The 70983-nt window shown below is 38.0% G+C and overlaps 6 protein-coding genes and 1 long non-coding RNA gene across 8 annotated transcripts; 5 read left to right on the forward strand and 2 right to left on the reverse strand.

The window, feature by feature from the left end:
- Nucleotides 1-325: 325 nt before the first annotated feature.
- LOC130712434 (uncharacterized) lies at nt 326-1783 on the reverse strand. The gene is made up of 2 exons (XM_057562270.1): nt 1357-1783; nt 326-1137 (listed from the first exon to the last, which is right to left on the reverse strand). The coding sequence occupies exons 1-2, from the start codon at nt 1781-1783 to the stop codon at nt 326-328; spliced, it is 1239 nt and encodes a 412-aa protein (XP_057418253.1).
- A 14295-nt stretch (nt 1784-16078) lies between these two features.
- On the forward strand, nt 16079-18443 carry LOC130712811 (uncharacterized). Its single transcript, XM_057562624.1, has 2 exons — nt 16079-17392; nt 18196-18443. The coding sequence occupies exon 1, from the start codon at nt 16338-16340 to the stop codon at nt 17265-17267; it is 930 nt and encodes a 309-aa protein (XP_057418607.1). The 5' UTR covers nt 16079-16337; the 3' UTR covers nt 17268-17392; nt 18196-18443.
- Nucleotides 18444-22806: 4363 nt separating this feature from the next.
- LOC130713776 (uncharacterized) lies at nt 22807-23679 on the forward strand. Its single transcript, XR_009011020.1, has 3 exons — nt 22807-22977; nt 23072-23233; nt 23312-23679. It is a non-coding gene; the product is annotated as an uncharacterized LOC130713776 (long non-coding RNA).
- A 290-nt stretch (nt 23680-23969) lies between these two features.
- On the reverse strand, nt 23970-24512 carry LOC130712435 (uncharacterized protein At4g04775-like). The gene is made up of 2 exons (XM_057562271.1): nt 24345-24512; nt 23970-24263 (listed from the first exon to the last, which is right to left on the reverse strand). The coding sequence occupies exons 1-2, from the start codon at nt 24510-24512 to the stop codon at nt 23970-23972; spliced, it is 462 nt and encodes a 153-aa protein (XP_057418254.1).
- Nucleotides 24513-25251: 739 nt separating this feature from the next.
- Nucleotides 25252-27472, forward strand: LOC130715895 (uncharacterized). The gene is made up of 2 exons (XM_057566041.1): nt 25252-26371; nt 27206-27472. Exon 1 carries the CDS (start codon nt 25315-25317, stop codon nt 26353-26355), a length of 1041 nt encoding a protein of 346 aa, XP_057422024.1. The 5' UTR covers nt 25252-25314; the 3' UTR covers nt 26356-26371; nt 27206-27472.
- Nucleotides 27473-29222: 1750 nt separating this feature from the next.
- LOC130714562 (uncharacterized) lies at nt 29223-40501 on the forward strand. Of its 2 annotated transcripts, none has more exons than XM_057564470.1 (24): nt 29223-29416; nt 31302-31426; nt 31840-31924; nt 32078-32131; nt 32289-32380; nt 32471-32574; nt 32729-32795; nt 32883-33273; nt 33595-33927; nt 34035-34226; nt 34600-34695; nt 34789-34849; nt 34944-35071; nt 35244-35490; nt 35628-35770; nt 35860-35984; nt 36751-36874; nt 36951-37009; nt 37166-37262; nt 37561-37750; nt 38014-38115; nt 39164-39285; nt 40021-40080; nt 40174-40501. In XM_057564470.1, exons 1-24 carry the CDS (start codon nt 29375-29377, stop codon nt 40282-40284), a joined length of 3150 nt encoding a protein of 1049 aa, XP_057420453.1. In that variant the 5' UTR covers nt 29223-29374; the 3' UTR covers nt 40285-40501. The 2 variants fall into 2 exon arrangements, with proteins under 2 accessions (XP_057420453.1, XP_057420452.1); XM_057564469.1 differs by having other exon boundaries at nt 29224-29416; nt 32726-32795.
- A 1458-nt stretch (nt 40502-41959) lies between these two features.
- LOC130714703 (protein GET1-like) lies at nt 41960-49038 on the forward strand. Its single transcript, XM_057564630.1, has 8 exons — nt 41960-42112; nt 42567-42678; nt 43564-43640; nt 45327-45397; nt 46602-46660; nt 46746-46827; nt 47102-47151; nt 48701-49038. The coding sequence occupies exons 2-8, from the start codon at nt 42568-42570 to the stop codon at nt 48773-48775; spliced, it is 525 nt and encodes a 174-aa protein (XP_057420613.1). The 5' UTR covers nt 41960-42112; nt 42567; the 3' UTR covers nt 48776-49038.
- The last annotated feature ends 21945 nt before the right edge of the window (nt 49039-70983 follow it).

Consider the following 70983-nt stretch of genomic DNA (forward strand, 5'->3'; position numbering starts at 1 on the left):
ATTATTCATTTTCTTTGGTCGAAATGATATCATTTTCTAACGTGGTCGAGATACGTCCAGTACCATCATGCAATTTCAACATTTCGACATTGGCATTTGGATATTACCATGGCAATATGTTTCATCAACATATAATATCAATCCAAAGCCAGTATCAAATCTCAACCATGACCCCAATACTTAGCAACACAAACTTCGACCAATTCATTGTTTCTTACCAAGTTGGCATATCATTTTGTCACGAAGAACATTTCTCTTTTATTTTCGGCAACGTGTGCCGAATTTCGGCAATGTATGCCGAATTTCAAACAAAAATATTTATATTTCAGCCAACCCCTTTTGGGCTTGAGGTCCTTGGCAAATTCTGGCTCCTTTTCACCATAACCTTCTGATAGTCACTTGTAGTCTTCAATCCTTTATAGGATTTTGCTGGAAATTTTCCTTTGCTCTCACCTTCATAAGTATAGGGAGACTTTGGCTTAAATTCAGCCATATTCACCTCATTTTCATCACTACCACTATCCTCATCAGATTGATCAATTTCATCTTGATCAATTTCAGGACTTTGAGTGGCTCTTATGCATGAACTTTCTTCTCCTTGAAAAACTTCTTCAGGCTCGTATTTCTCAAGTCTTAGTTTCTCTACTCTTTTAACCTTATGAGCCAATTGAGTCATATCTATGAACTCATCATTAACCAAAATCTTTTTAATCGAATAGTCTAGGCCCCCAATAGCCATTTTTACTAATTCGAATTCAGGCACATGAGTAGAACATCTAGTTTCCATATGCCTAAATCGAATTAAGTAGTCATCAATTGGCTCATTTGGTTGCCTCTCAACATTAGCCAAGTCCATTAATGTCACTTTGGTTTCTCCTCTAAAGAATTGCTCATGAAAATCCATCTCCAATTCATTCCAATTATGGATTGAATTAGGAGGTAGAGTAGTAAACCAAGTGAAAGCATTTTTCGTCAAGAAACTTGGAAAATATTTCATTTTCAACAGTTCATTGTTAGCAAGATCACAAATTTCAAGTTGGTACCTTGCAATATGCTCAACAGTTGATTCACCTGTGTCTCCTGAAAATTTAGTAACTTTTGGAACCTTTCCTCCCCTTGGTAGTTCTGCTTGAAGAACTACTTCAGAAAACGGAGACGTGAAATTTGAACGATTGGCATATCCAACATTGAAACCATGATGATTTAGAACTTCTTCGACAGCATTGGCCACATTTTGTGGCCCCCCATAGTCATTTTAATTTCGATTAACTAAGACATTGTTGTCTAAATTCTGATCAAAATTCTGCGGCTGATTTTGGACTGAATTTTCTTGTCCATTTAGAACTTCATTTGTACCAAAATTATGATCTTGAGTCAAATTTTGAGGCTCATTTTGACTAAAATTCTGAACTTCACGTTGAGTAAAATTTAGAGGCACACTTTGACCGTAATCAGGAACTTGCTGGAACGTTTGGTTTAAAGGCGGTGCTCCAAGAACATCAGCAATTCGACACAATTGTCGAGTCAAGTGTTGAGTATTTTGAATGAGAGGATTAAACATAGTTGACATTTGTTGTGTCAACATGTTCACCATATTGTACCTACTTTCATCAGTTTGTTGCCTAATTGATTCTAAATCAATATCAGTGGTTGAATTTGAAGGAAATAAATTCAATGAACCACTTTGAATCAAAGGCATGGTCATTCTTAATGTGCTGAACTGAGTGTGTTCATGACCATTTGCTCTCTGCCCAGAATTTTTAAAGATGGCATTATTTGTCATTCTGCCATTAAACATTTCCTCAAAATTCTTTGCTTCTCAAATTGAAATCAAAAGGACCAAATTCAAAGGCTGAATACGATCACACGTATATAGCCTTTATCAAGTGGTGTGTATATCCAACTGGAAAGTAATATTGGGTAACGAACATATTCTAGTCACAGTCACTATGGTCTTGATATTTGAATCCACCTCCAATAGACTCAAGATCAAATTTAAATGACACTTTAAAACTTAGTTTTCACTAAAATGGTCCCACTGGGCGTGCCAATTTGTTTACACTGATTTTTGGTAAACAAACAGAATCCAAAAGAAATTTAAGGACCGGATTCGGAGTCCTTTCTGGGTTCTTTAGTGAAGACGTTTTAAATGTCAAGGTTGGGTTTTTGTGAAGAACGGTATGAACAAAAGGGAAAAAAGAGTAGAGGATCGAAAGGAAAAAGAGGAACAAAAAGTAAAAAGGAATCAAAATGGCAAAGGAAATGAAATTGCATTGAAAATTAAAGGTGAGAATCACAGCACACTCTTAGTCTCTTTGTAGCCATATGTCACATGAGACTTGGAGGCATCCATGGAGAGTTTTGAGTAGTTGTGTGACTCTGAATATTTTTACAATCAAATTTGCTACTTATAGAACTTGGAATGAAACTACTACTAGATCCTACGGTAGAGATTAAATCTTAGAAAATAACTCCCTACACTAGAGCCATACACTTGGCATAATTACAAATAAAATGACTTGCAGCACTTCCATTTTCCAAGCCACATTCATGTTGCATCTTCAGTAAGTAACTGCCACATTTTCCACTACTCCACTTCAATAGCCATTAGCCCACTAATAGACATGTGTTTATTTAAAATAAACTGCTTAAGCCCACTAGTAACCTTAACTTAGCCCGGCCACTACTAATTTCCACTAACTGCTTCTTCTAGTAAGTTCCACTTTGCTTCCAACACTTGCATTTCGTCTCTGTTGTCGAAATTGATATTCTTCTCTTATCACCTTGAGCCAATTTGTGTCGAAGCAAGCCACCTAGTTGTTAGTGGAATTCTCCTTTGAATGTAACTAGTCTTTAATGAACCAAGAAGCTGATTAAATTCACCATGCATGCTGCCACGTTGTTTTCCCTTTGAACTCCATTCATTAAGCACCTTGGCATTAACATGATGCCATGTTTTTCCACTTTAACAAATACTACCTGGTCGAAATACTAGTCTAGTATATGGCCATATAACTTCAACCATCATTTAGCAATTTAAATATGTGCCACATGATTCTCGACCCAATGCCAATATCATATTTCGACCACTTTGATATAATGAGTTTGTCAAATGAGTTTGGACCCGGTGACAATACCATTTTTCGACCAATATAGGAAAATAATAATAATTTGGTTGTAAAGGGTAAAAATTACACTAAAACATACCATGCATCCATGTACACCATATCTCAATGATTAATTTCTAAACCTGTAAATTTTGGTGTTAACAACCTTAACAGATTCAGTGCATTCTTTTTCAATTTTATTTTTGATTCATGTGCAGTACTATCAACCTTTTTTTGGTTTCATTTTCATTTCAAAACTTCTATGACACAGCTTTGTTGTTCTTTCAAAATTTCAAGGCTTTTATTCATGTTTAGCACCTCGCTTGGAACGGGTCAAAATGGATGGAATCAGTGGCGGAGCCAGGAATATTGTGGAGTCTGAGCAAGTCTAAGCCACACATTCAAATGGTAAACTAATAGATACAATATATAAATTTCCATCAACTCATCTAAAAAGACACTACAAGATATCCAAATTGGCATATAACGCATAAAACAACGAAAAAATCGAAATATTCAATTTGGCAGCTAGCCCAAATTGGCTTTAATTTCGAATAACAAGCATATGGTGGATGCAATGAATGAAGAAATTAAAGCTAGAGCAAAACTTGATAAAGATGCTACATTCATAGATAGCCTCTCAATTTTTTTTTTATACATCGGAAAGATAAATTACACCCGTCAGGAATCGATCCCTAGACCTCCTCCTACCCAACTCATATGTCCCCCTCGCTCCTACCACTTGAGCTATCCTACGGGGACTCTCAAATATTTTATTTAAACTTACTAATTCTTTTGCTTTACCACTTTTTATCTTTAGCTTCATAATTTACAACTAAAATTTCCGATGTATCTTTAAACTTAATCTCTAGTTGAAAACATCAAGTTACTTACTTACTAACATCAAATTACTTGTTTCCAACCACCATAATGAGCTAGAGAGAAGTTCACAAACCAAATTTATTCAGCACTCCACAAAAGTCACAAACTAAATTCATTCTAAAACAGGATATATTCTAAAAAGAGAGTGGGAAGGATGGAAACCACCCAAAACAGAATACAAAAGTCACAAACCCACCACGAGCAAAAATAAAGAAACAGGGCAGCAAGGAAAAAGAAGTGAGAAACTACAGCAACAGAGAAACAAAGAAATACACAACAAAACTAAACTTGCAACTGATTGTCTGCAGTTGTTCGAGAGGTGGAAGAAGCTTCCTGATGACAACTCGTATTTAGCTATGATTATTAGGGAGTGTTGTTTATTTTCATGTCATTTTGATTATGTAAGCCTTATTTTTGTTCGTAGAAGTGGCAACTCTGCCATTGATTTAATTGCTAGGATTGCTTCCACTTGCCCATAAGTAGTTTGGGTGGAAGAGGCTCTAACCAGACTCTAGCTTTACTTCAGGCTGATGTATTTGCTTCTATGTCCATTTCGATTTAATGCATTTGCAGCTTGATTACAAGAAAAAACATGTTCTAGAACATTCTTCAATTTTTTAGTTTTTAAAAGGATTGTTTAACTTTCTTAGATTACCCCTACTTAATTTCCTTTAGATTTATTTTTCCAAGTTAATATTTCAAAATTTCATTTCATGAGAGTAGTTTTTGGAAAAATTATTAAATGCTTTATTGATGTTTTTAAGTAATTTATACTTCATCCGTTTCTTATTAGAAGTCACACGTTCTGAAAAAATTGATTCTAAATATAAATCACCTTCTAATATTTATGAAACATTAAATAATATTTTCCAAATTTACCCTCATATTTAATATGAAAGAGATTGTGAAATTTTTAAAAATTGTGAATTTCAAGAGATAAACTGATGAGAAATTAAGCATATAATAATTAAAGTATAGAGAGAAATTTATTAAATTTGTAAATTTTAAATAAGGGTAACTTAGAAAAATTGACATACCTTTTTATAAATTTATTAATATTAATTTACTTTTAACTTCATTTCAAAAAAAAATTACTTTTAACTTATAGAAACATATGGAGTATTTAGGAAAAAAATTGCATGAGTAATTTAGAAATAGGAAAATATGGAGTATTAATTTCTTTCAAAATTCCTATTCACCAAATGCATTTTTATTTTTAGGCTTAATTATGTTTTGACACCTGAAACATAGCAAATGTGAGATTTGGTTTTTGAAAGAATATTTCTTAGTTTAAAATCTCAAAAATATACTTTAGTATGTGCTTCCGCCTTTATCGTTGAGTTTCGTTTATATGACTCGCAGAATAATGACTTAGGGCTCGTTTGGTACGTCGTATTAGGCATGATAGTATAAGCTTATACAATACATTATGGACTTATCCATTGTATAAGCTTATACATCAATCCCCTCTTATACATTAAAATGATTGATTATTTAATCCACCCTATAGATTATGGATAAGGTATGATAAGAGTATGATGTATAAACTACTTGAATATATTTAATCAACCGCCACCACAACCACCCTCCACTACCACCGCCGTGAGATGCAAGTAAATTACACAAGAAAGGGGGGGGGTTTGAATTGTGTACTTGAAAATTGCTTTTTAGCACTTTGGTTAGTGAAAAGAATATTAGTTCTTAAGAAAACGTTTAGTATGAATTTTCGTAAATCGTTCAGTGCGGCAGAAATATAAGCAAATAAGGCAGACGATCAGCACACAGAGATTTATACTGGTTCACCCTAAATGATTGGGCTACGTCCAGTACTTGGCCACCACCAAGATTTTCACTAGCAAGTATCAAGGACTTATCCAATACAAGTATTCTCAAGGACTTCTCCTACAAGTATTATCACGGGCTTCTCCAAGTATTCTACAGGACTCCTCCTACATGTATTGTTTAGGACTTCTCCCACAATCTTTACAAGATTAATTCACTCTATAGGGTTTCTCTTCGTTCAAGAGTAAATGTAGAGAATTTATAGCACTGGAACTCTAAGTATTTGGGTTCAAATTTGACTTTGCTTCACTTGAGAGTTCTAAGTCTAAGAGAGAAAGGAATAAAGAGATTTGACTCTTTTAAGGTACGAGGTTCTCTCTTTCACTTGCAGAAATAAAGGTTTAGGTTTGACACTTAAGAAGTTTCTGCTTGAGCTTTGAATGCTTTGAAGAAGATTGGAATGAATGCCTGAGTTCTTGTCTTTCAGAAATTAATTCTCTTAGTCTTCAATCTTCAAGAGTGCCTTATATACTCGCTTGCTAGTGTTGTAGCCGTTGTGAGGCATAATCCGACCGTTGCTCTAGTCGTTGTGTTATAAGATCCATCCGTTGATTCAAATGGATTCGGCTGGTAGCTTCATTAAATGCAAGCTCAGAGGCAAGTCTATCATTTAGCCGGAAAGGTGATGTTTGTCAGCTAGTAGGTGGTGATAGACTTGGGTTACTTTTCAGACATGAGATAATTGGGAAATATGGTGTTGACGGCTTGTCATTTTCCCTTGTTGGTCAGCGTGCCTTTAGCTAAAGTAACATAGTCTTCACGTGATCAAATTTGAATGTAAGTCAATTGGTTGCCTTTTGATTTGAATGTAGGGCAATTGGTTGCAATCTGACTTTATCTTTTGCACTCAAAATTTGTCTTCAATCTTTCTGACTAATGACGTGGCATTAGACGGTCATAGTAGATGTGTCTTGACTTGAGTGAGTTTGCTTGCCAAACAGTCTTGTGACTTCTGAAGCTTCTCTTTTTGTGATGATTGAACGTTGAAGCATATAACACGAATAGAGTTTCTCCTGAAATTCAAGTGTTATAATAAATTTAGTTTCAATAGAAATACTTCTATAAAAATTGTTGTGATCAAAATAAGATTTTAAAAACGTTATGATGCGTTTGAATTTAACACGCCGCAACCACTACCACCGCCGCCACCGCCACCATCCATGCTCCACCACTGCCACCATCATTGATACAGTCATCGTTATCGCCACTATTACCACTACCACCGTCGTCGCCACCCTCCACCACCACCCCCGTCCACCGCCACCACCACGCCGCCGCCACTACCGCCACCACAACCACCACTGTCGCCACCACCACCACCACGCTCCACCATCGTTGATACCGTCATACCACCACTACCGTCGCCCCACCCTCTACCACCACCACCGTTGCCGCAACCACCACCATGTTCCACCACTTCCACCATCGTTAATACCGTCATACCACCACTGCCAACACCACCCTAGACCACCACAGTCGCCGGTCGCCACCACCCTCCACCACTGTCACCACTGCCACCATCACTACTGTCACCACCAGATTATACAATGTAAGACAAAATGTTGTATAATATTAAAATTTTATCAGGTCTTATCCTATCAGGCCAAATACAATCATGCAATATACTATCAAACCTTATACTATACTCGTATCAAACGAGCCCTTAACCTTCCTAACTTTAAATAGGAAGCGTAAACTATCTTTATGTAGGTTCCCACTAGGGTGGGCAATTAAGAAAATGGTCCACCCATGGACCAGGGGTGTTTTTCGTAATTTACATATCCAGAAAATTAAAACCCTAAAATTTTCACACCTCCATCCTCTTCACCAGATCTAGATCCTTCTCCACCTTCTTCACTAGACCACAACACTAGATCCAAATCTAGAACCTCCTCCCCTCTGCCACCTCGTCCTCCTCCACTCCAGATCCCTCTGCATCTCCACCGCGCCAGCTACGAGGTCACCGCCCTCAAACTTGTCTTCTTTCTCATTGTCCTTAAACTTGTCTTCTTCCTCTTTGTCATTCTCAGATCTACCTATAGACAGTAAAAAGCCCAGATCCACAACGAACCCAGATCTCACGGCGCAGCGGTTGTGGAGAAGAAACGTGGTGCCATTTTGTGCAACATCGCGGTGATGGGGTCCCAATGCGGTGCTAGATCGGAAGCGCGGTGGGAGTGGGTCGCGAGTGAATCGAGCCCAGATCTGAATGGAGGGGTTGGAGCACGGGAACATGGTGAAGATATGATGAAATCTCGAGAAGCTTTTTTTCGACCTGATTCGCGGTACGAAGGACAAGAGGCTCAGAGCTAAGGGACCTGTTAGGATGCCTACTAAGGTTCTTAACATCACTACTAGGAAATCCCTGCTACTGGTATGGGGAACCTGGCTTGATGTGGAATTGTGGATATGTATGCTTGGATGGGGATTAATGAGTGTGGGTCGCGAGACATATTGCTCGGTGGTTAATTTGTAGCTTTAACTTTTGCTACAGCAAGTATTGGCTGGATGCTTATATGTGTCGGTTGTTTCTATTTGTTTCCTCCCATGTTTCTTTGTGATTCTAAGACCATTTCGGTTCCAAATTTTCATGTTGTGATTCATTGTTTATTTCTTATGTATTTGAAGTTTTGATTGTGGAACTGAGTTGATTTGTTCTCTGAGTAGTTTTACAGTATTTGAAATCATGCTTGAAGACGTTGTAGGAAAAAAAATGATGATCGAATCTGGAAATCTGAAAAATTTGATGAAATCTGGAAATCTGGGTTTTGATGAAATCTGACAAAGTTAAAGCATTTGGGAATGAATTTTAGAAATTATTATTTTTGTTTTATTTTTTAATTAATAAGACAAATTTTTTTCCTTTTATCCTTTTTAGGATCTTTCAATCCTAGTCATTCATATATAGAATATTCTTAGATTTTAAGATCTAACGGTTCTTAATAGTGGTCCACCCATGTACCAAAATGTTAATTGCCCACCCTAGTGAACACCCTTTATGTAACACACATTAACAAAACTTAGCGGTAAAATTAGGAAATATTTTTAAAAGATTAAAACCCAATTTTTATATATTTTCAGAGACTAAAAACATATTTAAGCCCATTTTTTTTATTGTTAGAGCAATAAATGAAAATATATATCCACTTTTTGAAAATTAAAAACTTGGTTGAATATATGAATATATTTAAGGCAAACTTTTACATGATGGTTCATGAGAGGGGGTTACAATGTTGTTTCGGTATTACCCAATAAATGAATGTCATGTGTAAGTGGGTGTCTTGTGGGTGCCATGTCATTGTAACTTCTAAAATTCCAAATATGGTCCCTCGACTTTAGTGTTCATCATATTGAATTATTTATGATCTTCATCTTCCTCAAACACCTTTAACCCACAAATCATCAAAACAAATTACCCATTTTCTCCTTTACGGATTCACGCATCTTCCAGTTCTTCTTTTTCCCTATTTCCTGAAACCCACACCTTCCCCCAACCCAGACCCGAGAAATTATCCAACCTTCAACCCCCAAGCCTCCTTCCCAACACACCATGATTCTCAACTATTTATCACTTCCTGTTAGATGAACATTATAAATCTCAAATCTATCCTTGATTTGAAGTAATAACCTTTTGGCTTCTCAAATTTCAAATTCCCATTTTTTCCATCTCTGCTTTCTCTTTATTGCCTCCACCTCTAACCTATTAATTATATGCATCCTTTTTTATGAGTGTAAGGAAGGACTAATATTAACAAACAATGAAAGAATCCTCCAGAAAAAGACGCATATTCATAGACGAAGGCAACATCCACGAAAGAAAGTTCATCAAGTTAATCTTTTTCTTGAAGCTTTACTTGCAGATCTGCATTATAGAACACTGATTAACCTTTTTCTTGAAGCCTCTGGTTTTTTTAAACCAGCCCCAAATGAAAAGTTTGAATTTTTTCCTTCCCTTTCGTTTTATGTTATGTGTTTAAGCCTCTGGTCTTCATCAGTATTTATCTTGGGTTTTCTTTTTTCTGGGTTTGAGTAAGGGGATGAATGCACGCGGTTCGACTGGGTGTGGTGCTATGGTTGCGGCGACGATCTCTTCATTCGTTCAACCTGCCAGCGGTGGTCTTCTTCCTCCTTTCCCTTCTCTTATCCGCAGTTCTCATCTCTCATCTCTCTTCACTCTTCATGTTCATGATCTTCATCGTGTTCATCGAAGGGAGAGAGGGATGGTCGAAGGTTTTTTTTAGATAGGTAGAAATGGTTGAAGGTAATTACAGATTTACTAAATTTGGGGATTTACTTAGGGTCAAATTAATTGGTGGGATTTAGTTGTGGGATAAAATGCAAGACTTAAGAAGTTTAAGGATCCCAACTTAGAACATAAAAATTTATTGGTCAAATAGATGACATGGCACCATAGCATCTTATCATTGGTCACTATAAGGGGAGCATGGCTGCTGTTTAAAACACAACCAGCATTTTTAAGTTTGCCTATATTTAAACCTAACTGACTGTGCCGTCTCTTGCATTTCCCTCGTACCTGTGCAAAATCTCCTCCTCCTTCTTCTTCCGCCACGGCATTCCTCCTCCGCCTCAGAACAATCCACACCTTGACAAACCCTTCTCTGCTCCACCTCCGCCGCCGCCTCTTCTCCACCTCCAACTCCGTCCTTTATCTTCTGTGTAAAAAACAATACCAGTTCCTCACTCTGACAAACCCTTCCACTTCTCTGCTCCGCCACCACCGCCTCATATCCACCTCCACTTCCGGCGCCACCGTCGACGTCGACCCCAACTCCATCCACCCCTCCCCTTCCTCTCTCAGAGAACTCAGAGACGCTATCAAACAGCTCTCATCCTCCACTTCCAACCCAACATCCGCCACCTCCTACCCTCCCCCTTCCGTCATCTCCAATTTCGACCCATCATCGGATTCCAAGTTTGACCAGTTAAAGGAGAGCGCATTGAGTTTGAAGCATAGGCAGGACGTTGATCGTCAACGAATATCGAAGCTGATCACGTCCAAAAATGCTTACCTCCAAAAGATCAAAGATGATCTCACCGAGTTTTTCAAGCTGTATGAGGAACTCAAGCGCCTCCTCGCGGTTTATCTACCGCAGAATCGCGAAACAATTGGGAATGAGCTTGAGACCTTATTTACAAGGTTGAAGGAAATGGAGAAGAAGACAGTGGAGGTTATTGAGTTGTCACAAGAGTTGACCAACTCCAGACTTGTTTCCATTTATGAGATTGAGAAAAACTTGTCCCAGATAAGGGAAGATTTGCCGCACGAGGTTTGGAATGAATTGAATGAGGAGCTGACGAGGTGTAAGGAGATGGAGCACAGCGATTTTCAGTCGTTAGCCGATGAGACCGACCTTCAACTAGCTTTTATCAAAGAGCATACAGAATTCGATAGCAAACTCGGTAAGATGCGGCGGACCAACAACCACTGGGGGTGAAGTTGAAGTGGCTGGCTGACTCACCGGTTTTCCAGGCATGTCTTTTGCTGTGAGATAGATAAAGGGGCAGGGTGCACAGGGGGGAGGGGGGACTAGTAGAATTTCAATCTTTATTAGATTATGTATAAAATGGAGTTTATCATGTTGTCTTGGCTTAATGTTGAGGCTGCTGGTTTTTTCTCTATTTATTGATTTCGACTACAAATTTTGCTGTGATTTTACTGCTCTGTGTACCCTTTATTTGTTCTGATCTCATCCTTGTATGACAATACGCGACTAAACCATTTGTAGAATATAAGATAAATAGGACCACTTAAACAACTAGTAACCATTGGATGAAATTGCATTGGCCTTGCTCAAGTCAGTATTACAAGAGGCAGGCACTTAAATACATTGGAAAATTTGAGAACATACAACACATACCATAGTTCTTAAGTTGTAGTTTTTATGGGTTTTGCTTAGATTTTAAAGCTTGTTTGATAACTTGAACCGTGCAACCTCTTTTGACGTGTTTGTAGCGGTTGTTAATAAATATATCCCTAGTTTTGTGTCCAAATGCATGCTCATTTGAACAGTTGGCTTCCATGTAGCATGTGTCATTGTTGTTTGGTATCTATCTAGCAAAATTCAACTTAACTCCTTTATATTTATTATTCTGGCGGCTTTGGTGGTGGCTGTTGTTGTTGTGCTTAAGTATGACTAGAACAAATATAGTATATTTATTACCTTCAAAACTTGCCACACTTGTTAATAATCTGCTAGAAGAGAAAAGTAAGGTCCTATGATTGTTATCTAGATTCTCTACCTTCATTAATTTTATTCAATATGTATTATTAATCTTCTTTAGACTGATTTTAGACTTCCTATTTTGACGAGGGACGATCAGTTAGCTAGAGATGCTACTAATGAAATAATGACTTACCTCTACTTGAACAAATGGCATTTAATAAGTCTATTCTTTATATGAAAGGAAGAATAGAAGAGATGGAAACTGTGTTTAAGATTGTTGGCATTAGTAAGTCTGTTCTTTGTTAAATTTCTCATGATTGCTGATTTACAATCTGGTTTGTGCATTTGTTCTTATTTCTGTAGTTGTTTTAGTCATCGTAGTTTGATTTTGTGAGTTTATGTTTAAGAGTGATTCAAGAGTATGTTGGATGCGATGGACCATGGTGTTGGATGCCTTGAACATGTGTTTTGGCCTTGTTTGGTTTTTAATTGACTGAATATGGGTTGTTGTAGTCGTTACTACAGTTTCCTTATAATTATGGCTGCGGCGTGAACTTGGAAATCTAATTTTTTTGGTACTATTGGGGAATGGATCATTTCAACTACTAGGGAAATTGGAAATTTCAGAAGTAGGATGTGATTCTTACTCTTGTTAGTGATGATTCCAAGAAACTTCTAGTTCGAGTCCTTTTTCTTTTGTGGGGGGGACTTGGGGGCAAAATTGTTCTGGATAATTATTGATTAAGCATACTAATGTAAACCCTGGAAGCACTTATACTACCGTGGGTGCAAACATAGAAACCCGTTTATTTAGTAGCTCTAATATTTGATCTTTGACATTCAGATCTATGCCACTTTATATTAGTAATGCAAGTGCCAATTTGTGCTTAAACATAGATTTTCCGTCCTTGTTTATAATCTGCTGGGGGGGGGGGGGGCATAAGGTTATATGACTGTAAATTGTAAAAAATCCTTTTCGTCTAGCTATTGGCAGAACTTGGAATCCTTTGACTTTGCCATTCTTGGGTCTTCATGTGGGAGTTCTGGTTGAGTTGGGTAAGTGGTTGCTGGGCCCGTATGGTTGTTAGGCTCTTTGTCAGTTGATCTTTGGTTGTTCAATGGTTTCAATTGCTTTCTTAAGACTTCTAGTGACTTTGGGCTCAATGTTGTTCTCTTCATCCAGTTTTATAAAATTCAAGGAGGAGAAACAATTGTGATGCAAAGCCCGCGTTCTCTCATAGAGCCGGCTTCTTCTTTTCTCTCTGCTTTCGTGTGATTGCTCCTGTTATGTTCCACTGTTCCATATCCTGGTCGTTCTCTAACATTCCACCACTGGCTCATCTCACCTTTTCAGACAACTCCACGATCGACCTTGTCATATGACTCAAGGTCGTTAATGCAAGGTGGCATCACCTATCGAGTCTCATGGCGTGACCTAATCTGCACATCGTTCACAAGAATAAGGTTGTGCATGTCTTCCTATCTTAGTTTCAAGAGTTCAAATTGCAACCACTGGAACATAAGAAGAAGGAAGTGTGTCGCGTATAGTGAGGAATTGGGTCCACCTGGTTCAAGAAGGAACCCTGACTTTTTTTTGTTAAATTTTTGTTTTTGGATGAATTTTTCAATGGCAGCAAATGTACAGGCCAGTTTTTCATGTTAACTGCCTCTTTGTATATCATTTTGACATAATTGGTTTGAAATGTATAGAGTTGGATGATGTGATGAATTATATTATTTTGGTTTCACTAATTATTGATTTTGTATTCATGATCAAAGATTTGTTGAATAACTGTTTGTCACAACTGATACCCGTGTGTTAGTCAAAATAGCAGCATATTCAAAGCTTGTTTGGAAGTGGTGTGAGTGTGAGGGGTAGGATTTAAATGGCTAAGTCATGAAGGGTATGGATTGATTTCTAATTATACTACAGCCTTTTACCTTTTTAAATGTTACTTTGTGTAGTAATGATCCTTTCTAAATTCAAATTTTGATCCCTTAACCAGTGCCCTTAGTAGGACCCATATAAAAAGGAAAATTGTGAGGCTTTTGAGCCAGTCATGGTAAAAAATCTCCAAATTTTAAAGAGAAAAGAAAAAGAAGCTCATATTCTTCAATGAAGACTTAACACATAACATAACATAACAAAATGGTATGCATTCATCATGTTGTTGCAATAGAGCACATATTCACAGCACCTATGAGCCTAGCTAAACTGGTAAAGACAAATCGGTGGCTTTGCACCTATGCATTTATCTATGTTACTTCCAGGAAATTTGCTGTGGGAGATTAATCTATAAATGGGTACTTAGATGCAGCTTGAATAATTACACTGGATTCATCAGTTTAGAAGCCAAAAAAATTACACTGATTGGAGCAGAGTATTTTCTATAGAAAACTTTGGAGCATATTGCCCTGATTTATGGGCTTCAATAATTTGGGATGATCAACGCGAACACCGAACTGAACAACAATATTGATGGAACAGAAACAACAACAACATGAATAGTACATCTTCAAGAACCAGAACCTGCAATAAAACAAGCTGAGTCGCGAAAATCAATTCATTGTCCTTGAGATTTTTATTCGGATATTTTCTCAAACACTCCCCCAGGATTATACAACCCCTTTCGGCAATAAACCGGGTCACATAACTAGCGAGATCAATTTCTCAATATGTCCAAGAAGTAGAGGAAGTAGAGGGGAGAGAAAGGTGGTGAAATATTGTTGATATGTGTATTGTTGTTGTGTGTTTTTCTCATGAGAAAAGGCTTGGTATTTATAGGCAAGGAATTGTGAATAGCAAGATAGTGGAGAGATTAATGTTGGGCGGCAAATATTTAATTACAGGGTGGCAACACAGTAAATAAGGGTGATACCATCTAGGTTGGATGGTGGCATTTAAAGTGGACGGTAAACACATATAAAATATGTATGAACTTTGAAATACACTCAAATTTCCAACATTTGCTTGAATCTGAAAATCTCTAACTGTTATCAGTTTGTTATCCCCTGGTGTATTGTTTTTGGGTTCATGGTGGACTGGTTATGGAGGGCCAGGAATGAGTTAATCTTTGAAGGAGTTGGCAAGCTTGCTGCCGTGGTGAGAAGGCTTATTAGTGCCTTGAATGAGTTTGAGCTGATTTCTAGAGAACATGGGCTTAATATGGGCTTAATCCGAACGCTGTTAGTAGGGGTGTACAAGGGACGGGTTGGGACGAGTTTTGGTTAACCATAACCCGGCCCTAAATATTGATTGGGCCAATTAATAGACCCTAACCCGTCCCTAGACCCGAAGCAACCCGACATTATGCGGGTCCAATTTAGGACGGGTCTATGTAGGACGGGACCGGGTTGGCCCGAGAGACAATAAGTTTAAGATTATTTAATACTAATTGCAAAATTTAAAGATAATAACATACTAAAAGAGTTATAAGTTGGAACTATTTTTTGGAAGAAATAACTTGAAATGATTCAATTCTTTCATAATCTATTGCACTTGAGGTTTACATTTTGTTTGATCATTTCTTCACCTTTCTCACATATGCATAATACGCACACATGATTTTCTCTTGTTAGAACATGAAAGTGTGCATAGTTTGACAAACGTTTATTTAATTCATAAGGTAGATGTTAGACATTTTAATCTCATCTACATGATAAGATAAATTTGAGCACCATGTATCACATTTTAATCATTATAACAAATTAAAATTTTATAAAATATATATGTGGGACGGGCCGGGTGACCCGAGTGTCAACCCGAACCCGACCCTACCCGAAGTCAGGTAACTCAAAAATCAACCCAAACCCGGTCTCTTTTAATGATCGGGCCGGGTTGAACCCGGCCCTAAAGGCTTGGGCCGGGACGGGTTGGCGGGTAGGCCGGGTCTTGTACACTCATAGTTGTTAGTAGAGTTCAGAGAACAGTGGTTATAAAAAAATATGAAAAAAACCGAAAAAGAATTGTTTTTTTTTTGTCTTGTTCTTTGATAAAGACATGTATAAAAAGGATAAGGTTACATAAAAAGGGGATTGCTTGGAGCATGCCAATGCATCTGATAGCAGCACTAGGCAGTAGGCACTGTGGCAACTTCATATGCTAAAAGCCAAATGTTGCATGAAATAGGCCATACAAATGAAAGGGGAAAAAGAGGAAAATGCATAAGATTGGAAAAACAGAGAGCATCACATTTGAGCATTTTTCAATTTCTGTTATCTTTTCTTCTTCCCCACTCTCTCATAGCAGAATAAGCAACAATATAGTACAACAAAACAAACAAACCCTTCTCTGCTCCATCTTCTTCATCACTCATCAGCCATGGCATTCCTCCTCCGTCTCAGAACAATCCACACTGTCACTAACCCTTCCCGTTCTCTTTCTCTCCTCCACCACCACCGCCACCTCTCATCCACCTCCAACTCCGGCGCCGGTGACCTCCTCCGCCTGAGAACATTCCTAACTTTGACAACCCCATCTCAGCTCCACCACCACCGCACTTCCAACTCCGTCGCCGGCGACCACCCCAACACCAACCATCCCTTCCTCTTCTGTCTGAGAAAAATCCAAACATTTCTGCTCCACCACCTCCGCCGCCACTTATCCACCTCCAACTCCGGCGGCGGCGACCACCCAACCTCCAACAATCCCTCTCCCTCCCCTTCCTCTCTCAGAGAACTGCGGGAGGCTATCGAGAGACTCTCTGCAACTGATTACATTGTGGCGAGTAAAACCCCAACCTATACCATCTTCTCCTTCGACCCTTCCTCCAACTCCAACGCCGTGCCCGACTCCTCCTCCGCCGCCGATTTCGTTCCCACCGGAAAGTTGGATGAGAAGCTTCACCAGTTGAAACTCAGCGCGTTGAACTTGGGGCAAAGACAGGCTACTGATCGCAACCGCCTATGGAAGCTGAAGGAGTCAAGAATCGAACTCCGGAACAAGGTCCTCAAGAATGTCACCAAGAGTATCAGCAGGGTGCAGGAACACAAGGGCGGCAAGGGCAGCGCGCGGTGGCCGGAGATATGCGAAATGATGGTGAAGGAGATTGATGGCTTAATTGCAGAGATGAAGAGGTTGGGGGAGACGACGAGGCAGGATATGAACTTGTTAGGAGTGTTGGTGAAATCCAGACTCGCTTCCATTGATGAGATGGTGAAAAACTTGTCGGAGATAAGGGAAGATTTGCAGGAGGAAGTGTGGAAGGAGCTGAATGAGGGGCTGTGGAGAGGTGTGAGCAGGTGGAGCTGAAAGAGGCTACATTGTTAGCCTTGGAGATGAAGCAGCAGATTGAAAGTCTCTATCACAGAACCAAGAACCTCTATGAGATACGCCACACTTTCGGGTGAAGTGAAGTGACCGGTTTTTGTTTCCAGGTATGGTTTTCACTTTTCACTTATCAATTGTTCAAGAGAATGATTAATGTTGTGTGATACTGTGATCAGCCCATTTTGCCATTTTTACCAGTTTTGGGTTGAATGTATGACAAATGCTTGATTTCTCATTGTATGATTTTGGTTGTCTTTGCTCTTTTATCACAATTGGAGCTAGATAAGTAGGTTGACATAGAAATCTGGTTCATGTTTGTCTTTGCTTATCATTAATCTTAAGATCCTGAGGGACTGTAACTGAAAATCAGAAGAAATCTGGTTCAGAAAATTCAGACTATAACATAATTTTCAAAGTAACCTCAATTTCATAACAAGATTTAGACAAGGGGATCAAGTTACTCCAAACTTTGACCCTTCATTTTATTTAAATCTTAAGATCTATGGTTATCAACTTATCATCATTAATCTTAAAGATCCTGAGGGACTGTGACTGCAATTTTATGCGGTTTGAATTGGCACCTAGACTACTGGAAAAAATAGTTTTGTTCCTTATGGGCTTATGGCTATTTGCAATATGTACCTGTCCTGGTATTTCATAAATAATGGAGATTGCAGCTGTAAAAAGAGATATTAGGAAACTTATTAATTCATGGCCAAGTTTGAGTACACATAAAGATGAATACATTAGTACAATTCATGTTGCTTGTTTATCATGAAGCTTGCTGACTTTCCTACAAGTAGACTTCTAGACCACACTATGTTTCAAATTTCATTGGTTTGCCTCTTGAATTTCTTGAATTACACACTTTGGTTTTCTCAATTAAATTTACTTCCTTGTTTTACTGCAGGTCTTTTGCTGTAGGGTGCACAGGGGAACTTTTATGAGCCCAAATTATGTTCTAACTTCTAATTAACTATGCTAGTAGAATTTCAATTTATCTGTATAAAGGTGAATATTAGTTCAAGGTTTATCATCTTGACTTGGCTAACACATTGATGTTTAATTAATGTCTTCTGTGTCCCTCCTTGAATGTTGAGGCTGCTGGCTTTTTCTCTGTTTATTGATTTTATCTGCTAATTTTGCTGTGAGTTTAGTGCTGTGTATACTTTCTTTGTTCTGATTTCATTCTTGTATGGCAATATGCGGCTAAACCATTTTTATCCGGTCTCTTTTCATTTTACTCTTAATTTTATCCAATAGCCATTTTTGCTTATTTTTTAACTTTATTAATTAAAAATTCCAAAAAAAAATTTAAAAAGCTGAAAAACATGTGAATGGCATTTAAAAAGCTAAAAAATATTTTAGAAAAAAAACAAAATGAAAAAAGTGTTTGTTTGGCTTATTCTTTGGTAAAGACCAACATGCATGAAAAAAAACAAACAAGGTTACACTAAAAAGGGGATTACTTAGAGCAAGCCAATGCATCTTTATATTTCCATATGCTAAAAGCCAAATGTTGCATAAATAGACCATATAAAAAGAAAGTCGATAAAGTATAACATAATTGATAGATAATTTATCTTCTTAAGCATTTAGTTTAGAGTTCAATTCATGAGCGGTATGTATAAAAAATATTCTTTTGGAAAAGACCTACCCTTGAGATGAGTGCATATCCACTGTTTAGGGATCAAATCTGCACCTTTTTTTTTGGGTTAAAAACTATAACCGTCCCTGAACTTTGGGCGAGATTTGAAAACCGTCCCTCGCCGGAAAATTATCTGAAAACCGTCCTCAGACTATTGAAAACTAAATTGACCCGTCCCTCCGGCCACCATCCCTCCGGCGAGCACCTTATGTGGCACGCCACGTCATTTAATGAGATGACGTGTAATATTTTTTTTTAAATAATAACAATTAACCCTAAATCCCAAATTAACACAATTAACCCTAAATCCCAAATTAACCCTAAATTCCCAAATTAACTGTAAACAACAAAATCAACATCTATCCTTTCTGTTATAGCTTTCGTCCGAATCCCATCCCTCTCCCTTGCAGTTTTTCATCCTTGACGAACACGAAGAACAAGGAGACAAGGCTGCGATCTGGGTAAGGTGATTCGATGATCTGAGGACGAAGTAGGCGACAAAGAGCACGAACATCGAAAGAAGATTTCCAGGTTTGTAGTCTACTCGTATCGCTTAACATTTTAGGGTTTCGAATACGATTTGTGAGTCCGTAATGTGTTTTTGTGCCTTTCATTGCTAGTTGTGTGCTGTTTTTACTTGGTTTCTATTTTGGAGTTGAATCGGATTGTTGCTATTTTAGGGTATTTGTGTGCGATTTGGGTTTAGTGATGCTTGAAACTATGCATGTTTGTTCATCACCATTGCTTGTTCTTGACATGTGTTGTTATGCATTTTGTAGGATGAGTTTCAGTGTGCTTGTTCATCACCATGGGGTTTTCGCCAGGGAGCCACACTGGCATTACAAAGATGTCAAAATCACTAAGGTTGGTGTTGATAAGGATAGGTGGGGTTATTTCGAGTGCCTTGATACCGTGAAGGACTTGGGGTACACAAGAGGGAAGTTCAAAATTTGGTGGAGGACACGCGATGATATTATTGCTCACAACTTCAGGCCTGTATTGACTGACAAAGATGCCATGGACCTTGCAACATTTGCTATCAAAAACATGGGTGGTTCTGTGCATTTGTTTGTGGAGCATACTGCTGATGAACTGCCCTCTAGTCCAATGGAATTGCTGAGGTTCCTTGATGGTAGAACTCCTCATCTTGCCTATGCACCAACATCAACTAAGTCTACAAGTATGCCTTTGAAGCCTCCTTCTAAGTGTGCTGCAGCAGCAGCTAAGGCTACAACATCAAATAAGCCTTTTAAGCTTCCTTCTAAGGCTCCATCCAAGCCTAGTCCTTCATTATGGGCTCCATCCAAGCTTACTCCTTCTAGCAGGCCTCCATCCAAGGCTACTCTTTCAATGAGTTCAACTGGAAAGAGGCCTGCTCCTTCAAAGGTTGCTTCATCTGCAAAGAAACCTGCTACTTCCAAGGCTACTCCTTTATTCATGGCTCCATCAAAGGCTAAGCTACTCTTTCATTCATGGCTTCATCTGGAAAAATGCCTGCTCCTTCAAAGGATGTTTCACATGCAAAGAAACCTGCTCCACCCAAGCCTACCAGAAGGTCATATAGGATTATGTGCACTGTTCCAAAGACAAAGCAGAAGAGGCTTCCTGTTTTATTGGAATTGTCTAGTGATGAAGAGGATCAACCAGAAGTACAAGAAGAGGTGCTAACACAACTGGATAATGATATTGCTTATGATGGAGAGGGTGAGGCAGAGAACCAGGATGAAATTGATGCAGATGTGGAGGTTGAAGGTAAGTCCATAAAACTCACCCTTTATGTGCATTAATACATACAATAGTTGTTTCCAATTAATGATATTGTTCATGTGAACTTGATGTGCACTTCAGTGACAGTGAAGAGGAGAGGACACAAGGTATTGATGATGGATTTCAATCAAACACCGTTGGTGTGGCTGAAGCACTTTTGAATGAGCAGTTGAGGAAAATGACTGATGAGGATTCTAATGTGCATGTTGTACAGAATGTGGATGAGGAAATTGGTGGATTTCATGGTGATCATGACATGGAAGCTGGTTGGGAGAGTGAGGACTTAAATAGCATGTCAGAAGGTGACAGTGATGATTCTAATGAACCTGATAGGAGACATCTGCAGTTCAGACCTGAAGATATGAGGCCAGAGTTCAAATTCAGGGTGGGAATGGAATTCACTTCACTGCAGCAGTTTAAAGAGGCAGCTAAAGACCATGCTACACTTACTGGTAGGGGAATCACTTTCCCAAAGAATGATTTTGACAGAGTTAGGGCAGTGTGTAAGAAGAAAGATCAATGTCCTTTTGTGATGTTGTGTAGCAAGGTTGGTGGAAAGCAGACATTTGCAATCAAGACTCTGATTGCTCCTCATACATGTGGCAGAGTTTTTAACAACAAAAGTGCAACATCCAGCTGGGTTGCAAAGAAGGTGGTTGATAAGATGAGGGGTTCAAGGAAGATGAAGATCAATGATGTGGTTGAGGAGATCAGGATAGGTTTCTCAACTGGAATAACAAGGTACAAAGCATGGAAAGCAAGGAAAATGGCCTTGGAGATGGTTGAGGGAGATGCTAGCAGGCAATACTCCTTGCTTTACAGATTCAGTGCAGAGCTGAGGAAGGTATCCCCAGGTAACACATGTAAGATGCAACTAGAACACCCTACTGGGGCTATTCAACCAAGATTTGGGAGATTCTATATGTGTCTAGAAGGCTGCAAAAGAGGATTTTTACAGGGGTGCAGGCCTTTCATTGGCTTAGATGGGTGTCATTTGAAGACACAATTTGGTGGGATTCTGTTATGTGCTGTTGCAAGAGACCCAAATGACCAATATTTTCCATTGGCATTTGCTGTTGTTGAGTCTGAATGCAAGGACAGCTGGGAGTGGTTCCTTGATTTACTTTTGCATGACATTGGTCCTGATAGAAGGTGGATCTTCATATCTGATCAGCAGAAGGTAAGTCAATAAACTGACCCTTTATTTGCATAAATACAATAATTGTCAATGAATACTTAGCATCTCTATGTTTGCAGGGCCTCATGTCATGTTTGGAAGGATATGAGCACAGATTCTGCTTGAGGCACCTTTATGCCAACTTCAAGAAGAAGTTTGGAGGTGGGGTTGTGATTAGAGATCTCATGATGGGAGCAGCCAAGGCAACATATAGACAATTATGGGAAAAGAAGATGAATGAGCTGAGGGCACAAAATCAAGTAGCATGGGAGTACCTTATTGCCATACCTACAAGGTCCTGGTGTAAGCATGACTTTAGCTTCTACCCTAAGTGTGATGTGCTCCTAAACAATCTGAGTGAGTCCTTCAATGCAACCATCCTTCTGGCAAGGGACAAGCCAATCTTGACTATGATGGATTGGATTCGAACTTACCTAATGGGTAGATTTGCAACTCTGAGGGAAAAGTTTCAGAAATATAGAGGAGAGGTGATGCCCAAACCCATGAAGAGGTTATCAGTGGAGATAGAGAAAAGTGCATACTGGTTTCCTACATGCAGTTCAGAGGATAAGTTTGAGGTTAAGTTCATGGGTACTAATGGTGATAGCTTCATTGTAGACTTGAGGGCACAGTCTTGCCCTTGTAATATGTGGGAGTTGGTAGGAATTCCATGCAGGCATGTTGTTGCATGCATATCATACAATGGTCTAAACCCACAGCCCTTTGTGCATGATTACTACAAAAGAGCGGCTTATGAAGCAACCTATGGTCATGAGATCAGTCCTATTAATGGCCAGACAATGTGGGAACCTACCAATGACCCTGACATACTACCACCACTGTTTAAAAGGAGGCCTGGAAGACCTAAGAAACTGAGAAGAAGGGACCCTTATGAAGATACAGAGCAGACACATCTACACAGAGGAGTTGCAAGGCACAGGTGCAGTAGATGTGGGCAGCATGGACATAATACAAGGAGATGCACACTTCCCCCACCTGTAAATGAAGAAGGAGAAAATTCTCAAGCACAAAATGAAAGTCAGGTCATTAATGAAACTCAAACACAAACTGAAACCCAAGCACAAAATCAAGTTCCCACAGTAAGTATAATTCAATTATAATTGACATATGAACTGAAAATTGAAAATTGCATATTAACTGAAAATTGTATATGCATATGAACTGAAATTGCAGGATGGAGGAACCTCTCAAGCTGGGCCTTCTCAGCCTGGGCCATCTCAGGTTGCTAGACCACCTCAAGTTCGTAGGTGCAGCAGATGTAAGCAAGTTGGACACAATTCAAGGAGATGCAGTCTTCCTGTCATAACTCAAACTGCTACTTCTCAAGCTGTTCATGTAAGTTTATTGTATACTTGACAGATCTAAGGTCATATACAACAAATCATTATTCTAAAACAATTCATGAAATTGCAGGATGGAGCCTCCCAAGCTGTGCAATCTCAGGTTGAAGATGGAGCAAGAACTCAGGTCGAAGGTGTGGCGAATCTGCCAGGATCTGGAGCTGCATCTCAGGTTCATGGTGGGGAAGATCTGGCAGCTGCATCTGCATCTCAAGCTGTATGAGGAGGAATGATTGATGTAATTAGGGCTAATTACTCTCTGTTTTGTTTTGGTAGCACATGGGTGCTCTTTTTGATGTACTTTGCATAGCACATGTGTGCTCATTTTGATATACTTTGGACACCATATGGGTGGGTTTTTCTGATGTAGATGACATTCAATGTGGACCACAAGTTGTGATGTTATGTTTTTTATTGCAAGTGGGATGGACCACTTTTTCCTATTGGGATAAATTTAGTCAATGAGATTCTCTTCTCTAATTGCTGTTAGCATTGATTAAAGGTTATAATATGCTTTATTTAAGTTATTTGTGCTTTCTAGGCCAGTAAAGAAATCAGAAACAATAAAGGGACAAGGGAATACAACAACTTTTTAAAGGCAACAACAACCATACTTTTGTCATTACTTTTCAATACCAAAGCTGTTACAGTTGAAATTTTGTCAAGCTTACATAGTGCTATTGCAACCACAACCAACAAAGATGCATCAACCTAACTAGTCACAATTCTACCTACTTGAATTTCCCAGAAGTGAAGAACAACCCTAATCCTACAACCCACAACAGCACAGCAAAGCCAACACTAAAAAAGGCCACATTATTCTTCATGGTTTCACAGTCAAGCTTCCTTTGCAGTTTGTTGTTCTTCTTCTTGCTTTCTTCCAATTTTCTGCTCAATTCATCATGTTTCCTCTTCAAATCCTCCAATTCATGCATTATTTTCAGTAATTCAAGGTCTGGTTGTCTTTCAGCACCTTGCCCTTGGACAAAATCATCCCACAAGAAAAACCCACAATCTTTAGATGTCTGCAAATCAAAAAGAAAATCATCACACCATTGAATTCGAGGTAAAACAGAACCATGAAGGGGTAGAGGAGTATGATTTACCTCGAAATTCCTGCATCTCCAGAACCTCCGACCTGGGTTCTTAGGAGTGTGTGAGGTCAGGTGCAAAATCAATTCTCCACACTCGCAAGTTCCTCCAGGAGGCAATGCGTTCAGAGAAGAAGCACGAGAACCAGTGGCAGAAGTAGAAGAAGTTGTTGGTCTTCTCATCGTGTTGCTCGTGTTGCTCGATGGGAGAAGCAGAAGTAGAAAACGGAGAACACGATGGGAGAAGAAGGTGAACACGATGGGAGAAGAAGGGGAACACGAAGGGAGAGCAGAAGAGGAAGAAGGGGAACACGAAGGGAGAGCAGAAGAGGAACATGATGAACCCTAACTCAGATTTGGGGGTTTTATGTGTAGATAGATTTGGGATTTAGGTAAAATTAGTGTTAGATAAATGGTTGATTTAGGGTTAATTGGGAATTTAGGGTTAATTTGGGATTTAGGGTTAATTGTGTTAATTTGGGATTTAGGGTTAATTGTTATTATTTAAAAAAAAAAAATATTACACGTCATCTCATTAAATGACGTGGCGTGCCACATAAGGTGCTCGCCGGAGGGATGGTGGCCGGAGGGACGGGTCAATTTAGTTTTCAATAGTTTGAGGACGGTTTTCAGATAATTTTCCGGCGAGAGACGGTTTTCAAATCTCGCCCAAAGTTCAGAGACGGTTATAGTTTTTAACCCTTTTTTTTTTGATAATAAAGGGGGCGAAAGCCCAAAAAAACAAGATTACACCACTAGTTTGGATATAGCTATCCCAATTACATCATCCCTTAAATGGGGATATAGAGAGCTTATTGACTACTTGGCTAGAATTTCTTATTTATCCAACCTAAGTCAACCATATATAAAAACAAAATGACATTCTTGTGTTTGTCCCCTAGTTTAGGTATTTTCTTGAAAATATTACAGTTTTGTATTGTAGCATAGGATCTCACATTTTCATTTTCTTCTTCACCACTCTCACATGACAGCTGGTGCCTCCTCTTCTTCTTCTTCTTCAGCCATGGCTTTCCTCCTCCGTCTCAGAACAATCCACACTTTGACTAACCCTTCTCGTTCTCTTTCTCTGCTCCACCACCACCGCCTCCTCTCCACCTCCAACTCCGGCGCCGGCGACCTCCTCCGCCTGAGAACATTCCTAACTTTGACAACCCCATCTCAGCTCCACCGCCACCGCACTTCCAACTCCGTCGCCGGCGACAACCCCAACACCAACCAACCCTTCCTCTTCTCTCTGAGAAAAATCCAAACATTTCTGCTCCACCACCTCCGCCGCCTCTTATCCACCTCCGACTCCGGCACCGGCGACCACCCAAACTCCAACAACCCCTCCCCTTCCACTCTCCGAGAACTCAGGGAAGCTGTCAAATCACTCTCAGCAAGTGATTGCATTGTAGAGAGCAAAACACCAACCTATACCACCTTCTCCTTCGTCCCTTCCTCCAACTCCACCGCCGCCGCCGCCGATTTCAACGCCACCGCCTCGTTTAACCTTGATGAGAAGCTTCAGCAGATGAAAATGAGGGCATTGATTTTGGGGGAAAGGCAGATTACTGATCGCCAGCGCTTGTGGAAGCTGAAGGAGTCAAGAATCGAACTCCGGGATGAGGTCCTCAAGAATCTCGCAAACCATATCAGCCTAGTGCAGAAACACAAGGGCCGCCGCGCGCTGTCGTCGGAGACACGCGAAATGCTGGTGGATGAGATTGATAGCATAATTGCAGAGCTGATGAAGTTCAAGGATATGTTAATGGAGTCTGCTAATTTGTTAGAAATGTTAACCGATTCGAGACTCGATTCGCTCAAAGAAATCGTGAAAAACTTGTCTGAGATTAGGGGCGATTTGCAGGATGAGGTGTGGGATGAACTGAATGAGGGGCTGGTGAGGTGTGAGCAGATGGAGCTGAAAGAGGCTGAGATGTTAGCCGTAGAGATTAGGCAGCAAATGCAATTGCTCATACCGCAAGTGCAGAAACTCTTTCAGATACGCCACAGCTACTTGTGAAGCCATGGTTTTTCAGGCATGGTTTTTAGTTTTTGCAACTAGTTTTCAGTTTTCACATATCAATTGTTTAAGAGATTAATGTTGTGTGATACTGTGATCAGGACATTTTGTCATTTTTACCAGTTTTGGGTTGAATTAATGTATGACAAATGGTTAATTTCTCATGCTTATTTTGTATGATTTTGGTTGTCTTTGCTCTTTTATCACAATTTGAGGTAGATAACTAGATTGAGAAAGAAATCTGGTTCAGGGAGTTCAGAGTACTATAACATATTTTTCAAAGTAACATCAATTTCATAACAAGGTTTAGACAAGGGATCAAGTTACTCTAAATTTTGGCTCTTCATTTTATTTTAATCTTAAGATCTATGGTTATCATTAGTCTTGAGACCCTCAGGGACTGTAACTGAAATTTGAAAATCAGAATCTTGCTTTACTTTTGGCAACTTGAGTACTTGACTACTGGAAAAATAATTTTGTTCCTTATGGGCTTATGGCTATTTGCAACATGTACCTGTCCTGGTAATTCACAAATAATGGAGATTGCAGCTATTAAAATTGGTATGAATAAACTTATTAATTCAAATGTCAAGTTTGAATGCAAATGAAGATGAATACATTAGTACAATTCATGCAGTATTTGATGAACTTGGTTTGAAAATTTCACTTATTGAGTTTCTGTTGCACAATTGGTTTAGATTAGTTGCTTGTCTATCATGAAGCTTGCCTGACTTTTTCTACAAGCAGACTTCAAGACCACTCAATGTTTCAGTTTTCATTGGTTTGCCTCTTGAATTATAGTACACACTTTGATTTTCTCAGTTAACTTTACTTACTTGTTTTACTGCAGGTCTTTTGCTATAGGGTGCATAGGGGGAACTTTTATAAACCCAAATTGTGTTCTAACTTCTAACAATGCTGAGTAGGATTTCAATCTCTATCAGGTTAAGTATAAAGGTGAATTTTGGTTCAAGGTTTATCATATTGTCTTGGCTTACAACACATTAATGTTCACTGCCTTTTGCTTTTTTGATAAGCTGTTTACTACCTTTTGTATCCTCCCTGAACGTTGAGGCTGCTGGCTTTTTCTCTGTTTAGTGTTTATTGATTTTGACTACCATTGAATGAAATTGCATTGCATTGGCCTTGCTCAAGTCAGTATTACAAGGGCATGCACTTAAATACATTGCAAAAATTGAAACACTGAACACACTGCGCATACCATAGTTCTATTGCTGTAGATCAGTGCAAGCTCTATCACCCTTTTTACTTGGACCTTAAATCCAATGGTATTCTCACACATTGGGTTTTTGAGTTCTCGACAATAATCCCAACTTTTATTTCGGGGAATTGTTTTTTGCACACCCTCTTTTTTACTATTTACACTTATTCCCTTTAAAATTATAAATTAAAAACATGAAATTAGGGTGTGTTCATAGTAAAATGTGAGTGAGTTTTCCGATGTATCGAAAAAAAAGTAAAATGTGAGTGAAAAATAATTCAGTTTATTTTGCTGTGCTGTTTCTATTTTGTTTGGACCTTGGCTATTTTTGCTGTTTCTGTGAGTTGGGCCTTGAACCCTGTTTTTGTAGTTTTATGCTGTGGACTAAAAAACGTACTGCCTAAAACAACATGCTTGTTCTCACAACATGGTGATAGTTTTTTGACCAAATAAAAAACATGGTGATAGTTTGCAGAATTGCTATCGATTGTTTTCTGTTGGAATTGTTAATTATCATTGTATTTTAGCAATTACATTCCAATGCGAAAAGTGGGAAGGTACATAATCATGTTAATTTTTTTTTCTTTTTAACTGTCCACACATTGAAGAAAACAAACCATTGTGGCAGCATATTAGAGCCTTTTTTATTCCTGAATATCATGTAACGAAAATGTGATTTGGGTTAATGTTCATTATTTAATTTATTACGTTTTCCACATGCCCTGTACCTAGCCAAACATGACAGCAAGCACTTCAATAGAGTAAGATTTTTAACGTTACTTGGCATTTATGTTTTTCCTTAAACTTTTTTTTTTGGCTAACCATGGATATCATATCAATGAAGTGATTGATTCATAAGATAATAATAAACAAAAATATAAAGATAATAAAGTTCCTAATAATTAAAGGGGAATGAAAAAATTCAAACCATGAAGCAAACTCCATTGTGTGGTGCCACGTATCTGTCAATAATATATTCCAAGGCCATGGGTTGGGTCCTACCTTGCAACTCAGTCCTGACACGTGTTACTCCCAACTGTCCTAGGAAAACGGTATAAACTATATATTATTGATATTATATATTATTTTCAATTTTTTTTATATTTATACTTCCGGCTTTTCTTGATCAGAAAAGCAAAGACAGTGAGATTATGTGGTCAAACATCTGCCTTTTGGGTAAAATTATCCATCACAAGTTTTTAATCATTTTTAAAGCTTCTTTAAAATATTAATCATTAAAGAGATGAAGAAAATGACTTTCAGTGTAATTTCAATCCTTATTTGTCATTAAAGTAAGTACACTTATTGATGTATTCAAATCTTTACCACCTATGCTGATACGAGGAGATCTGACCCTTAAAGGCGTATAATAATTTTTATTATTTAAGAAATACTTATTTCTATGTTTTTTTTTCTATTAAATTACACTCGCAATTTCGACCCGGTCAGAGGTTTCTCTTAACCAAAGAGCTTAAATAATGATTTTTTACCACAGCGACCGACACTCGTTTATTTTTATGCGAATATGTCTTTTTTACCCATTGTTAAAATATTAATTAATTAAAAAATAAAGCAAATCTATCAATAAGAAGAAACCACTCACTAACTCCGTTGTCTGTCTCTTCTCACTGTCCAAACCATCATATATACACAAAAGAAACTGCTATAAGTCATAAACAACTCCTTCTGAGATCAGTTATCATCATCACTAAGCACAATATTCCTCACTTTATCTCTCTTTCTCAGATTCTCTTCATCAATCAGATTTCAGCAATTTGAGTCGCACATCCTTCAAAAATGTTCGTGAAGAAGCTCGTCGAGAAGGCTTCCATAAAGAATGTAAGTAACCCAATTTAATCTGCAATTATGCTTTTATCTTTCTTCTTTCTCTGCTCTTTCTCTGTAGTTTGTTCTTCTACTTCCCGAGTTACAGTTTTCGCTGAAACAACTATGAGTTCTGCCAATTTCATCTTCTATCTGTTCATTCAATTGATCATTCATCATCAATTTTATGCTATGAAGTATGAATCTGGATTGATCCTTTTCTTTAATCTGGATTTTCGGTTTTGTTTTCACAAAATAAATAAACTAGATAAAAACCTCGATCTTAGCATTGCAAGTTTGCAACTTAACACTAAAATCCATGGTTACTACGGAATTGTCACTTAGTCCTCCGAGATCTCGCTGCCTATATATTTAGCTTTTTCTCTTCCTAATTTTATTTTGAAGCTTATCTATCATTCTCCTTACACACCGGCCTCCAATGTTCGATTTATGAGTGTTGCGTGTCGAGTAAGGCTGATAAGAAGATATTTACCTACTTAATTTAATCTATGAATCTCGAGAGAATTAGCGTCGTGATTGTCGGCGCGCGGTAGAATAATTTAGGAATCCAAAAACTTTATTTTGAAATAGATAACGAAAACATGGTCACAGTAACAAAAACTAATCCTTAAATGTAGTCCCAAAGGAATTTCATAATATATGTGAATGAGAAAGAGTGAAAGACTTCAATACACTCTTTTAAAAACATACTACAATATGTTTATTTGATTGATTTATTTTGTAAAAATTCTAATACATTTTTTATAAAATTGTATTGAATTTTTTTAAAAATAAACCAATCGTTGCTACTGTCTGACTTTTTAAAAAATAAATCAAAAATCCATGGATTAATTTTTTTTTTGAAAAGGTGCTACATATTTGTATAGTTCAACCTGATTGAACATTTAGTCAGCTAACTTTGTAACTACTATATACAAGTGGAATTATGACTATTTTTTAAAATTTTATTTTGCTATGAAGATTTGTTTCTTTGTCCTGAAAAATGGATGTGGCATATGGAGTAAGAAGCCACGTGTACTAACTGAATTAACTATGAAATACTGACAAGAAAGAGGGGAAAGGAAGGATACAGTGTGTTTGAAAGAAATGGACAGGGTCGGTGGTATTTTAAATTTAAAAGAAAGGGCCTTTGCGTGTTCCTATTATATTGACATGGGTCCACCCAAGTCAGAATTATATTGTTAATGTTTTGGTCTAAGTCAAGTGGACCCAGGTTAGTGGATCATGTTAGTTAGCCCATTACAACTAGAATCCAGGACCCTAGGGTAGAGGGTACCACTGCCACACAGACCCACACATCACGGAACTATATATTTAATTCTTTGTCTTAAATTGTCCTTATTAGATAAAATGATATGTAAATATGGAAAATCTTCTCTGGGTGATGATGGTAAAGTGAATAAATAAAACTTGTATATATGTTTCTTTTTTGGTTCGAATGCTAACTCTTTTGAATGAAAAAAACTCTTTAGCCCCGGCCCTCTGCCACTTTAGTGCTCTGATCGTAAAAGTTGTCGTGTGAAGAATCAAGTCTAATTTGATGATACACTGTTGCATTATATCAAAACAGTTGTGGCTAAATAAAATGTTAGAGTTTATATTGAAAAATTAGAAGTTTTCAAGGTGGTGCTGTTACTTATTTCAACCCATTCCCAATACTTGTTAATGTAAGTGTTGGAAATTCACTTACATAATATTAAATTAATTAATTTCATTTCCAGGGCATTTTTCTTGCAAAGGTAACACGATCAAATATGATAATCAAAATTTTATGTGATATAATAGTATGCAAATTAAACATGAATCCCAGCCACAGGCTTAACAGGCAGTATAGCAGCAGCTAGAAAACTAAGCATTGAATTTGTGAACTTTGATGCAGCCTTCATCAGATGGGTTGAAAGCTAGTGATATAGATCCACGCCTTGTATTTCATCAAGGGGTACCATCGGATGGTGCCAAGTTCGCCTATGACACCACCCAGAAGATACTGGCTCTTTCTACAAGGTATGTTACCCTGTCCCATGTCTTGAGTCTCTTTTTAGTTACAGTGTTTAATGTTTCAATAAGTCGGATAAAATCTCATTATAGTGCATGTTTGGAAATTCTTGTACAATTGATTCTAACGCCATAGTCGATTCTGGGGAGAATATTTTGCAAGTAGCTAGAATTGATTATAAGAATATAGAAGTTTATCCAAACATGCTAGTATCACGAATGAATAATATATTACTCTCACTAGTTGATATTTCCTTATCAATTTTGTGTTAAAATCTACCTACCCTATGTGGCATCTAAGGGGTACAAAATTGCTAGTGTGTAAATCCTGGGAATGGGGCATACTATTGAAACTTGGTTAGATCATTGAATTGGATGAGTTTTCTTATGACTGAAACTGATTTAGTGAGCTTTTTACAAAGGGATGGCCGGATCAAACTGTATGGAAAAGATAATGCACAAGCCCTGCTTGAATCTAGTGAGCCCCTGCCTAGCAAGTTTTTACAGGTTACATGTTCCTTTCCTTTCATGGAAATTTGTGCCTTATCCATGCAAATGGACCAATCTCTCTATTGCTGTTGTAAAAAATATTGTCCCATTTTTTAGGAATATAAATTGTGCCTGTGAATTAATAAAACTGTGCCTTTTTTATGAATGCAGTTCATCCAGAACCAAGGCATCCTTTTAAATGTTACTTCCAATAACCAAATTGAGGCAAGTATACACCTGAACTTGCTCCCATGTTCCAATCTATTGTATTTTATTATTTTCTTGTTGCCTCTTCGATTCAATTTTATAATCTTCCACTACTAAGATTCACAATGTTATCATGTTTTTTTGTTATATTGTCCTAAAGAAATTTCACATTTAGGTTTGGGATATAAACAAGAAATTGTTGTGTGACATGTACATTCCTAAAGATGAAATCACTTGCATTGCAGTCATTCAACATAGCCTCTACCTGTAAGTTGTATGTCTGATTCGGAATAAGCTATCCAGAAATTATTATTTGAAAGAGCTCCAAAAGTTATGAGCATGTGTCTGCTCTGACAGGTATATTGGACATTCTAATGGTAGCATTTCAGTTTTGAAGCTCGACCAAGAACCATGGCGTATGGTTCAAATGAAATACACCATACCCCTTTCCGCTTCCTATGGTGAGATGCATATTTTAGTCTTCTTTTTTCCCTTTTCTTTTCACGGGTTACTTTTAAATCTTTGTAAATTATGCCATTTGGAGCTGGAAAAAAGAGAACTCAATGATATGATAATATTGTGATTTTAAGTTCCTTAATCATCTTTGCTTAGGAGATTCTGATGTGTCTGATGACACTATTGTGACACAAATACTACCTCAACCAGCAGCTGAAAGTAAGAGGTAAGAGCCATCCTTTTGGATGTTTCTAAATAAATAATTTGTTTTTTTTTTCCTTGAGCATTGATTTTTAAACTCAATCTTATGCAGGGTTCTCGTAATATTTAGAAATGGCCAAATAATACTATGGGATATTCAGGAAAGCAGAACTATTTTCAGAACTGGTGGAAATAAGTGGCAACCACAACACAATGAAATAAAGAAAGTGACTTCTGCATGTTGGGCATGTCCTTTTGGAAGTAAAGTAGTTGTTGGGTACAACAATGGAGAGATCTTCATTTGGAGCATTCCTTCTCTAAATACAGGAAATGGTTCTATTTCTGATAGTAATAGTCAAAACACTCCTTTGCTGAAACTCAACTTAGGATTTAAGGCAGACAAAATTTCCATAAGATCACTGAAATGGGTTTATGCCGGAGGAAAGGCTAGTAGACTATATGTCATGGGAGCTTCTGACTATGCAAGTTCAAAGTTGTTGCAGGTATTTGAATGTTTAGCTCAAAAAATTTAACAAAAGTTCATTTTAACATTCCTGTATCTATATCTTCCTGAATAATGATCTATTCCTGAATGGATTAGGATCCTCTCATGTCACTCTCACATGAGAGTGTCATGTGAAATTTCGTATCTATTTCTTTCTTCATATGTATTCAAAGGGTCCTTGAAGAGAGAGATAGACACAACATTTTAACATGACAATGTCATGTAAAGTTACCACGTGACAGAATCTTGATCCATTCCTGGACATTAATCTTTCTCATTTTGCAACAAAATCATGCTCACTTATTTTACTATGTGGCAGGTTGTGTTGCTGAATGAGCATACAGAATCTCGCACAATTAAGTTGGGACTTCATTTATCTGAATCTTGTATTGACATGGAGATCATATCACCTTCAGCTTCAGCAGACCAAAGCAAGCAAAAACAGGATCTTTTCCTTATTCTTGGGAAGTCAGGCCATTTACATCTATACGATGATAGCTTGATTGAAAGGTATCTGCTACAATGCCAATCTAAGTCTGCACCTTCATTTCCGAAAGAAGTGATTGTGAAGATACCACTGGCAGATTCGAGCATCACAACGTCAAAATTCATCACCAACAATCCCAATATGTTGCTGAACTCTGAAGATGAGGTAATAGGGTTATGAAACTATAGCTTCACTCTAGATTATTCATTCAGTTTGCGATCTTCTTCTATTTAAATGTATTGATTTGGATTTTTTTTTCTTTGGTCACTTAGTATTACATGCAGCTGGTTAAAAATCATCCACTTTTTGCTCCTGTTGAAACAAATCAAAAGGATGGGATGAGCAAATTTACTGGATTTTCAAAAGTTCAAAACTTGTACATAACTGGACACAACAATGGAGCCATAAACTTCTGGGATGCTTCATGCCCCTTTTTCACCCCAATTTTGCAACTAAAACAACAGGTAATATTTTTATCAGACACATCTTAGGCTCTCAAGTCTCAAGTTCTCTCTACATTGAGTGGCAAGAAACTATTATTTTATACCAAAATATTTGCTTTACTATCTTCCAGTTTATTGTACACAAACATCAGTTAACTTGTATTGTGTCAAGCAAGAAGTGGATTGTTAAAAAAATTTGTGTTTAGATTTTCCTTTAACAATATAGATTTCAGGTAGTCATGTTATATGTATCAAGTCATTGTTGACTTTAAACTAAAAGCAATCTGTAGTTGAATTAAAAGTAGTTATTTTCTTTCTGATGTATTAAAGATTTAAGTTAGCATTTACTTTCTCATCGTTATTTTTTTCATTTGATTTTCCCATCTTAATGCAGAGCGAAAATGACTTTTCATTAAGTGGCATACCCTTGACGGCATTATACTTTGATAGCAACTCTCCTCTTCTTGTTTCTGGCGATCAAAGTGGAACTGTGAGCTTCCTTCAATTTTGAATGCAGTAAAACGTGATAATTTCTTGCCTTTCACTTTAACTTATTTGTATCTATAATAAACATGATTTTCAGGTTCGCATCTTTAGATTCAAACCTGAACCATACGCCACAAACAGCTTCATGTCTCTTACAGGTATCTCAAAGCATGACTTAGGCATAGCTATCAAAAACTAGCATAATTCATATTTTAATTAGTACTGACTGTCATTTTCATTCCTCTTTTGCAGGAGGAACAAAGAAAGGGACGGATCATATAATTCAAAGTGTGAAGCTTGTAAAGGTTAACAGTGCCATACTTTCTATGAACATAGATCATAGCTCAATGCATCTTGCAGTTGGTTCAGATAAAGGATATGTGAGATAACTTTCATTCTTAATTTTTTTTTCCTAATTTGGAGATGTGTTTGAGCTCGCTGCCACAATATGTTACATTACGTTCCTTGTGCTTTTGAGGCCTAGATGATTCTTGTCTTAAATCTTTGCTAAATAATTTGTGCAGTAATGTTTGTTCATCCAATTTATTACAGGTTTCAGTTTTTAACCTGGATGGCCCAACTTTGTTATATTCAAAACATATTGCAAGTGAAATTTCGTCCGGCATCATCTCTCTGCAGTCCCTAACCTGCAGTTTGAATGGGTTTGACAAAAACATTTTAGCAGTTGTAACCAAAGATTCATCAGTTCTCGCACTTGATAATGAAACTGGTAACCCATTGAGCACAGGAACTGTTCATCCTAAGAAGCCCGCTAAAGCTCTATTTATGCAGGTGTTAGGTAAGGGGTCAATTGTCAAAAACTTGCTGATATAAGTGATCCACATGGTTATTCTGTTGAGGATCAATAGTGAGTTTTTTTTAGATGATAAAGGAAATGGTTGAAAATAGTAAAATTAATTCCATTTTTGTACACAGGTGGACAAGCTGAACCTATCGCGAAAAATGGAGTAGACTTGAGTGAAGGGAATCATATTGAGGATGCAACAACAAAGCAATTGTACATTCTGCTTTGTTCAGAGAAAGCTTTATATGTCTATTCATTAACACATGCTGTTCAGGTAATGCATGATTTACTTGTAGCCATAAGCAGGAATCATGAATGACAAAAACATTAGCTGATGCAGTGACACTTTTTCTCATGTTTCAGGGGGTGAAAAAGGTCCTTTACAAGAAGAAGTTTAATTCCTCTTCCTGTTGCTGGGCATCAACGTTTTACAGCCCCTCTGATATTGGCCTTTTACTCCTTTTCACTAGCGGAAAAATAGAATTAAGGTAATAGAAGGCTGATGTTTTTTTTTCTTATTATGAAAACATAATTTAGGTGTGTATACAATCTAGACATAGCAATGAGAATAATTTTTTTCCATTACTGGTCATGTAAAGTTCATCTCCCACTGTATGGATAAGGAAGGTAAAATCACCATCAAGAAGGATAGATCAAATGAAAGAGAATCTATTAATTATAAGTGAATATACCAAGGAAAACTATAAGTTAAATCATTAAGATGGATTCGGATTTAAATGATATGTCTTTAGACAAGATTAATGATAGGATATTATGGCAATTGGCATGGTTTGATCTATTCAGCCAACCTCACCTAGTGGAAAAGGAATTGATTTTTTACTGTTGTCATCATTACATGTCTTAGAAAATAACAGAAAATATTTGAATCAGCTTCTCTTTCCTCAGAATCAATTCTGACCCCCAAAAGCTATTCACAGAAACTTCTCCCCATAATTGGTTTTGGCTTTAAAATCAATTTGTAGAAGGATTTCCAATCATGGATTAGTTTTTTAGTGGTCTTACCAATATGATTTTTAACGTCGGCATTAGCTGTTGGTCAGCTATTTCAATTTTCATGGATTTTTCATTGTATCATTTGGAATTCTATCATTACCCAAGAAACAGGAAATGTGTTTTGCTGGGTAACTTAAAGCCAGTTCTTAAATTATTTCCAGTTTGCTAACTTCATGTCAAGCACTTCCATATGTGTGTGTCTCAATGATTTGATAAATAGACATCTGTCTCAAATGATAGGTCTTTGCCAGACTTATCCCTTGTTGTAGACACTTCAATTAGAGGTTTCACTTATTCACCTCCAAAATCGAAGTTGTCTTCTGACAGCCAAATATGTTGTTCATCCAGAGGAGATCTTGTTTTGGTATGAGCATATTTTTTACTAGCACAACAAATTCTATAAATGTTTGATTTTGAATTAGCCCAACTTCCATTTACAGGTGAATGGTGACCAAGAAATTTCCGTTGTCTCACTGCTGGTCCAAAGGAATATTTTCAGGTATATCACTAAATATAACATTTAGCTAGGAATTTTCCTCATGGGAAAGAGATCTAGATTCTTCTTTCTTAAACTTCATTAATTGCTGCTGAGGATGAAAAGTAGTAAAAATTCACATTTAGCATCACTTTTACATTTTTGTTGACATTGTTTCAGGATTTTGGATTCTGTTAGCTGCATCTATAGTAAAGAAATGATGCTGTCACAAGAAGAGCTTGTCCCTGGCCCAGTCATCCATAAGGAAAAGAAAAAGGTATGCGGTAGTTTTTAGTTTTAACAACAGCTTCTTAAACAAAATGTCAATATTCAGGGACAGAACCAAAAAAAAGGGTGAGCGGTTGAAAATTTATCACATTAAGAAAAATTAACAATGTTTAACAGAGAAAGTAGTATAAAAATAATTAAGTGGCAAATATAACATTAGTATACTATTTCTATCAAGGAAATTTTTCTTCGGGGGCGACTGCCCCAATTCTAATACATTTGGGTCTGTTCCAGTATCCATCATCTTTGTGACAAGAGGTGTTTAATATTTCTTTGTGGCTTCTCAGGGTATATTCAGCTCTGTTATCAAAGATTTTACTGGCAGTAAAGAAAAGCAGGTGCCCCTCATAGAAACAGAAGACTCTAAAGAAAGTATCCAAGAACTCGGTGTGATCTTTTCAAATGAAAATTTTCCTAGTGATGCTGATAATAATGATAACCAGACTGTTGATAAAGATGAGCTTGAACTGAACATAGGTAAGAAAGTTCCTAAATATGCGTTGCTGAATATTACATAGCCTTCAAGGAAGACAACAAAAATTGTCATTTGTCCTAATGAATTTATGGTCTGTTTCACTAATGTTATAAATCATTACTGCTTCCTAAGGCAGTTCTTCTGGTTTTAACATTAAGTGAATCTATCTTTGTGTGTGTGTGTGTGTATATCTTGTATTTTCTATCAAATGGATAATGAAGTTTGAGATAATCACTTTGAGGTGTTCTCCTTTCTTACTTTACAGATGACATTGACATCGCCGATTATGAGGAAAAACCTAAAGAACAAAGGATATTGGGTGGTCTCAACAAGAAGAAACTGGCTGGAAAATTTCAGGCTCTAAAAGGTTGGTGACAGTGAGTTTACTTTTATCAGTTTATCTAAGTAAGAACCGTGTGTTTAAAGATAAAATGGGATTTACATTTTCGGGAAAAAAATGAATTTTTTTTTTTATAAATTACTTTGAAAATTTGTTTAAATTGTAAGATAAGTTTTTGAAAAAATCATGCTCCTATGACTGCATGCAGGACATTAAGGATGCCTTTAAATCATGATAATATTTTTTTCATTTAGGGTGTGCTTGCGAGTTTTTAGGGGAGGGAAGGGGCAAGGCTTTGAGGGGAAGGGGAGGGGAGGGAAAGTGAGAGTCAAGGAGGGTAAGCTCTTCTCTTTGTTTGCAAATTCCAGTTTCCTTTAAAACCCCTCAATCTGGGGGAATTCCACAAAACAATTAACGGAAGGTCTTGGGAGGGTTTTCAAAATTCTCCAAACCCTTCCCACCCCTTTTTCTATACTCATAAACAAGGTGAGGTCTTCTTGGAAGTCTTTCCCTCCCCTTCCCTCCCCTCCAAAACTCAAAACTCAGCTCAGAACCACATCTTTAACATCTTTATGCTGCTTCTTTTCTAGATTCTCTATTTTCTTAGGGTGTGTTTCTGAGTTTTTAGAGGAGGGGAGGGGAGGGTAAGGGAGCATAAGCTCTTCCCTTGTTTGGAGTCCAAAACCCCCCAATTTGGGGGAACTAGTAAATATAACTAAGTGAGGGCTCTTGGAGGGTATTCAAAAAATTTCCAAACTCTTCCCCTCCTTCTTAAAAACTCAAACAAAGGGAGAGATTTTAAAAGCCTCTCCCTTCCCTTCCCTTCCCTTCCCTCCCCTCCAAAACTCAACTCGTAAACACACCCTTATATTAATATTATCTGTGTACAACCACAAAACTCTGGCAAACAAACCTTCATTCTTAAAGTTCATTGAAGTACAACTTATGAGAACAAGTAACATGAAATTCTGCATTTTAAATTTTTAATAACCATTGTATTTCCATCTGAATAGAGATGATGGTAACAGTGTTTTCCCTCAATGCTAGTTAAATTAGTTGAGCATCCAATATGCAGGAAAATTTAAAGAGATGAAGGGAAACATCCAGAAAACAGCAGGTAAGGAGGAGCCGCAAGATGAACAAGCAGGTTCAGTCGATGAAATTAAGAAGAAATATGGTTTTTCGTCTTCCTCCAATGTAAGTTTATACCTAGAGAGTGCATCATCTATCATGCATGACTTGCATTCTACTATATAACATTTCACAACTAAAGAACGATCAAGTGAAAGATGTTACGCAGGACAGAAATTGTTTTCTGGGGCATTTGTTATGTCAATGAGTCAATGTGGTTTCAGTGTTAAAGACTGATCATTATCAAGAAGCTTAAATTTACTATTCTATTATCTGCTGATTTGAGCTTTTCAATCATCGTGAATGTTAAGTCATTGAACTTTTTAGTGTCTGTTTGGATATTATTTGTGTAATGTGAACGGCTGAACGCACATTCATTTCAACTCATAAGAAGAGCTCTGTTCACTTGTTGTGTCGAAGTGAGTGCTAATGTCCACAAAGTATGCAAACATATTGGTGGATCCAATAACTTTGTAGATTTCAAGAAACTGATTGATACTATATAATGAATGATAGACTAAATAAGCATGCCATTTCCATCTACTTGAATGCATAGAACTGGTAAAGCAGTTGCAATGTGCAATGAACTTATGATACTTAGAGTTGATGATAATCTAAAATTCATAATTCACAAAGGACTTCATCTAGTCAAATATCAGATTTTTAATTTGCAAAAAAACAAAAAAATGCCACTTAAAAAAGTAAAACTAAGATAATTTCACATTTATTTCAAATTGTAATATTTTGTTATCTGTTCTATTGTTGTGGAACCATGCTTCAATAATGAATCCGGCGATGTAGGAAACAAGTGCTGCTAAATTGGCAGAAAGCAAGCTGCAGGAGAACTTGCAAAAATTACAGGTATCACTTTTGTTGATAATTTTAACTGCCTATACAATACAATTGTGTTACATGAATCTCGAAGTCGATTAATATTTACATATCATCTGGCAGGGTATCAACCTTCGAACAACAGAAATGCAAGATAAAGCAAAATCATTTTCATCATTGGCAAACCAAGTGCTCCGAACAGCTGAACATCAACAAGATAGACGAAGTTCATAACATAGATAGGTTGTAAAGTGTTTTTCATTTTTTTGTAAGAAGTGCAATTTTTTTAATATTTTGTATTTAAGGTTATTCTGTATTTTACATTTTATTATACACAGATGTTACCCATTGTTTTAGTTTGGGATTGATATTGAGAGCTCTTATCTTATGTTGGATCAAGTATTACAGGATATTTCCAATCTTACTATTGTTTCTCCTCGTCACAGAAAAATCTACCTTGCACTAATAGGAGCTAAAATCACTTATCTTTCCTAAAGTATACATGAAAACGAAGCTAAAATGGCTAATCTTAATCCAATGGCTACCAAATTAAAATTGGAGTGGATTTTGAACATTTAACTGACAAAAATTCAAATCCTTCGGAATTTTGATTAGCTGCTATTAGCACATTTTAGCATTGTTAATTGCACAATGCTGACAAATCCAATGAACAATGGACATTTAACTTGAACAGTGGAAGAAAACAACTGAATGCATATATATAGTTTAAACCAATTCAATTAACGTTTAACAAATGCAAAGATATTCACGTGGTTTAGTTAAGATTTAGTGATTTGATGATCCAATGTGAAGAGCTTAAACTTGAATCCACTCCATTTAACTTTAACTTTAGGAACAACTGAAAAGGTTTCGTTATCCAGCAATTTACAAAGCTTAAGAATTGAAGAAGTTGTGGCAATTCAAGCATAATACAACTGAAAAGTATCATTGCATATTTGCATTGACTATATTTACAGGATGTGAACCGCAGTTAGGTTCATGCACTAATCTAAAGAGGGTTAAAATGAAAACCCAGAAACTAATTATCAACAAAAGAAGTGGGTTGTGAAATATCCTTTCAAAAAATTGTTATGCATGTGGATCCATACGGGAACAACTCATCCCGTCACCTCAGAAGACCGTAGGGAATAGAGCTTGGAACCCTTATCGAACTCCTCTTGACCATATAACAATAATGATGATGATAATATTAAGTCTAGAATTTTGGTAGGAGAAAAATGAAATATTTTTTAAAAAAAAAAGGATATGTTATCGTATACACGTATGGTGTTACAAACATGGTGGGAATAATGTGCATATATGATAGAGATAAGTTAAGATAGAACAAATACTATCGGGTAATATTAGATATTATCTCAATTAGAAACCTTATTCTCATATACGTGTGACATTATCAATATTAGGTCAAAGTACTCGAGCATGTCATTTTATTCCGTGACAGTCCCCTTCCAACTTTCTCTATAAATATGTATCCTGAGTTACATGACAAATGATGATATATGCTATTAACTTAAATCCCATCAAAGTTGAAAAATAAGGAGAAGAAGATCTTATCCTACAAACTAAGATGTCCAAACGTAACAAAGGCCTAACACATCAAATCAAGTTAGAGTGGACTCTCTTATGGAGTTATGATACATATACACATCCACTTCATTTTCACCTTCATTTTCTATATATATCTCTCATCTCTATTAATTAAATCATCTATCACATCTTTACTTTCTCTCATTTCCTTCTATCTCTCTTCCTCCACCTCTTCACACATAAAAAGGAGGTGCCAAGAAATGATTATTCACAATATAAAGAGACATTGATGTTGTGTTTAAATTAAACTCCTTATTTCTTTCAAAAAAATAAATTAATTAAACTCCTTATAAATAAAAATAAAATTTGTTCTCATAAAGTATAGCCCTATTCAATATGTGAATTTTGTTTTCCTAACTTAAGTTGGTCCATTTTCCCCAAAAAAAAGTACCAGGTCCTTCAATTGCTGTATTCCCTTCGTTCTTTGGTTCGGTACCACTGTTCCCAATCCCAGGTAAGATTTGTCGTTAGCTTTCTTCTTCAAGTGTTGATTCCAGTTTTAGATTCGTAAACTGTTGTTATTATTCGAGTTTTGATTTTAATTTTTAGGAACCTACTACTGTTCTATTTGTGACTCTGCTTGCTTTCTGGTTATATTTTGATTGCTTCATGCTTTTTAGTTCTTCTAGTATGTCAATTAAATTTGTTCATGTCTTCTTGTGTGCATTTTTAATAGGAAAAATTTGTGTTTCATAGGTACTTTAATTTAATTTTATTATATATCCAGGGTTTTATGTGTGTATATATATTCAGTACATTATCTGATTTGACCGTCCGGACTCACTGGTTGAGCCTGAATGAGAAACTTTACCAATCCGCTGTTCGGTTGGCTTTGATAACATTGAAAGAAAACAAGAAAAACAAAGCCATATCATAGAGCTCTTTTAAGACTTTAAAATTGAATTTAGGATGGGAGATGGAGCAAGCGAAGGGCATCAAAGGTCGTTAGCAGCTCCTCTGATATTTTTCGTTGTTATCGCTTTTCAATTTGCTTCCCATTGGATTGATCAATTCAAGAAGGTCATCTTCCTCTCTCTCTCTCTCTCTCTCTCTCTCTCTCTCTCTCTCTCTCTCTCTCTCTTCCCTCTTTTCTTTTTTAGCCATTCTAACAATTTATAAGTTATTCTGAAAATGTTTGTAATACAGTTTGAATGAACTCAATTGAACCATGTGCGTACTGCATAGTCTATTTCTCTAATCTATAATAGGATACAAAAATTATCTTTATATACTCCTGATTCTAAATTTAACATCTAAGGGCAATAGTTTTCTCATCTCAAAGCTTGTTTAGTTCTGCGCTTTTAATTTCCATGCTTGAATTTTTCCCTATTTGTGATGATGGAGCAGGATGACTTCGCCTTAAACCAAGCTTTGTTTTCACTGTGGTGTAGTTTTTAACTTTTGTGATCAATACTTAAACCCATGTTCAAGAATGAAGAAAAACTGTCATGGTTGTGAATCCTTCAATAGGATAGTTTTGAAACTGTTGTAGAGGTTATTGTCACTAATTGTTGAATGCAATATAGAAATAGCTAGGGAGATGAGTTCTTGCGCATATAAACAACTAAGGGCATTCATGGTAAATTTCTTGAGGCTCCAATTTTAATTCACTACTATTACACCACAACCACATATATTATTTTATGATTTTGCTTTGGTACCTTATCTTATGCCAATGACAAGAACGCTTAGGCAAAGTGACATTCAATGCCTATCCATAACAAAAATGTGGAGTGTTCATGAGATAAAATTGAACCTTTGCATGAAGCCCCAGTAATTGTATACTCTGTTTCTACCATAATAATCCAAGTGCTTATTGCCTTTTCCTGTGCTTGAAAAGATATATCCTCACATTGACTGGTGGTTATGATTTTAATGTCTTTGAGCAATATGCTATTGCTTCAGAGTGGAGATAATGGAAAAGAAATTCAGTTGCGTGGAGAAATAAAACAACTTTTGAAGGAGGCAAACTCACTGTCACAGTAAGTAACTATGCTTTAGCCACTTTCTCTTTCCTGGTAAAGAAATGGGTTTTTTCCTTTAGATTCTAAATTCAATTGCTTGTGGTATTTTCATATTTATTGTTGTTTTTAATGATTTATCAAACGCTTTTTCTTCAAAAGTTGAAACTGCCGGCTTTCTTCTATGTTATCACATTCAGCACTAGAGTTTTAATTGCTCAAGCATTTAAGCTATGTTTGGATTAATGGAAAGGGATAAAATGGAATGACATTAGTTGCCATTGTATAAAGCAATGTGGAATGGAGGGTAGCTTGATGGAATCTATTCCATTCCATCATACCTTTACTTTTCCTTCCACTAATTTGGGGTTGACCGGTTGAGCCAACTTATTATTTAATAATCTCTTTATCATTCGGTTTAATTACGAAACAATGAATTAAAACATTCCTAATATCTATCACAAAATATCCAAACCATGGTATATGGTTATTTATTCCATCCCTTATTTCATTTGTTAGTAGGTATCCAAACAAATCCTTAGTATGTTATTCTATCAAATGATGGAACCCCCACTCCCGTGTAAAAGTACCCAAAAGCAAGTATGTAGCAATCGTCGATTCAGATTTGGTTAAGCCTTTTCACGTGTGACTAACTTTATACATGGAACATTTTACAAGTTGTAGGGTTTAAGCATAATTTAGCTTAGAGAAGTTGATATGCCTAGAGAAATCTATGGGATATAGAACTTTAGCTTAGTGGTGAAGGAAAGAATAAAGGCATTACAATTGAAGCTAGAGTAGGAGAGGGAATAAGAGTTTGATTAAAAGTTGTATAGGAAGCGTTAGCTAACTAAAACGGTTAGCCATCATTTTGGTCTTGGGTATTAATATTTTAAAACAACAACAATCATAGATTTCTACCACCAGATGGGTTTGACTATATGGACCGAAAGATGCTATTATGTTTTATCATAATCAATTCTTCAGAGAGGCCATTTAAACCTAAATCTTTTAAATGTCTTCTTTTAGAGTTCTTTCTTTTTAAATGTTTTCTTATGGAGTTCTTTTCGGTCTTCCTTTACGGAAAGTTATTTGGCTATCCCCCAATTGATCAACTCATCAAACTACAACTCGTCAAACTACGGCTACTATTGGTCTTCTTCCAAAATGTTCAAACCCATACGCTTGATTCTACCATCTTTTCCTTGATAGCTCTGGCTCCAACTTTATTTCTAATACATTCATTCCTGATCTTATATTTTTTATATCATTACTCATCCAGCGAAACATTCTCTTCTTCACAAAACTTTACCTTCTCGTTTGTTGACCCTTTCTTGTCTAATATTCAATACCACAAAGCATATTGGTCAGCCGTATTGTATATTTTTCCTTTTAGCTTGAGAGTCATTATTCTATCATAAATAGCACCTGAAACATTCTTCCATATAATCCACTCAGCTTGAGTCCAGTGTTAACAATAACAAAAGTCTTTTTCCGCTTGATCCATTTTGTAAAGCTCTGACCAAGTGATCTGGTGACACTTGAATCACCATTTATGTTCATTACTTGAATTTTGGAAATTTCTTTATGGAAATATTTAAATAGCTATAGAAATTTCATAAGCTTATGTCTAATATGAACTTTGAATTTCATGTGTGTATATTTGTGAGAGATAAGAGTGCATAAGTCATTTCTTTGTCCTCTCAGGCCATCAACCTACGCACAAGCAGCAAAACTTAAAAGACAAGCAGCTGCGAAGGAGAGGGAACTTGCAAAATGTGAGTTACTTCTCTTGTAACTCATTTTACATATTGCATTCTGTATAAATGTAGATTGACAGATAACATATGTACAATTTTTTGTTTGCTATGAAGATAAATTTGTCCAATGCTTAAATTGTAAAAGTTTTAGCTCCAAATGTGTTTGATTTTGGAAGCAACTACTAGGACCCAAAGATAAGGCACAAATTATTTATGTCTTTTTAAAGAGATAATAATATTAAAGAAAAGCTTTGTGAATATAAGCCTTTTAAACTGATCCTCTCTGTGTTTTTCTAAGGAATGTTTCTTTTTCACCCATGGAATGGTAGGAGAAGTGGAGAACCATCACTAGCTTAGGCTATTAATTTGTTGTTTCTTACCCTTAAACTGGCTTTTCTTTGTTTTGGTAGGATTTATCTTTTAACTTGAGGGAGAGATAAAGGTAGTCTAAAGTCTAAACTAAAGATAATTAACAGAACTCAAGCAATCTCTACATGAAGTTCTAAACTACAAACCAAAATACACATCAGTCCTTGAATAAATCAACCTAACTTGATAATCAAGAAATTAAAAAATAGTAGAAGTTCCCAAACAGCCCAAAATTTTAAAATATCTAATCAATTTCAAGAAGAAAAAACACTTAGAAAATCCAGTTTTTTTGGTCCACAATTCTACATCACAGAAAGGTATCTTTCATGGGAGGCAATCTCGCTTGATCCGGGTAGGACCACTATGGGCTATAAAGCTTCCCTCTGAGTATTTAATGCAACTGCATACCCAGCGCTCGAACTCAAGTCATCTGGTTGAGCTACCCCCACTATGCAACTTGTGTGCTTTGATTTTCTTTGTTTCATTAGTCTTGTTCATCTGTTCTTGCTTTGTTCTTTGCTCAAGATTTGCTCCTCATCCCTTTTTCAACACATTTGTTCGTAACACAAGATACTGCTGCATTTGTGTGTGTGTGTTGGGTACCCACACTTATCTCAAGACAATATATATCTCATTTATATCGTGCAACATAAGAGTGCGATTGTTTCACAAGATGCTAAGAATTTAATCTGTTCAACTTTTATATCAAATTCCTCATAGTTTCTGAAGTAGGTGCATCTGAGTTAATATTTTGATACTTGGATCCTTAGGTAAGTTGAATTACATGCAGCAACAGCAGTTATGCACTATTTGTGCTTGGCATTTATAAAAAAAAGTTTAATATGAAATCCAGGTCACAATTTACATGATAAGGATACAGCTTTGTATTCAAACGTTCTGCTCGTCTCAAAGGTATGTCATGATATAACATTGGTTTCTAAGTTTTACATATTTTCTGTGTGGAGGCTAACAAGATATGTGTGGTTGTGCCGTGTAGGTTTTAACATATTTAATTCTGCTCATCTGGTTTTGGAGTGCTCCTGTGGCTAGCATATCTCAACAACTTGTGCAACCATTCGGTAATGCAATTATGATTGATTCTTCAATTTATATTTACTTGGTTGCAGTTTGCACAATAAACTCCATCAACCATTTGGATAAGACTTGCCTGATTTATTGGACTGCTATACAAATACAAAAAATCTGCCTTTCTTATTTTTTTGGACTCTGATATTTTCTTCAATGAAGACCTAGAAGAGGAATGACGCTTATGACCCCTTATGCTTTTGGTTGAAAGAAGAAACCACTGAGATTTTGGTTAGTATTCTGAACTTATTTTACGCTCTTTTGCAGGGAGATTATTATCTTGGAGGACTGGAGGGGTTCAAAATAACAATATTATGGTAAGTAATTGCTAGTTTCTTTCCTTATTACATATTAATTTTTTGTTTAAGAGAACTAATATTCAAAGCCAATGCTGCCTATTTTGGTCCCAATCATTGATTGTGCCGATCTCAGCTATTTCTTTTGCATATGGATGAATGAAAATTGGGTCTTAGGGTTAAACCTGAAAACCTTGCCGCCGGTTTAGCTCCGACCGTCGTGGCCAGGTGTCTGTTTGGAGCTGATGTGGAATTTTTTAAAATAAATAAATAACATAATTAATTTATAATAAACCCCCAAATCTTTCCTAATTTAATTTCTAAACCCTAAACTAAAACTAACACTAACCTAACTTCTACTCCTAATTAAATCAGATCAAAACCCTAATTTTCTATTGATATTGAGAAGTCTGAGAGAGAAAGAAAGTCTCTAATCTCTATTCTCCAACTCTAATTTTTTTAACCATCTTCCAATTTCTTCATCTTCTATCATTTTCTTCTTTTGTCCAACCCCCACCATCCCTCACTCCCATCCCTTACTCCTAACAGCACAACAGCACCCAAGATGGTACACCCACCACGCTTGCATCCTCCCCACCGCCTGCATCCTCCTACACCCACCACGCTTATTCTAAATCAATCATCGCCAAATAACTGGTGATTTTTATCCTGTTGTGAAATGCTTTGATGGCTGTCTATGACATCAGTGGTGTTTGGCACATTGGGTGAGGATTTCCGAGGTAATTCTAACTCTACCCTCGAAAGCTAGCTCATGAGGATTTCCATAGCTTTATATGGTCTATTTTGGCCTTAGTCGATTTGGCATATCAACAATGGGAATAAAGAGATGATAATGATACAGTTAGTATTAGATAGTAAATAATAGGCAATTAAATAGAGCCAAAATTTCTTTTAAATAGGACTAGTGATGCACTCTCCCGGGCTTGGTTGGGCATGATTCTTTGAGCCTAGTTATGAAGAAATAATTGCTTTCAACTCGTTGGGAGCTACAAAAATAAGGGCTTAAAAGGAGTAACTATTATCATCATATCATGTAATATCATGGTAGTCTTTGTTGATGACATATTACTGATGGGGATTGAACATTGGGCATTACAAACCTCAGGAGCTTCCTTCGGACCAAATTCCAACAAATGACATAGACCCTCTGAATTATTTTAGCAATTGAATCTACCTATTGGAAATCCAAATTCAAACAAATGTAAGCAAAAGTTAAGTGGAAGAAATATTTGGATCTACTTATATTTGCTCAGAATCAATTCTGAATTCTGACTCTCAGAATTTTCTCCCATAGTTGATTATGACTGTAAGAAGTACTTCCAAACATGATGCAATTCTAACCTGCAATTAGGCTACACTAGTTTTTGGTCATTTTGCCTCTCAGTTTTATTTCAGGAATAAATTGTTAAATTTTCATATTCTCCGCAGTATATAAGAACTTTACTACCCCCGCTCATAAATAATTTAGCATTAATACAAGAGAATATATGTATAAGTAAGCATCCTATATTTTTTTTAATGTTGTTCAAACTGTTATACATTATTGCAGGTTGGAATAATACCTTGGCTAGTAGTTTGTTCCAGGGTTAGCAGATTTATTTGTAGACTCACCTATGGCAAATAGATTGTCAAGATGATCTTCTAGAATGACAAACTTGCAAGCTGCTTCGACTGGATTCCTGGATTTACAATTGAAAGAACAAGATGTTACTAGGTTTGTACACATTGGAATTTGTTCTCCCCCCCTCTACAGTTGATCAGTTTTAGGTGTTGTATTTTTTTTTTCTGCCATTTGTTGTCGAGGCGACATGTAAAATTCATTCTGCATAGGCAAGCAAATTTTTCATATGCTTCTAATATGATATGCATTTCCTCAGCATTTTTTAATTCGATTCTTATATATATATATGAGAGCATATCAGGTGAGATGAGTGGTTTATGGGGAGAGATGAGAGGAATAATTAATAGCCATTAGATTAAAGTTTACGGTTCAGATTAAGTTCCACTCTAAGAGTGCACGTGACCCCTAAACCACTTTATTTTTTTCTCTCTCTCCCCGTCAAAACTCTCTTCTCTCTCTCTCCTCAATAAAATCTTCTACTCTCACCACCGTCATTAGAGCATCTCCAATGGAGTCCTTATTTTGGGACCTTAAAATAAGATATGGATCTTATTAGATCTCACCATTGGAGCTATCCTACATGGCATGAGATCTTAGCAAAAGCTAAGATCCGTGCCTTAGCTCAAGTACTCTCAAATGTGGGATCTTAAATAAAATAATATTTTTTTTTCTCTCTCCTTCAATACCATAACCAAAGTGAAAATTAGGGAGGGAAATAAATAATATAAATATATTGGGTACTGTGGGTCCAGTCAAAAGTAAAATAAGATCCCAACCACTAGAGTGAAATATGCATGAAGACCTTATGGGTGTCTTAAATCCTATGTGGCAATTTGGGCCCACAAAAATTGAGTTAAGTCCCAAAATAAGTTCCTACCATTGAAGATGCTCTTAATCATCTTCTCCGTCACTTTCAATTGATGGCCATTTATTTGGTATGGAGAATCTCGTTAAACACAGCATATCACTTCCCTTCAGCTCACAACCTTGTTCCCTCTCTCATCCCCAATTGAATTTGATACAGAACCCAATTGAATTGAATTCAGAATCACTCGGTGGTGGTTTTGCATATGAGATTACTCAATCGATGTCGCACAAGCCACTCGATTCTTCTTCACGCCACCACTCCATTGACTCCTGTATGTTGCACCTCTGCACTTGGAGACCCTTCCACCTCCAACCACCCACTCCCCTTCCACAACCACCACCGATCACACCCAAAACCCAACATACAGCAAACGCCCTTGCCTCTCCGACCGCGCCACCACCTCCTTCTCCCTCGACCTCTCCAAACTCACCCTCGCCGACGACACCACCACCACCACCAACATCAGGAACTACAAGACTCCCGCCAAACACCGCTCATCGTGCGAAAGAGCCGCCGACGCGGTTCCAGATCTGTCTCCGGCCACAGCAGCGATCGCAGCGACACGCGCCGGTGCTGCTCACGGCGCCGACGCGACTTCAGATCATTAGAAGAAGATGAATTGTGAAAAGAATTTTGACAGAGAAAATAGAAAAGTGGGATTGCGTGAAATAGGCACACGCGCACTTTTAAAGTGAGACTTAAATCTCAACCGTAAATTTGAATCCAATGGTTAATATTTAATGCTCTCATTTCTCACCATAGACCACTCCTCTCACCTGATATGCTCCATATATATATATATATATATATATATATATATATATATCACATGAGAAAACCTTTTTTATATGAGAAAATGAGAATGATTTTATAACCATTAGATTGAAATAAATGGCTGAGATTAGAACACCTGATTAATGAAGTCACGTGCTTCCTCCCCTCCCACTCTTCCTCCTCACGAAGCTTGTTCTCCACCGTAGCCAATTACTTACGAGACTTTATATTTATTTTCAATCTAATGATTTTATAACCATTAGACTGAAAATTACTTATATATATATATTTAAGTATGATGTATCAAGTGAGAGGGTGGTTTCTTATGTGAGAGTGAGATGATCGATTTTCAACTCTTGGATCAAAACATATGGTTCAGATTAAAACTCACGTGCCTCCAATATTTCACAAACCCTATTTTCTTATGTTCTATCTTATCCCGCGCATTGTATCTCGTTCGATATGTAGATGTGTTCTTTTCGACATCAGCATCGCCTCGAACTCAGACACACTCACGGTGTTCCTAAAAAATCCTTAGCATCGCTTGGATCACTTATCCAAAATTGAAACTAAACTAAAATTAAAGGGTGCACGAAAAAGAAACATAACAGGCTTGATTGATATGCTATGACAAGCAGATTTATAGCTTATAGGTACTGCTATCAAATATTTCAAAAAAAAAAGGTATTGCTATCAAATGAAATCATTTCTTTGAATTTAACTTTTAAACATATGTTCCACGACGTGAGAAGACTTGAAGTGTTGGATTGCTTTACGTTAAAAACAAGGGAAGGGGTTCTAAATTTCTTATCTAAAACTGTGACTAACAGCGGAGAGAACGAAGACACGTGAGTTTTTTTTTTTTTTTTTAAGTTGTAACCTGAACCATTGGTTTTAATCCAAGGGTTGAAAATTGATTCTCTTACTCACATAAGAAACCCCCTGTACTCTTTGAAGACTACTCCTGTTCTTAGCCAACTCTCCACTCGCCCTCTCCTTACACTACAACGGAAAAAGCACTCGAAATGTCAATTTCACGGTGGCAATAAATCTATTGTGAGCACTTTATTAGAAAATGGGTTAATGGATATGCACTTTCGATGTAAAATAGTTTTACATGACATTTAATCAACGTGTCACACGTAAAATAATTGGTTGTATGTGTAAATAAAATTTACCCAATTAGTGCATACACCATTAGTCCTTTCAAAAGAGAATACTAGTTACAGGTTGGGTGTATTAATTTATATGTAGCGCCAATTAAGGATAATCGTCACTAAAAAACGCGCTACAACCTCTTCCTTCTCTCTCTTTTCCTCCCTCCTTTTCCTGTTTATTTTTCCTTTCCACTAAATCTTTTACTCCCATTTTGTTTCTTCAATAACTCGTCAATGTTGTCTTGAGAACATTTGAGATGCATGAAATTGTATGCGAGTGATGATGAATGAATCATACTTCGGTGGTGGAGGGATCTAGAATGGAGGGTTCTTCCCATATAATGGAGGGTGTTGGAAAAATTATATTTATTTAACTTAAAATTCATGTGATATTTTTTTAATAATTACTTAATTCTGATATGTTTTTATTTTAAAAATATCCACCCTACTTTTTATAAGTATCAAATTGTAGGTTGCAATGGTATGTTGAGAGAGAGGTTGAATTTTGTTGAGGGTGTGTAGTGGTTGTTGAGGTTTTGTTGAAGATGAGGTGGAGGAGAGAAGTGTTGAGAGTGTTCAACAAAGTTGAGAGAGCTGCCCCGAAGCCACGTGGCGCGCTGCGTGTGGTCACGCCAGGCGCGTGCACCACACGCGCCGACAGGGCGCGTCAGCGCTAGTGGGGGGGTGAGAGAAACGACTGAATGGATAGATAAGGGACGCGTGGCAAAGTCTGATTCGTTGGCCGGATTTTTTTTTAAATCTTTTAAACTCAATTATTTCGTTGAAAAAAAAAATTTTGGAAATTTTTTTTAACCAAAATTCATAACTTTTTTTCCTCTATAAATAGAGACTTGGTTCGTTTGATTTGGACACAGAAAAAAAAACCAAGTTTTTTACCATCTTATTATCTTTCTCACCATCTTATTACTCCCTCCGTTCCAGAAAGTTTGTAGTTTAAGGTTGTAGCACAAAAAGTAAGAAAACAATTATTGATAGTATAATTTGACTAGATTGCCCTAATTTAATTTTACTAGTATGATGTGCAACTATTAAAGTATACTTAGATAAAGAAGAATGTAATTAATAGAGAAGAGATTTGGTTGGTTAATATGAAAGGTGATAAGTGAGAGAAAATGTATTAAATGAGGGTATAGATGGAAAAAATTAGCAAAAAATGCAATGGTTTTCTAAAACAACAAACAATTTGGGATATTGAAAAATGGTGCAAAACAACAAACTTTCTGGAACGGAGGGAGTATCTTTCTATTAGCCTTTGTTTTGAAATTATTATGTGATTAGTTTGTTGTCTTTCATTTTAAGTTAAGGAAATAAAATAAATTATTGTCTATATTTTTTAAAAAAATTTAAATTGTTAAGTGTTTATTGTTTTAATTTAATTTAAATCGATAATTGTAATTTTATGTAAATAATAAAAACAAAAATATAAAATTAAATAAAAATATGAAATAAAAAAGTGGTGGGGTAGGGTGTTGAATGAAAAACCATTGGAGTGAGTAAAAGTTGAATGAGTGTTGAATTGAAGAGAAAAGATGATGTGAAGTGTTGGGAAGAGAAAAAGTGGTGTTGAAAGTAAGTAAATTAAACAAACCATTGTACATGGTCTTAAAGGAAACTTGTTGAATATGTGCATCAGGCAATGTGGTAAATTGGTTTGTTGTAGAATAGCTAATACGCTTCTCTTCTTCACTTTTCCTGCTTTGCTTTTCTTCAGTTTTCATGACACATATTGTTAAGTATGGGGTCTTTCACTGCACACGACTAATCCGACAAGTTTACGTATCTTGGGAGAAGAGCACATCAAAGTTCTTATTCTAGCTAGTGCAGTTAGGGCGTTTTCTCTCTAAGGCCGGACAGCGTCTAGCGCACTTCAACCCAGACTTTTCCAAACCCTTTCTCTTATATTTTTGTTCATCGATCTTGTTCATGTTGAGTGTAATTTAAAGTGTTTGATAAACATAATGTTGCAACTCTCTTTGAATATTAATTTGTATGGCTGTATATATTAATTTGTATAAAAACTTAGATGCGCTCCTATCCCAAGAGACTTCAACCTGTCGGATTAGTTGTGTGCAGCGAAAGACCCCAAACTTTATGAATAATATGTGCTATTTAATGAAAACTAAAGAAAAGCAAGAAAGTTGAAGAAGAGAAGCGTATTGAAGTTTTAGAGCATCAAAGAGGTTTGCTGCAGCCTCTATTAGGCAACGTGTTTACCAAAGTGTGGAAAATGTGCATCAGGTAGTGTGATACATTGGTTTGTTGTAACGACTAAAAGAATAGGAAGCAAAACAACCCACTATCTGATGCTTCTAAAACGTAGGGTGGATATTCTTAAATAAAAACATATCATAATTAAGTAATTATTAAAAGAAAATATCACAAACAGATATGAATTTTAAATTAAATAATGTTCTGTACTAGGGAGATCTGACGTAGAAGACTGACAGAAAGTGAACCCTAGCAGAGTACTAAAAATATCATAAAAGGAATATTCTCATTAAATGTTCAAAAGGTACTTTTTACAAGGTGTTGACCTCTCCTTTTATAGAGGGAATGGTCATGATGTGGACTTTTGTTGTACTTGGGCCTGACAACCGGGGCCCAAGCCTTTATACATATAAGACAAATCTAAAGGAATCTTCCAGCTGGCGTGTGGGCCTATCTAAAGGGCGGGCGGGATTCAGTGTTATTCTGTGAATCCCGCCAAGACTGACTTTCGTTCCTGGTTGCTCATTTTGGGCGGGCATAAGCATCCCTTATGTCCCGCCCAGTCCACATGCCCTCAAGACATGAGGCTCAAGTTCCTTGAGTTGAAATGTCTTTAATGTGCCTGCTTTATAGCCCTTTGATATGCATACCGTCATTCCTTGTGATCGTAGGCGTGTTGCCGTATTCATGCTTATGCCTTCATCGCCATTTTGTTGTTTCGTCAATATGGCGCCATTCTCATGTTCCGTGCCATGTCGCCATTTTATTTTTGTTTATACATCGCCTTCATCATAACCGTAATGTTCACGTCTTTTCAACTGACGCACGTATCCTTGTTTTCCGGGATTTCGTCATCATTGGTCATAAATGCAATTTTCAGTTGTGCGTCTCGAGGAGTAATGTCCTTTCGCTTCATACCTTTTCGAATTTCAAATCCCACGATCCCACGATTCTTCACGATCTGCCCATTCATTCTCTCTCCTCCCTTTTCCTCTATAAAAACCCTTTTTACTTTTTCACTTTTCACTCTCTGAAAACCCTTTTCCTCAAACTCTCTGCGATTCTCACTTTTTCCTCTTTTGAACTCCGGCGAACCTCCGTCACTCCGGCCGTCGTCATTGCGCGGTGCCTTCCCATAGCCGACTTGCTTTCTACTCCATCCTCCATTTCTTCTTCCGGTGAGTCTTTCCTCTTTCTTCTTTCTTAACACTGGTCATCTTCTTCTTTTTTCTTGCTGCAACTGTTCATCTTTTTTTTATTTTTATGAAATTACCCAGCATGTCAATGCACAATATCAGCATTTCTTCTTTAGAACTTTCTTCACCATCTTCGGAGGGGGAAGTTTCTGCCCCCACTGTTATTGAAATTCATTCCTCGCCCTCTAGTCATGAGGATTCCGGTCCCGCCGGCTCTGTAGATTCTATTCTCTCTTCGAATGGAGAATTGTCTTCACCCGAGTGGCGTTCAAACGCACATTTGGTTGAAGATAAATGTCTTTTGCGTTCCATCTGGGGCAGTGTTGGAAGCATCAGCTCGCTTCGAATATCGTCCCAAGGGTTTACCAAAATAAACCCCGCCACCTCTAATAACGTAGATCACCTGTTGAATGTTCTTCCCTGTGGCGAGGGTGATTGTGTTCTTTTACGCAAAGACTTGTCCGATGAATCGCCCGATTTCTTTTTTGTTTATGGTTATTTTTTCCTGGACTTGAATATCAAACTTCCATTCTCGCCCTTTATATGTCACGTTCTTTCTTTTCTGAACGTGGCGCCTTGTCAACTCCAACCCAACGCCTGGGGTTTTATTCGCTGTTTTGAAATTCTTTGTGAACATTTGAGTTTCACTCCCACCTACCCCTTGTTTTTCCTTTTCTATAAAACAGTCACCACGAAACCTACCTCTGTCAAGTGGGTTCCTCTTCTAGCCCGTAAGAACATGAGCCGATTCACCGCCCTTAAAAGCCATTACAAAGTGTGGCAGAAAAAATATTTCAAAGTTATGGAGTCGTCCGAAATAAATAACTTGTTCCGAGATTCCGATAATAATCCACTCTTCCCCTTTTACTGGACAAAAAATCCTCGCCGCAAAATATCCGTTTCATATGACGCCTTAGATGAGTCTGAGCAAGGTATCGCCGATTATCTTCGCACACTACCAGTACTCTCTGGCCATGACCTGATTGAGGCGTCGAAAGCCGGCACTTTAAATCAGTTTTTTAGTAAGTTTATGATCTTTTCACATGAATTGCCTTTTTTCTTTTTGTTCATGTGTTTTGTCTAACTAATACTTTCCATGCAGTTACGATGGGAAAAGGCAAGGTTGATTCGAACCCGTTGAAGTTGAAGGAATACCTCGCCCAGTCTGGCGCGGCGGCGAAGAAAAGGACCGCCGAAAATGAGCAAAAGAAGAAGAATGAAGGTGCTTCAGGCTCTGATAATGTCAGGGACCCTAAGCGCCAAAGAACTTCAGGCGCTGCTGGTGGTAAACCTTCTCATCAATCAGCTGGTGCAGCTTCCCAAAGTCAGCCTGCGGAGAAAAAGAAGGGACATGACACTATCCCGCCACCTAACCAGGATTCAAGCTTGCTGATTAACCGCCCGCCAACTCCATTTGGCCAAGCTGGCCCCAGCTCAGTCATTGGTGGCGAGGCTCCTCCCCCTTTGCTGAGTTTAAATGATCCTCACTTCAATGGGCTGGACTTCATGACCCGCACCTTTGACAACCGGGTCCACAAAGATGTTTCCGGTCAAGGCCCCCCCAACATTGCTTCCTTGGCCATATTTCATGCACTTTCCGCCGCCAGCACTGTGGCGGGAATGGCCCAGTGTGTGAAAGAAGTGATTTCAGCCAAGAATCGTTTCGAAAAGAAGGCAGCCGATTATAAGGCTGCCTATGAGCGAGCTAAGGCTGATGTTGAGACCGCCAACAAGAAGCTGAAATCTGCTGAGGAAAAGTGCACTAAGTTAACTGCTGACTTGGCGGCTTCTGACCTGCTTCTTCAGAAGATCAAGTCTCTAAAAGACGTCATCAATGATAAACACACTGCTGTTCAAGCCAAGTGTCAAAAACTGGAAAAGAAGTACGAACGCCTGAATGCTTCCATCTTAGGGCGTGCTTCTCTCCAGTTTGCTCAAGGCTTTCTGGCGGCCAAAGAGCAGATTAGTGTGGTTGAGCCGGGCTTTGATGTTTCCCGCATTGGGTGGCTGAAGGAGATCAAGGATGGTCTAGTGGTTGGCGATGACGACATTAGCCTCGACCTCCTTCCTCAATTCAACGATGAAAGTGAGTCTGAAGAAGAAGAAGATGATGGCGGAGATAGAAATGATAAGAACAAGGGTGAGGATCAAGGAAAGGAAGACCCTCAAGTTGTTGCAGGCCAGGGAGACAGCGCCAACAACGAGAATCTGCCTTGAATTTGTTTTTACTTTATGAAGTCAACATTGTGCTCTGGGCATTGCCCTTTTGTTTTTCATCATTCTCAATCATGTACGGGCGTCGCCCCCTTTTCTTACTTTTAATGAAGACCGTTTTAAGTTCATTCGTTGTTACCGAGTTGTTACCGACTTTTGTTGTTACTTAAGTTTTAAATACCTTTGCCGATTTTCGACGAGGCTTGGTTTCTAGTGGCCACTAGAATTGCCTAGGCTTGTAATATTTGATGGCGATACTTTCTTATTCCGAAAGGTTTACTCGCGGTATTATATACCTTGATACGATTTACCTTGCATAAACTCGTAATATAAATTAAAAAATTGAAAAGTAACTCTTGTTGAAATAATCTTTTCATTACTTTTTCATACATGGGAACAATTGTCCCTTCATTCTTTATACATGCCGCCTCATTAAAAACCTCTCCAAAGAAAGGAAAAAAGAGTGCGGCTTCATTCACCTTTGTTGTTTCTTTTAACTAAAATACTGCTTTAGATGAGAGGCGTTCCATGTTCGTGGAACCTTTTGACCGTTTAGTTGTTCCAACTTATAAGCTCCTCCTCCAACATCGCCTATAATTCTGTAAGGCCCGCCCCAATTGGGCGAAAGTTTGTTGTGTTTGTCAGGTATTGTATTTTTTCGGAGCACTAAGTCTCCTACCCTCATCTTTCTTGGCACTACTTTCGTTGAGAATTTTCTTGCAACCTTCACTTTTCCCGCCTCATTCCTTATGTGTGCCTCCCGTTGTTCCTCCGGCAACATAATTAGATTTGCTATCAGATTTTCCCCGTTGTCATTCTCATTAAACCGAGCCACTCGCCAACTTTGGTTTTCTATTTCCACTGGGAGCATGGCGTCAGTCCCATAAGTTAAACGATACGGGGTTTCCTTTGTGCTTGACTGTTCAGTGGTGTTGTATGCCCAAAGAACGCCTGGTAGTTCCTCCGCCCAAAGCCCTTTTGCTTCATCCAGTTTCTTCTTTAGACCTTTCAGGATAACCTTGTTAGCCGACTCAGCCTGCCCATTGGTTTGTGGATGTTCTACAGAGGCAAATCGCATCTCGATTCCCATTTCTGCACAAAATTCCCGGGTAACACTACTTGTGAATTGGGTTCCGTTATCCATTACGAATGCCATGGGGACCCCAAACCTACAAACAATCCTTCGCCACAGGAAGTTCCTGACCTTGGCGGCTGTGATAGTCGCCACTGCATCGGCTTCTATCCACTTAGTGAAGTAATCAACCGCCACGATGATATACTTCATTTGTGCCTTCGCTACCGGGAATGGTCCCAAAATGTCTGTCCCCCACATAGCAAATGGCCAAGGCGCCATCATGGTTGTTAATTCCTCCGGCGGAGCCTTGTGTAAGTCAGAGAAGACTTGACATTTTTCACATTTCTTAACATACTCCAGACAGTCCTTCTTCATTGTCGGCCAATAAAATCCTGCTCTCAAAACTTTTACCGCCAAGGATCTCCCGCCGATATGGCTGGAACACACACCTTCATGGACTTCCGCCATTATTCCATGGGCGTCCTTGATGTCAACACATTTGAGCATAGGAGACATGATTCCCCGCCGATACAACTCCCCATCCACCAGTGTGTAGAAACTGACTTCTCTACGTTTTGCTCTTGAGTTCAAATCGTCATCCTGTGGAGGGTTCTGTAGAAAATCTTTGATTGATTCCATCCACGAAGGCTCGCCTTCACCTATTGACTTCACTGCTTTGAACTTCACTTCCACTAAATCAATACTTGGGCGAGGCAGGGTTTCTTGAATGACTGTTTGGTAATTGCCCAATCGCCCTGTACTTGCTAATTTTGCTAACACATCAGCCCTCTCATTTTGTCCCCTCGGGACATGTTCTATTTTAACATCTTTGACCTCCATCATCAATCTGCGCACCACTTCCAAGTATTTGGAAAGTTGTGGATCCTTTACCTGATACTCGCCTTTCACCTGCTTGACCACTAACTGCGAATCTCCTTTGATAAACAACTTCTGGACCCCCAACTCAATGTCTAGCCTTAAGCCAACGATCAGAGCCTCATATTCAGATTGATTGTTGCTCGCCTTGAACTCGAATTTTAGAGACTGTTCAATGATCATTTTATCTGGACTTTCAATTGTTATCCCAGCCCCGCTTCCAGTGTTATTGGAGGATCCATCCACAGATAGGACCCATTCTCCCTGAGTATTTTCGCCTTCTGTGGGCGTTAATTCCGCCACGAAGTCGATCAAACTTTGGACTGTGACTTGGCCCCTTGGCTCATATTGTATATCGTATTCCGATAATTCAACTGACCAGCTAACCAATCGCCCGGATAAATCAGGCTTTTGAAGTACTTGCCTTAAGGGAACATCAGTTTTAACTTTGACTTGGAAACTTTGGAAATAAGGCCTGAGGCGCCTTGCTGTTTTCAGAATCGCCAAGGCCGCCTTTTCAATTTTTTGGTATCGCAGTTCAGCGCCTTGCAGGGTGTGACTTACAAAATATATAATCTTCTGTTGTTTTCCTTCTTCCTGAAGTAACACTGTGCTGACCGCCCTGTCCGTGACAGCCAGGTAGAGCATCAGAGGAACGCCTGGCGTAGGTTTGGATAGTACTGGCAACATTGCTAATGTTTCTTTCAACTTGGAAAAAGCTTGCTCGCATTCCTCTGTCCATTGGAACTTGGAATTCTTTTTTAAACAATTGAAGAAAGGAGCCGCTTTGTCTCCCGCCATTGGCAAGAAACGTGCTAAAGCCGCCATGCGTCCTGTTAATCGCTGTACTTCTTTGACGCTTGTTGGACTTTTCATTTCTAAGATCGCCTTGCCTTTATCTGGGTTTACTTCAATCCCTCTTGATGTTATCATAAAGCCCAAAAATTTTCCCCCTTGAATCCCAAACGAGCATTTCTCAGGATTTAACTTCATTTGATATTTTCTTAATTGAGTAAATGCCTCCATAAGATCGCCGCCGTGATCACCAGCCTTGGCGGACTTTACAATTATGTCATCCACATATACCTCCATATTCCTGCCCACTTGTCTTGAAAATTTTTTATCCATGAGCCGTTGGTACGTAGCTCCTGCGTTCTTCAAACCAAAAGGCATCGTCTTGTAACAATAATTCGCCTGATTGGTCATAAATGCTGTACTTTCCTCATCCGAGGGATGCATCATAATTTGATTATAGCCCGAGTAAGCATCCATGAGACTTAAAAGTTCATTCCTGGAAGCTCCATCCACAAGTTTATCAACATTGGGAAGTGGATACGAATCTTTGGGGCACACTTTGTTCAAGCTTGTGTAGTCCGTGCACATTCGCCACTTTCCATTGACTTTTTTGACCATTACCACATTGGCGAGCCACTTTGGGTACTGTACCTCACGGATGAAGCGCGCCTTGATTAGTTTCTCAGTCTCTAATTGTACGGCCTTGTTCTTTTCATCACTCATTCTTCGCCTTGGTTGGATGACTGGGGTCGCCCCTGGTCGTATGGCCAATTTATGAGTGATCACATTGGGGTCAATCCCTGGCACATCATTGATGGTCCATGCAAAGAGATCCAAATTATCACCCAGAAGGGTGATTAGTCTTTCCTCTTGCTCTTTTGTTAAACTGCTACCAATCTTTAAGAACTTGTCCTTGACTTGCACCTGCTTGGTTTCTTCCAGAGGTTGTGGGCGAAAATCATCAACATCATCTCTTGGGTCTAAACTAAATCCTTCTTGTGGAAAGATTTCTGTAATTCGATGACTTTCCTTGGCGGCCTTTCGTCCATAAAGCGCCACGCTTCGTAAATAGCACTCTCTTGCTGCATTCTGGTCTACGCGCAGTATCCCGACCTTCCCATTACAGGCTGGATACTTGACAGTTAAGTGAGCAGTTGAAATGACCGCACAGATCTTGTTAAGGGTGTCTCGCCCCAAGAGTACATTGTAGTTGGCTCTGCACGCCAAGACTAAGTACTTTACTTGAAATTTCTTAACAAACTCCCCTTCTCCAAAAGCAGTTGGTATTTCCACATATCCCCGCACATTGACACGGTCCCCTGTAAATCCCACCAAGGTTCCTTTATATGGCCTCAAATCGGATTCCTTTAACCCCAGGCGATCAAATGCATCTCCATAAATGATATCCGCCGAAGATCCCTGGTCTAAAAATACTTTCTTCGTCACATAATTGTTAACCCTGATTGTTACCACAATTGGATCGTTGTCATGGGGGATCACATGCGCAAAATCCTGAGGTGTGAATATAATAGGGGAATGATTCACCCAACACTCACCTTCGCTCGCCTCCTGTACTGAGTGTACTGCCGCCACATAGCGTTTTCTAGCCTTACTTGAAATTGCACCCCCGCCGAATCCTCCTGCAATAGATGAACATTCCCCAACAGGATCGCCCAACTCTTCAACTATCTCCTTGCCTTTGCCTTTGTCCCCTTGGGTGATCTTAGCGACCTCTGGCGTTACTGTGTCTTTAACAAAGTTTGCCAAATGGCCAGCCTTAATCAAACGATCAATCTCCCGCCTTAAGTTCCAACAATTATATGTCGTATGCCCCAACGCTTTGTGGTACTAGCACCATCTATTGGTATCCACATTAGCTGGCGGCCGCCGTGGTGGTGGCGGATACTGCACAACGTTTGTCTGCCCAACTGCCCTTAAAATGGTACTTAAGGGTGCATTCAACTTAGTGAGTGGCGTTGGGTTTGGCGGAGCACCATGCTGACCAGTTGCGGCTGCAGTGGGACCTTGGGAATTTCTGTGCCATGTATTTTGAAATCCGGGTTTGGAGTTTTGATATGGTCCCTGTCTTGGTATACGGGGGGTTTGCGCTACCCTGGTTTCCTTCCCCGCCTTGGGTTTCTCTTGTGAAACACCGCCAGATTGAGACTGCTTGCGTCCTTCCTCTCTCTCTTGTTTCTTCTGATCATCTTGCTCAATTAATATGAATTCCTGAACACGGGCACGAAGGTCCATCATGTCTTTTGCTGGCCGCCTCGTTAAGTTCCGATTCAAATCACCCGCCCTGAGGCCATTTTTGAAAGACGCCAAACATACGTCCGGATTGTCCCCCTCCAACTGAACCGCCATCTTACTGAAGCGTGCCATGTAGGTTTTTAACTTCTCGCCTGGCTGCTGGTGTATGCTGATAAGATCAAACATCGTTGCCTTTGTGGTTTTATTGGCGGAGAATTGAGTTAAAAATTTCGTGGATATATCAGTAAAATTGCCAATGGAGAAGGGTGGTTGGCGGATGAACCATTGCATCGCCATCCCCTTGAACGTTGATGGTAACAACCTACACTTCACCTCATCTGTTGCTCCTCCAATAACCATTTTTGTGTTAAAGTAACGCAAGTGTTCCATGGGGTCAGAGTCGCCTGAAAAGGCGTCCAACGCCATCGTTTGCAGATGCTTTGGTATGCCCACCCTTGTGATGGCGGGAACAAAAGGCTGGAATTCAACAACGTCCTCGGCCTCGAGCCGTTGTTCTTGCTTATAGTCTTGTCTCTGAGTTAAATACTGCACCTGGGCTTGCAACTGCTCGTTCTGGCTTTGTACTTTTTGCAAAGTGTCCAACATTTGTTGCAAGGCCGCCGGAGTGATTCCCGTCACCACCTCTGGTGCCTTTCTCGGAACGCTGGTTTTGAGGTCATCCAGATTTACATATTCAGGCGGTGCTGATCGTCGCCTGACTCCTGGATCTGATCTAGCTATCAGATCTGAAGGTCTCCCCGGAGCTGCATTCACCAACGACACCGGTGACTGCGCCACTGAGCGAACCCCCTCCGAAGAAGCCTCCTGCTCCGGCTCTTGAGGTACTTCTCGGTTGTTATATCGTCCACCGCCGCGGCCGCCGTGACGACCACCACCTCTCCGGCGATGATCGCGGCGGCCCACGCCACACGAACGAGTTTCCATGGATCTTAAATCTCACCTTCTATGTCAAGTAATAGATCGAGGTAAGACCCACAGACGGCGCCAATGTTCTGTACTAGGGAGATCTGACGTAGAAGACTGACAGAAAGTGAACCCTAGCAGAGTACTAAAAATATCATAAAAGGAATATTCTCATTAAATGTTCAAAAGGTACTTTTTACAAGGTGTTGACCTCTCCTTTTATAGAGGGAATGGTCATGATGTGGACTTTTGTTGTACTTGGGCCTGACAACCGGGGCCCAAGCCTTTATACATATAAGACAAATCTAAAAGAATCTTCCAGCTGGCGTGTGGGCCTATCTAAAGGGCGGGCGGGATTCAGTGTTATTCTGTGAATCCCGCCAAGACTGACTTTCGTTCCTGGTTGCTCATTTTGGGCGGGCATAAGCATCCCTTATGTCCCGCCCAGTCCACATAAATATAATTTTTCTAACAGAGTGCTCTTCTCAAGATGGTCGTCAACACTGTGAAGGTAGGATCCTGATCCCGTTGTGAGGGATGTGTGCGTTCTCGCCTTTAATTGGTCAACGAGAACAACAAGGTGTATCTTGTCTTAGTCAAGCCCGTTTTGGTGGATCTCAGACTTTATTTGGATTTGACGGAATGTAATGGAATATAATGAAACGGCATGAAAATCTATTTCTATTATTTTGACACTTTATGATGGAATGAAACACATTTACCACTCAACTGTGTGGATAGTGAACGGAATGAATTGAGTTTTAATTTTTTTCATTCCTATATTACTCTTATTATAAAATTATTAATTTACCTAAATGAAGAAACTCTATAAAAAAAAAAACAGAATGTAAGATCAAGTTTTGATCGAGTAGTACAACTCTATGTTTTGATGATTACAAGTTAATCTTTTGATATGAACAATTGTGGTACTCTAACGTGTTTTTCTGAGTGTGCTATTTACAGGCTCTGACCTCAACTCAATCTCACACAAATCAGAAGCACTGTGTATAAAGGGTATCCCAAGCAACGCTTTCGCATTCACCATGTTCAGTATGAACAGTGGAAAAGCTTCAGAAGTTCTGAAGCTATACAAACTCTGATGTGGACTCAGTCGCTAGAAGCTCTGAAGATCCAGAAGTTCTGATAACCAAGAAACACTGAAGGTTCAGATGTTCTGATGGTGTAGAAGACTCTGAAGATCCAGAAGCTGAATAGTGGAAACTCTGAAGTCCAGAAGCAAGAAACTCTGAAGGCCATGTTCTTCCCTCTGAGTTCAGAATCAGAAGATACAATGGTCAGAGGATCTGTGCTTTCCCTCTGACTCTGATCAACCGGCTTCACAAGTTCCAATACGAAGCATTCCTCTGATCAGAAGTCTCCTAGGTTAAAAGGTCAAGTCGCTATCCAAGTACAAAAGCAAGTGTACCTTCCTGACGACCTACCTAACGTTCTCAGCCACAGCAGAAGCTGGATTTTCCAGAACTGCCCTCCAACGGTAGCATTTCCCATGCAACGCTCAACCCTAATCCTTGGAGTATATATAGAGGCTGAAGATTGAAAGAAGCGGCGAGAAGAAGTAACACATACGCGCAAGACATATTCAAAATATTCTAAGCTTTCTTTCATCTGAAATTCATTGAGTTTACTATTAGCTTTTTAGAAGCAAATCTCTTGTAAACATTTCTTTGATAAACAGTTTGTTTAGTTCCTTTAGGAGATCAAGGTTGATCGGATCCTAGAGAAGACTAAGAGAGTGAATCTTAGTGTGAGCTAAGTCAGTGTAATTGTTAGTCACTTGTAGGTTTCAAGTGCAGTTGTAACTCTTACCTGATTAGTGGATTGCCTTCATTCTAAGAAGGAAGAAATCACCTTAACGGGTGGACTGGAGTAGCTTGAGTGATTTATCAAGTGAACCAGGATAAAATCCTTGTGTGCTTCTCTATCTCTTATCTTTAGCACTTAAGTTCTCGAAAGATTTGTCAAAATCTTTAAGGTGGAAGTTTTGTACTGAAAACGTTATTCAAACCCCCCCTTTCTACCGTTTTTCATACCTTCACAGAAGACCACAGTGTGCAACGGGAGGAAGCTTGACAAGTCCTTCTTATGATTCCAGAATCACTACAAGCAACTATATTCCAAAAAATCAGTGGCTCATAATCATTGACTACATTGTACATTTAGCCCATGCTAACATCAAAGTGTGGAATAGATTGCACATTGCCACAAAAAATTAGCTTCTTTATTTCTTTCTAACTACACTGTGAAAGCTAATTATAAAGAAGTGGTCCAAAGACCAAGTACACTTAAGTTCTATTATAAATGTCAAATAAATAAAAAATTGCAACAAAAATGTTAGAGAAAGTCCAGTTATACAAAAATGATAATGGTTCAGCACATATAATATTAATTTTTTTTAGAAAGAGAAAATATATATATATATTCAATAGATGAGGAAATGTTGACATACATAATCCTCCTCAAAAGGATCGAAAAAAACAAACGCTAGAGAAACAAACTGCCCCAAAGCCTAAAAAACAACCCAAAGAAATGCAAAATCCCCAGAACAACCGCCCTCTAGGAGAATCCCTCGGAAAAAAGAAAAGCTCAAACCAGCCATAGAAGAAAAACCAGAAAAGAGCTGCAAGAAAAAGCTCAGGCCAGACTTATCAAAACCCAGCAAAAAACCAAGAAAAAAGAGGCAAATGCTATGGTACCTCTCAAAATAAAAGGGGCATCGACACATCAGATGTTTAGGCTAATTTTGACCATAGATATAATATTAAAATATTTGATAGTTGAGATTGAATCATTGAAATGAATAAAATATCCTTTTTTAATTATAATTTCATCTTAGAAAATTGAAATATACATTAAGGACAAGTTTGTAGTTTCACTCCAAAAAGTAGGGTAGGCATCGGTAGGGGTGTTCGCGGTTCAGTTTAGACCGGTTTTAGGTGAAACCAAAAACCGATCCAATCAAAATTCATTGGTTTGGTTACATTCGATTGTTAGCAAAAATAATTTCAAAACCAAACCGAACCAAACCGATGATGAACGGTTTGGATCAGTTCGGTTCATCGGTTTCACAATTTTTTTTTTTTGTTAATATCTATTTCACAACTTTAAATATATAGCAACCATATATGATTCACAACTTAACAATGCATAAAAATGCCAAATCAATAACTCAATCATAGCTTAATCCATAATCCATAATCAACAACTTAAGTACTTAACAATGTAGAAATGATTAAACTAGTGTTTATTATTAGCACCATTACAAATTAATAATAGAAAAAAAAAAACATAAACAATATTACTTCAAAGCATTTCTTTATAAAATACACATATATATATATTATTTTTTTTAAAAATATTTATATAAATATATATCATCGGTTCGGTTCATCGGTTCATTGGTTTTTAATTTTTCAAACCGTGAACCGAACCAATCTTCATTGGTTTTTATCGTTTTTGATCAGTTTTGTACCGAATAACAAAAAAAACCAATCCAATTACTTTGGTTCGGTTTTGAACCAACCCACTTGATTTTGTGAAGGAGTAAGTTAGCAACCAACCCCTTTTCTTTTAAACCAAAAACCCAACTCTATCTTTTTAAAACCAGTTTAAAATGAAGGTTGTTTATGTACATTTGTTTTGAAAATTTTAAATTGAAATTTTTTTCTCCATCATCATTTAATTCGCCCATCTCTCTCGTCTTTCCCTAATTTTATCTGCTTTGCAAGCTTTTGTTTCTTCTTCTCCTCACCATAGCCATTGAAATAGGTTGCTCCCAACTACCTGAGAGAGACAGAGCAACCTTTGATCCTTGGGAAATCATCCAAACCAAGAGAATCATTCCTATTTTCTTTCTTTTTCCACCAAGTAGGAATTTTGTCGTACCTTGTTTCTTGTTTGCTTTACCCCACTTTTTTTCTTCTAATGCCTAGTTTTGAAATGTTTCTCTCTCAAAATCACAAGGTTCCTGTAAGAGGTTCACAAAATCAGATAGGCGGGCAAAATGTTAATGTTCTCAAGGTTCCCTTGTTGGGGTTGATTGCAATGTAAGTCCCACATTGCTAATGAAGGAGAAAAAAAGATCAAGTTATGCATCTTGGAGAAGTTCCACATCGCTTAGATTAGTGAGGGGTGGGAGGATCCAAGACTATATATAGGGATCTCAAGCTCCTTGTTTCAACACACCAAAACACCAAAGATGTAGCACCTGAAAACACTTTAAGTTTTTATTTGTGTTTTCTTTTTCTCTTATTCTCTTGTTTTAGAGTAGAGTGAGATGTAGTTCAAATATTTACTTTGGAGAGTGTGGGTGTACTAGGAATATGGGGTGGTTGAGAGTGAAGTCTATGTGTTGTAATAATTCTCACATAGTGTTTATTCTATGGTTGTCGGTTTTGACAACAGCCGTAGTTTTTTCACCGGTTTTGGAGTTTCCACTTTATATTCTTGTGTTGTTGATTGCGCTCCTGGTTTATTTTACTTCTTCAGCTGTGTTATTTCCCAACAATGGTATCAGAGCTTCCGGTTCGATGGATATCACTTTGTGTGGTATTGCGAAGGTGCTGAAGAAGTATGGTCTGCAGCTGCGATGATGCTGTGATGGAGGAGTTGATGCAATCATGATTACACAAGGCGTTCTGGGCATGAAATTGTCCAGGTGACACACGAGCATTGGTTGAAATAGGTGCAAGGTGTGTGATGATAGCGTGCGGGCATTGGTTGGCGTTGATGCAAGGTACGTGGTTATGTCGAAGGCTGATGAACTTCCGGAGAAAGCCAACATGGAAGTTGCACCATAAATTTTCAGCAAGGTTTCGGCATGTGGAAATTTTTGGAATGGTTTAGTTCCAAGTGAAGAAAATTCTTGGGATGGTTTAGTTCCAAGTGCAGTGTACTATTTATGGTGGAGTATGATAATTTAATTTGTCGGTATATAGACAATGCGAATTATGTTTGTTAGTGAAGACAATGATTGTCGGAGTAGACAATGAAGACTGAAGACCATTACAATCAAGGTGGAGATTGTTGGGATTGATTGCAATGTAAGTTCCACATTGCTAATGAAGGAGAAAAAAGATCAAGTTATGCATCTTGGAGAAGTCCCACATCGCTTAGATTAGTGAGGGGTGGGAGGATCCAAGACTATTTATAGGGATATCAAGCTCCTTGTTTCAGCACACCAAAACACCAAAGATGTAGCACCTGAAAACACTTTAAGTTTATATTTGTGTTTTCTTTTTCTCTTATGCTCTTGTTTTAGAGTATTGTGAGATGTAGTTCAAATATTTACTTTAGAGAATGTGGGTGTACTGGGGTTATGGGGTGGTTGAGAGTGAAGTATATGTGTTGTAATAATTTTCACATAGTGTTTATTCTCTGGTTGTCGGTTTTGACAACAACCGTGGTTTTTTCTCCGATTTTAGAGTTTCCACGTTATATTCTTGTGTTGTTGATTGCGCTCCTGGTTTATTTTACTTCTTCATCTGTGTTATTTCCTAACATCCCTAAAATGTTCTGATTTTATGTTTAATTTCAATGGCAATGGTGAACAAACTAAGGAAAGGGAAGACGAGTGAAGCCAAAACAAAAATTAGTGGTTGTGGAATGGTCCCAGCAAAGAATTGAAGCTTCTCTATGGCATAGGGGAGCAAGTCCTGATTTGGAGAAGAACAAGGAGACCATAGGGTGAGCGAAGAAAGAGGCAAGGGAGAAAGAAAAGTAAACTGCAGTAGTGAAAAGTGGGAGGTGAGAAGAGAGAGAAAATTGTGTTTTTTTTTTGAAAAACAAAAGTAGGAAACAGAAGTTACATTAATACCCCGAATTAAAACCGGTTTTAAGAAGAGAGAGAGTTGAGTTTTTGGTCTAAAAGAAAAGGTGTTGATTGCTAACTTACTCCTTCACAAAATTAAGTGGGAGTAAGTTAGCATTCCCCATATATATATATATATAATTTTTTTTAAAAATATTTATAAATATATATCATCGGTTCGGTTCATCGGTTCATTGGTTTTTAATTTTTCAAACCGTGAACCGAACCAATCTTCATTGGTTTTTATCGGTTTCGATCGGTTTTGAACCGAATAACAAAATAAAAAAACCAATCCAATTACTTTGGTTCGGTTGGTCAGTTTCATTGGATCGATCCAATCCGATAAACACCCATTTGAGAGGCACCATAGCCATCACCAACAAAAGATATATTAGAACGAGAATGAAATATTACTATAAAATTGAACAACATTGGCATAAATTGAGTTTAGGGTTAGATACTAAAAAAGAATCGAAACTGATATCATATCCTGGTAGGGTAACTCTATCCCAACCTCCCATCATGATAACTTTTACACATGATGGACAAGATAAGATAAGTAACATGATTGCGTTATCCTATCCTGCTGGCGCAACAAACAACATATTAGAGCAGAATCTGAATACATTATCTTATCATGTCTGCTTATCATGTTCACCAAACGAGTCCTAAATGCTTCAGCAAAATTGAAAATGCACCGTAAAAATGAGATTACAAGACATAAATGAGTATTTTAGGTACCTCATTTTAGTATATTGAACTAGGCTTTTAACAACGAGAGGATGGGTTTTTTTGGCCCAACACCACAGATGGCGTTTACACAACAAAATAAGGTTATGACTTTGTCCAGAGTTTGCTTGCCCAGCCCCTGACATCCTCTTCTACAGCTCCAATACTTGCCTCGAAGTGTTGGAGTGCGTTTTGGAAAGCGATGGTCCTTCCTCGCTGCAAATAGACTTCTTGGAGTGTGGTCCTTGGAGTTTTACCCGTTCGGGAGAAGTTAATTGCCCGTGGAATTGTGGCAGATCAATCATGTCCTCGGTGTGCTTTAGTGTTGTAGTCTGTTCTTCATGCTCTTTTCCTTTGTCCGGTGGCACAAAATGTATGGTTTGGATCCCCTCTTGGTTTGTGATGGAGCCATGATAGAAATCTTGTGGAGTTTCGGGTGGATTTTATCGAGGTAGCCGACGAAACGGCGGTTGAGATGTTTCTTACGATTGTGAATTGCTCATGGGAGTCCAGGAATGATTGTCTTTTTCGGGGCATAGTAGCTTTGCTGTAACGCCCCGATTTTCAAGGGTTGCTTAGTGATCTAAAATTAAATTAAACATGCGGATAAACTTTCAAAATTATAAAGATGCAAGTCTCTTTTTTTTGAAACATAATACCTTTTAAATATTTTCCAAAACATGCTCTAACGAATGCATAATAATTACCCAATAATAAATACCATCACATCAATAAATATAATCACAATAAGGACTCCAAAAGAATTATAAAAGGGCCTCCTATGCTCATCGAGCTCCCCGTCATCTCTACACGACTAGTCTCTGAAGCAGTAGCTCGTTGTCACGCCGATTCCCGACGACGTCTCCTCTCATGCATTCATCGGCCTCTTGCTCATCCTTTACAGCGGCGTCGTCGAACATTCATAAGAGGGAAAATGTTCAAGGGTCTACTTCTATACCACAAAGTCATATTTTGGGCGTGCACACATACAAGCAGGTAAAAGCATGCATATTCACCCACATAAGCACTTAGCAAGATTCTCCCACAATAGGATACTTGTACATTGTTAAGGGATTCTAAGTATAGCATAGGATAAGGCAAACACTTCAACAAGTAAGGTACAAGGCCCATAAACCATGGGTCGTATCTCCTAGGGCATTCATCCATCAACACAAGTCGCAAGACAACAACCAATATTCCAACGTCGACGACGTTCAAGGGAACCAGCATGGTCTTTATTGTTAGCGTAGGCGATATGCTCAATGCAGTTCCAACATAATCCGGAGAACATACG

Source organism: Lotus japonicus, chromosome 4 (assembly GCF_012489685.1).
Source record: "Lotus japonicus ecotype B-129 chromosome 4, LjGifu_v1.2".
Classification (NCBI taxonomy): Eukaryota; Viridiplantae; Streptophyta; class Magnoliopsida; order Fabales; family Fabaceae; genus Lotus; species Lotus japonicus.

Excerpts from the sequence above, each read along its gene's own strand:
- LOC130712435 (XM_057562271.1), bottom strand. The coding sequence starts at position 24,512 with ATGAGAAGACCAACAACTTCTTCTACTTCTGCCACTGGTTCTCGTGCT. Across the intron at positions 24,264-24,344 it reads GGAGATGCAGGAATTTCGAG|ACATCTAAAGATTGTGGGTT; the intron begins GTAAATCATACT and ends TTTGATTTGCAG.
- LOC130712434 (XM_057562270.1), bottom strand. The coding sequence starts at position 1,783 with ATGACAAATAATGCCATCTTTAAAAATTCTGGGCAGAGAGCAAATGGT. Across the intron at positions 1,138-1,356 it reads GACTCAAGATCATAATTTTG|TTCTTCAAGCAGAACTACCA; the intron begins GTACAAATGAAG and ends TTTCTGAAGTAG.
- LOC130712811 (XM_057562624.1), top strand. The coding sequence starts at position 16,338 with ATGGCATTCCTCCTCCGTCTCAGAACAATCCACACTGTCACTAACCCT.
- LOC130714703 (XM_057564630.1), top strand. The coding sequence starts at position 42,568 with ATGGGAGATGGAGCAAGCGAAGGGCATCAAAGGTCGTTAGCAGCTCCT. Across the intron at positions 43,641-45,326 it reads GAGGCAAACTCACTGTCACA|GCCATCAACCTACGCACAAG; the intron begins GTAAGTAACTAT and ends TTGTCCTCTCAG. Across the intron at positions 46,828-47,101 it reads ACAACTTGTGCAACCATTCG|GGAGATTATTATCTTGGAGG; the intron begins GTAATGCAATTA and ends GCTCTTTTGCAG.
- LOC130714562 (XM_057564469.1), top strand. The coding sequence starts at position 29,375 with ATGTTCGTGAAGAAGCTCGTCGAGAAGGCTTCCATAAAGAAT. Across the intron at positions 33,928-34,034 it reads TGCTGAACTCTGAAGATGAG|TATTACATGCAGCTGGTTAA; the intron begins GTAATAGGGTTA and ends TTGGTCACTTAG. Across the intron at positions 34,850-34,943 it reads CAGCTTCATGTCTCTTACAG|GAGGAACAAAGAAAGGGACG; the intron begins GTATCTCAAAGC and ends CCTCTTTTGCAG.
- LOC130715895 (XM_057566041.1), top strand. The coding sequence starts at position 25,315 with ATGACAGCTGGTGCCTCCTCTTCTTCTTCTTCTTCAGCCATGGCTTTC.